Genomic DNA, 72,089 nt, shown 5'->3' on the forward strand with positions numbered 1-72,089 from the left:
CGCCCGACCCAGGGCTCGGACTCGGGCTAAGTCCCAGAAGACGACGAACTCCGCTTCGCCCGACCCCAGGGCTCGGACTCCGCCCTGGCCTCAGCCGACGACCTCCGCCTCGCCCGACCCAGGGGCTCGGACTCGGCCCCGGCCACGGAAGACAGACTCGACCTAGGCTTCGGAGGAGCCTCCTCATCGCCCAACCTAGGGCGCAGGCCAGCCACGTCAACAGGAGGCGCCATCATCACCCTACCCCGAGCTGACTCGGGCCACAGGGAACCAGACCGGCGTCCCATCTGGCTAGCTCCGCCAGATAGGCAATGATGGCGCCCCGCATGCTCTGTGACGACGGCGGCTCTCAGCCCCCTTACGGAAGCAAGAAGACGTCAGCAAGGACCCAACCGCTCCGACAGATGTCCCTTCGCCAGGCTCCATCGCTCCTCCGACGGCCACGACATCACACCAGCTGGGTGCCAAAATCTCTCCGGCTGCCACGACGGCATGTACTTAGGGCGCTAGCTCTCCCCCGCTAGACACGTAGCACTCTGCTACACCCCCCATTGTACACCTGGATCCTCTCCTTACGCCTATAAAAGGAAGGACCAGGGCCCTCTTAGAGAGGGTTGGCCGCGCGGGGACGAGGACGAGAACAGGCGCTCGCTTGGGGCCGCTCGCTCCCTCTCCCGTGGACGCTTGTAACCCCCTACTGCAAGCGCACCCGACCTGGGCGCGGGACGAACACGAAGGCCGCGAGATTCCCACCTCTCTCACACCGGTCTCCGGCCGCCTCGCTCTTCCCCCCTTCGCGCTCGCCCTCGCGCTCGACCCATCTGGGCTGGGGCACGCGGCGACATTCACTCGTCGGCCCAGGGACCCCCCGGTCTCGAAACGCCGACAAGTAGTTACTCCCTTGCTTATGTCACCCAGTATCTGATCAACGGGGTGATTCTGTTGGATCGTCGCTCGGACTTGAGTTGGAGGGGCTGGTTGTGATTCTTCCTCCATAACTTGTTCTTCTTGTGCTCCCCCTTGATCACATGCCTCTTCTTGATGAACCTGTTCATCTTCTTGAGTTGGGGGGTGCACCATTGTTGAGGAAGAAGGTTGATCTTGCTCTTGTTGTTCCTGTGGTCGCACATCTCCAATCGCCATGGTGCGTATTGCGGCCGTCGGAACATCATCTTCATCTATATCATCAAGATCAAGTTGCTCTCTTGGAGAGCCACTAGTCTCATCAAATACAACGTCGCTAGAGACTTCAACCAAACCCAATGATTTGTTGAAGACTCTATACGTCTTTGTATTTGAGTCATAACCTAGTAAAAACCCTTCTACAGCTTTGGGAGCAAATTTGGGAATTTCTACCTTTCTTCACTAGAATGTAACATTTGCTCCCAAATACACAAAAGTATGATACGTTGGGTTTGTTACCGGTAAGAAGTTCATACGAGGTCTTCTTGAGGAGGCGATGAAGGTAGAGCCGGTTTATGGCGTGGCAAGCTGTGTTCACAGCTTCCGACCAAAACCGCTCAGGCATCTTGAACTCTCCAAGCATTGTCCTTGCCATGTCGATAAGCATCCTGTTCTTCCTCTCTACCACACCATTTTGCTGTGGTGTGTAGGGAGCGGAGAACTCGTGCTTGATGCCTTCCTCCTCAAGGTACTCCTCCATCTGCAGATTCTTGAACTCAGACCCGTTGTCGCTTCTAATCTTTTTCACCTTGAGCTCAAATTCATTTTGAGCCCTCCTTAGAAAGCGCTTAAGGGTCCCTTGGGTTTCTGATTTATCCTGCAAAAAGAACACCCAAGTGAAGCGGGGAAAATCATCAACAATAACAAGACCATACTTCCCCCAATGCTAAGGTAAGCGACGGGTCCGAAGAGGTCCATATGGAGAAGCTCCAATGGTCTTGATGTAGTCATCACATTCTTGTTGTGATGAGCGCTTCCCACCTGTTTCCCTGCTTGACAAGCTGCACAAGGTCTATCGTTTTCGAAACATACATTGGTTAGTTCTAACACATGCTCTCCCTTTAGAAGTTTGTGGAGGTTCTTCATCCCAACATGTGCTAGACGGCGATGCCACAGACATCCCATACTAGTCTTAGCGATTAAGCATGCATCTAGATCGGCCTCCTCTTTCGAAAAATCAACTAAGTAGAGTTTGCCATCTAGTACACCCTTAAACACTAATGAACCATCACTCCTTCTAAAGACAGATACATCAACATTTGTAAACAAACAATTGTAGCCCATGTGGCAATTGACTAACAGACATAAGATTATAGCCTAACGACTCTACTAAAAATACATTAGAAATAGAGTGCTCATTTGTGATGGCTATCCTGCCCAAGCCTTTGGCCTTGCCTTGGTTACCATCTCCAAAGATAATTGTATCCTAGGAATCTTTGTTCTTGACGTAGGAGGTGAACATCTTCTTCTCCCTCGTCATGTGGTTTGTGCATCCGCTGTCGATAATCTAACTTGAGCCCCCGGATGCATAAACCTGCAAGGCAATTTACACTTGGGTTTTAGGTACCAACTCTTGTTGGATCCTACATGGTTAGTCACAATGGTCTTTGGAACCCAAATACAAGTCTTTCTCCCTTGCATTTGGATCCCAATTTTTTAGCAACTATTTTTTCATTTTTACATACAAGTGCAAATGAAGTGTTGCAAGCATGATAAATTATAGAAGGTTTATCACATACTCTCCTAGGCACATGATGCACAATATTACTTTTCCTAGACCTACCATGCACAAAAGTAGAGCTGGAAGCAAATATAGCATGTGAATCATTATAATCAACATAACTCCTATTATAATGCACATTTTTAGAACACTTTCTATCATAAATAAAAGCATGATTCCTTTGAATGCTATTAGCCATAGGGGCCTTCCCTTTCTCCTTGTTGGAAATGGGAGTCCTTTGGCTTGTTAAGTTCTTGGCTTCCTTTCGAAAGCCAAGTCCATCCTTAATTGAGGGGTGTCTACCAATAGTGTAGGCATTCCTAGCAAATTTTAGTTTATCAAAATCAATCTTGCAAGTCTTAAGTTGAGCATTAAGACTTGCCACCTCATCATTTAATTTAGCAATAGAAGCAAGATGTTCATCACATGCATTGATATCAAAGTCCTTGCATCTATTGCAAATAACAACATGTTCAACGCATGAACTTGATCTATTTGCTACTTCTAGCTTAGCACTTAAATCATCATTCAAAGTCTTTAAACTAGAGATAGATTCATTGCAAGTAGATAACTCAGTAGATAGTAATTCATTCCTCTTAATTTCTAAGGCAAGAGACTTTTGAACACTAACAAATTTGTCATGTTTCTCATACAAAATGTCTTCTTGCCTCTCTAGTAGTCTATCTTTTTCATTTAAGGCATCAATCAATTCATTAATCTTTTCTACTTTAGCTCTATCTAATCCTTTGAACAAGCTAGTATAATCTACTTCATCATCACTAGAATCCTCATCACTAGAAGTAGAGTACTTAGGGGTTTCTCGAACGCTTACCTTTTTCTCCTTTGCCATGAGGCAAGTGTGGCGTTCATTGGGGAAGAGAGAGGATTTGTTGAATGCCGAGGCTGCCAATCCTTCATCATCGGAGTTGGATGACGAGCAGTTCGAGTCCCATTCCTTGCCAAGATGCGCCTCGCCTTTAGCCTTCCTATAGCTTTTCTTCTTCTCCTTCACATGTCTTTCTTCTCCCTAGTCATTTTCATAATCGGGACATTGAGCAATAAAATGACCTGTATTACCACATTTGAAGCAGGAGCACTTTCCCTTTGCTTTACTCTTGTTGGGGTAGTCCTTGCGTCCTTTCAATGCAGCCTTGAAGCGCTTGATGATGAGATCCATCTCATCTTCATTTAGCCCGACCGCTTCTACTTGTGCCACCTTGCTTGGTAGCGCCTCCCTGCTACTTGTTGCTTTGAGAGCAACGGGTTGAGGCTCGTAGACGGGCATGGGGCCATTTAATGCATCATCAACATATCTTGCCTCCTTGACCATCATGCGCCCGCTCACAAATTTTCCAAGAATCTCTTCGGGCGTCATCTTGGTGTACCTAGGTTCTCACAAATTAGATTAACAAGATGGGGGTCAATTACCGTGAATGACCTTAGCATAAGTCGGACGACACCGTGGTCCGTCCATCTTGTGCTCCCATAACTCCTAATCTTGTTGACCAGGGTCTTGAGCCTATTGTATGTTTGTGTTGGCTCTTCTCCCCTGATCATTGCGAACCTTCCCAGCTTGCCTTCCACCAACTCCATCTTGGTGATCATGGTGGCATCATTACCCTCATGAGAGATCTTGAGGGTATCCCAAATTTGCTTGGCGTTGTCCAAGCCGCTCACCTTGTTGTATTCATCCCTGCACAACGAAGCTAGCAAAACAGTGGTAGCTTGTGCATTCTTATGAATTTGCTCGTTAATAAATACAGGGTTATCCGTACTATCAAATTGCATTCCATTTTCGACTATCTCCCAAATACTAGGATGGAGAGAGAATAAATGACTACGTATTTCGTGACTCCAAAAAGAGTAGTCATCTCCATCAAAGTGTGGAGGTTTACCAAGAGGAACTGAAAGCAAATGAGCATTTGAGTTAAAAGGAATACGAGAATAATCAAATGAATAATTTGAATTAACCGGTTTCTTTTTCTCGTCGTCGTCGTCTCTTGGTGAAGAAGAAGACTCGTCGCTGTCGTAGTAGACAATCTTCTTCATGCGCCTCTTCTTCTTCCCATCCTTCTTGTGACTCGAGCCAGACTCAGTGGGCTTGTCATCTCTAGGCTCGTCGAGGAAGGACTCCTTCTCCTTGTCGTTGACCACCATCCCCTTTCCCTTAGGATCCATCTCTTCAAGCGATTAGTCCCTTACGTGAAGAGAACGACTCTGATACCAATTGAGAGTACCTAGAGGGGGGGGTGAATAGGTGATCCTGTAGAATTCAACAACTAATAGCCACAAAACTTGGTTATAAAGATGTTAGTGCTCAAGAGAACCAAGTGACTATAGAGAGAGCTCTTGCGAATCACAAAGAAAGACAGCACAAGAGACACAATGATTTATCCCGTGGTTCGGCCAAGTATAACACTTGCCTACCTCCACGTTGTGGCGTCCCAATGGACGAGGGTTGCACTCAACCACTTTCAAGTGATCCAATGATCAACTTGAATACCACGACTTTTCTTTGCTTATATCTTTTCCCGTTTGCGAGGAATCTCCACAAGTTGGAGCCTCTCGCCCTTACAATAAAGATCACAATGTAAACACAGGAGTAAGGTTGGGAGCAACACACACAAATCCGCAGCACAACGCACGCACATAAGCCAAGACTTGAGCTCAAATGAAGCATAGAGAGTTCACAACTAGAACGAAGCTCAAATCACTAACACGATCAATCAAATGCGTGGAGACGGAGTGTGGAGACTTAGAATTGCTTAGTGAATGCTTGGGTGACTCCTCCATGCGCCTAGGGGTCCCTTTTATAGCCCCAAGGCAGCTAGGAGTCGTTGTAGACCAATAAGGGAGGCAATTCTTGCCTTCTGTCGGGTGGCACACCGGACAGTCCGGTGCACCACCAGACAGTCACTGTAGCATGTCCCGTGCGGATCTCCTTCCTAATTTGGCGCAGCCGACCATTGCAACTCCGGGCTGGTTGGCGCACCAGACACTGTTCGGTGCACACCGAACAGTCCGGTGCCCCCAGCCGACCGTTGTGCTGGCAGCCGTTGGCTCACCGGACAGTCCGGTGAATTATAGCCGTACGTCGCCGTCGAGTCCCGAGAGCGGCCGGTTCACCTTGGACTCGTTTGGCGCACCGGACACTGTCCGGTGCACCATCGGACAGTCCGGTGCACCCAGACCGAGCAGCAGTTGGCTGCACACATCCAACTCTTTCCCAAACTATTTTCTCATGTTTCTAGCACTTAGATACAATACATTAGTACCCAAATCAATGTACTAAGTCTAGAAACGTACCTTGTTACATGATTTGCACTTCTTCAATCTTTGACACAATTTAACACTTGGAGAATATGTGTTGGGCACTTAATCACCAAAACAATATAGAAATGGCCCAAGGGCACATTTCCCTTTCACCAGGGTCTTGAGCCTGTTGTAGGTTTGTGTTGGCTCTTCACCCCTGATCATGGCGAATCTCCCTAATTCGCCTTCCACCAACTCCATTTTGGTGATCATGGTGGTGTCGTTTCCCTCATGAGATATCTTGAGGGTGTCCCAGATCGGCTTTGCATTGTCCAAGCCGCTAACCTTGTTGTATTCATCCCTACACAGACATGCTAGCAAAACATTAGTGGCTTGGGCATTTTTATGAATTTGCTCATTAATAAACATGGCATTGTCAGTACTATCAAAGTGCATTCTGTTTTCAACAATCTCCCAGATACTAGGATGGAGAGAAAATAAATGACTACGCATTTTATGACTCCAGAAAGAATAGTCTTCTTCATCAAAGTGGGGAGGTTTTCCAAGAGGAATTGATATTAAATGAGCATTAGAATTGTACGAAATACGAGAATAATCAAATGAATAGTTTTGATTAACCGGTTTCTTCTTTGACGAGGAGTCGTCGTCGTCGTGTGGTGAAGAAGACGAGGCATCACTGTCGTAGTAGATGATCTTCTTGATGCGCTTCTTCTTCTTCCCGTCTCTTTTCTTGTGACTCGAGCCTGAGTCGGTTGTCTTGTCGTCTCTAGGCTCGTTGAGGAAGGACTCCTCTTCCTTGTCGTTGACCACCATCCCCTTTCCCTTAGGATCCATCTCTTCAGGCGGTAAGTCCCTTAGATGAAGAGTACGACTCTGATACCAATTGAGAGCACCTAGAGGGAGGGGGGGGGGGGGTAAATAGGTGATCCTGTACAAATCAAACACTAATAGCCACAACTTAGTTATGAGGGTTAGTACGGCTAAGTACCTTGAAGCGAGTTCTTATGAACACAAACAATCACAGAGAGATCAACACAAGAGACACACGATTTTATCCCGTGGTTCGGCCAAGTAACACTTGCCTACTTCCACGTTGTGGCGTCCCAATGGACGAGGGTTGCACTCAACCCCTTTCGAGTGATCCAATGATCAACTTGAATACTACGACTTTCTTCCTTATAGTCTTCTTCCCGTTTGCGAGGAATCTCCACAAGTTGGAGCCTCTCGCCCTTACATAATTGATCACAAAGACCGCACAAGAGTAAGGTTGGGAAGAGCAACACACACAAGACTCAAATACGCAGCACAACCACGCACACAAGTCATGACTTGAGCTCGAAACACAACACACGGAGTTCACAACTCAAATGGAGCTCAAATCACTATCACAAAGAATCGAATGCGTGAAGTTGGAGTCTTGGAGTCTTAGGATGCTTAGTGAATGCTTGGGTGACTCCTCCATGCGCCTAGGGGTCCCTTTTATAGCCCCAAGGAAGCTAGGAGCCGTTGAAGATCAACATGGAAGGCTATCCTTGCCTTCTGTCGAGTGGCGCACCGGACAGTCCGGTGCGCCACCGGACAGGTCCTGTAGACGGTCCGGTGCTTGATCTCCTTCCAAATTTGGCATATCTGACCGTTGCTCCTCTGGGCTGATTGGCGCACCAGCCGACCGTTGGAGCAGTCCACGTGTCGCGTGAAGATTGCGCGGCCGACCGTTGGCTCACCGGACAGTCCGGTGCACCACCAGACAGTTCGGTGAATTATAGCCACGTCGCCCCTTTGCTTTTCCCGAGGGCGACGAGTTCGCCGCGGATGACTCACCGGACAGTCCGGTGCACCACCGGACGGTCCGATGAATTATAGCCATACGCCGTCGTCGAGTCCCGATAGCGGCCTTTTCACGCGGACCAGCCTAGCGTACCGGACAGTCCGGTGTGCCAAGCCGAGCTGAGGATTGGCCGCATAGAGCCAAGCTTTTCCCTTTTCCTTTCTTCTTTAGTCACTGTTTCTAGCACTTGGATAACCATGTTAGTACACAAAACAATTCACCAAGTCTAGAAACATACCTTTTTCCTTGATTTGCACTTCTCACTTTATTTTGCACATTAGAACTCAATTAAATGTGTTGGACACTTAATCACCAAAACATTATAGAAATTGCCCAAGGGCACATTTCCCTTTCAGGTAGCATGGCTTGTGGGTAAAGATGTGCAACCTCTGTAGAGTGTAAAATTGGTATATCAGCCGTGCTCACGACCATGAGCGGCTCGGACACGCACATGATTAAGTTATGGAATTAAACTTAATTTGTCATATGCATCACATTGTGGTTTTATTATTAATTTTAATCTACTATTATTTTAGGGTATATACATACATTTAGTAACTGCTAATAAAATTTGACCAATTTATTAAAAGCAATGCTCAGCTTTAACAATTATTTGTTTATCAGCCTTACACTTCTTATGAGCTCTTGTGAGCTCACCCTTGCGATATATAACCCCAGGTGAAGAGCAGGTAGCCCAGGAGGAGGACTACTAAGAGGAGTACGATGAAGTTTAGGAGGCGTCTCCGAGTCAGCTTAATGACACCAAGGAATAATATTAGTTCGCTTATTTGTTATCATTTATTTTTGTAAGACACTTCCACAATGTAATAATATTTGTGACATTTATCTCTATACACTTGGTAATTATATATGTTCTTTTTCTTTAACACATATGAGACGTACCCGAGTTTACTCCTTAAATCCGAGTGTGACACTAGTTTGAAACGAGGAGCCAAACCTAGAGAGGTAAACCTTCCATAAATAACTAATTGTCTTATTCAAATAACACCTCCTAGATTGCCCGTTCTATAAATAAAAAATTATAAAGAAATTTAAGTTTTCAAACTAGCACTCAAAATATAAATAACAAAGTTACTAAAATTACAAATTTTATATATACTATGCCTGAAGTGGGTGTTTAGTTCCGCACCACTAAAATTTAAACCCATCACATCAAATATTTAATTAATAATTAAGGATACTAAATATAATCCAGTTATAAAACTAATTACACATAAAAACTAAAAGATAAAACATATTTATTAAATCTAACTAAATCTACATTTAATACTTATATTTAATATTTAAATATTTAATGCGACACCAAACACCCAAACGTAGAAAACACATGTAAAGTTCCCTCGTGGGCTTGGGCCTTTTCGTGCAGGCGCATTCCACCACTAGACGTGGCACTGTGGCAGAACGGGCGCATCCACCGATCCACGTAACCCTCCTCCACGCCACGGGTGGCGCCTCCGTTCCAACCCACAAACCGAGCGGCGGCCGCCGCCTCCCTTTTCGTCTCTGACTTTTTCTACAAGCTCATTCTTCCTCCCCCGATCTCGGGAGCAGCCGAAGCATGTCCTGGCGGTGGACTCTCGCGCGCCGCGTCGCCACGCTGGCCGCGATCGGTGGCGGCGGTGCCCAGGCGCAGAGGCTCCTGTCCACCTCGTCAGCCGGCGGTGGCACTGGCCTCCTGGGTCGGCACTACATACCCCTCGCCTCCCAGATTCGGAGCAAGGTCCACTGCCCCGTTCCCTTCCCGTACTTTACCCTCTGCCGCTGGTGCTTGCCTGCTTGCTGGCGGCCGAGCTGCCAGCCACCGCCCGCGTTGTGTTTGCGTTTATGCCGTGCTCCTGTAGACCGTTCGGAGTGGCGCTCCTAGTGATGGCATTCGCGCGAGTTTGCCCTCGTTAATACGCTGCCTAGTCCCGTAAACCATAAGGAATAGCAACAGGTCCTTCATATGCAAGGTTATTAAAACAATAAAGCGTTTAAATACTCATGGGTGAAATTTTGACTTTTAAATGTTTAAACAAACGTTTAAACAAAGTTTAAACGTAATTTTAAACAACATAGGAAAACTATAAATATATTATAATTTCAGACAATAACATGAAGTTAAATACCAAAACAAAGAGGTTAGTGGCTTACCAAAACTTCACTCAGGAGCCGGATTGGACCCAAAAGTAATTAACAGACTGGGTCCAAAAGTAGCTAATGGTTTAAAACGCTTGAAACACTGCGTTTTACAGTTTAGAATGCTAAAACACGGTTTCAACATCTTATTAGAGTTTTGACGTTTAAACGCAGTATGGGAAAAGTCTGGCTTTTCCGTTGTGCTGAACTGCTGATACAGGCTCTCTACGTTTTGTATCGTTTAGTAGGTAGTTGGTTGCAGAGGAGCTGCTCTTGTGAGCTCCAGATGGTTGCATGAGGCCCAATACCAGGTTCGCCAGGACGGGGCTTCCAGGGCTCAGGTAGTTGATGTCTCATCTCTGTTATCATTCGTTTTGTGCTGCTCATTCAGTGTGAAATGATCACTTCGCCCTTTTCTTTCAATAAAAGGGTTAGGGTAGGGCATAATTTAACACATGAAGTATGAAATGAAATGATAGTTGACATAAATGCACAAAGTAAATCATTGGGTGTCACATTATTCAGTTGACTGCATCTTGTTGCTATTACATCTCTTGTCTGTAGCACTGTGTGTACCCTTTTTCTAATGCACTGTCAATCGATGGCTTCTCATCTTAAGCCTATCTTGATGCTATCGCTGCACATTAGTTATCATATGAGCAAGCTTCTATAAAGGTTATAGACCCAATATGATTCCTTTTCATAGATATGCTGTTCCTCCATCTCCAGAAAAAAAGGGTAAAATGTCTTTCAGCTGTTAATTCATATAAAAACTTGTAATGCAGCCAGGTACTAGGATATTGTTCCTGGTTTGACTAAGCTAATATGGCAAAGAACACATTGTGCTTTATAGATCATTTGAAACTTGTACAGGACAATTTAATTTTCTTTTCATCATTTGATGTTCCCAAGGGCCACATCTCTTGCCTTTTCAAGTAGTTGGCAATTTACCATCATGTTGTATGGACTTGAAAGAAAGTTCCATTCATATTGCAACAATAAGGCTTTGATGTTGTTTTGACATGAATCAAAGGTTATCTTAGGGCCAGTTTGGCAGAGCTTAAAGAGCAACTTCTAGGCTGAATCCAGGAGCACGTCTGCCAAACAGTTTTTTAATGAGTGTACTGATTCTGTCAAGTGGTTCTATTTCTATGAAATGAACAATGAGGCTGGGGGCTAAAAAAAGTAGCTTCTCCTGATTCACTTCACACACAGAATCACTATATAGTTAGTTTTTATCCTAGAGAATCAATTTCAATAAATTTTTTTTCTCACAGAGAATCAACTTCCACTGAGAATCTAGAAGAGGAACTCTACCAAACTGGCTCTTAATCTGTTCTGAATTTATCCTCAGCCTTTTATTTTGTTGGAAATGTAGAGGCTTTTTTTGACTGTAATATAGTCTGAAGACTCTAATTTTCTCGTGTTCTCAGGAACAGCAAGATCCATTTGAATTAGTCGCCGATGAGCTATCACTTCTTGCAAATAGGTTACGATCCATGGTGGCTGCTGAGGTCAGTAAGCAGTTGATCCTGTTCACCAGAACTCATCTAGTCATCTGAGTAGTACTCCTGTGGACTACTGGTAGCAAATATGATTTGATGCATCATTGATCTAGTGATGGCCAAAATTTCATTCTTAGAGCCCTAAATTGCTTGAAAGTTGCATTTGCAGGTCCCCAAACTGGCATCAGCAGCTGAGTACTTTTTCAAGGTGGGAGCAGAGGGAAAAAGATTCCGACCTACGGTAACTCAATTTCTGGATTATTTTTTAAACAAATGACTACATTATCATTTTATTCTTGGTTGGTGCCTCCTCTCTTCTTGATCTTTCGTGTCTCTAATGCTCTAATTTGTATTGGCAGGTTTTGTTGCTCATGGCATCAGCTCTGAAATTTCCTTTGTCAGAGTCAACAGAAGGAAGAGTTCTCAGTATATTGGCAGATAAACTCCGCACAAGGCAACAGAACATTGCTGAGATAACTGAAATGATTCATGTTAGTATTGTGGCTATCCTTTAGACCACACATTGTTATTCTGTTTTTTCCCTCAATTTTTTTTATCTTCTGCAGGTCGCAAGCCTTCTGCATGATGATGTTCTTGATGATGCTGATACTAGGCGTGGTGTCAGTTCATTGAATCTCATCATGGGGAACAAGGTATTCACACATGAAGTATACTAGGGAGGTGTTTGATTTGAGGAATTACTATATCCAAAATGAGTTGGTGTATCATGGGTCCATTCCTCAAATTTGGTGGTGTGACCCTATTCCTCATATTAGTACTAACTAACTATGAGGAATGAGGTGGTGATGGATCAACTCAATACATTCCACAAACCAAAAAAAAAAACGAGGAGTGAGAAGATGATGGACCAACTCATTCCTTAAACCAAACACCCTATAACTGTATTGTTCCTATGCATTGAGACTAACTACTTAAATAATAAGTCCAAACTCTGGAAAGTTCTAGCATCCAATGTGTTATGAATAGCACTCATATTCAATATCAAGACACTAGGTCCGAGTATATACACCGATATAAGATAGAGATCGTGTACAACAAGAACTCTATATATGAGACCAAATACAACAAGGGCATATGCATATGTATCTAACACCCCTTCAAACTCAAGGTAGATCAAACACACTGAATTTTGGAGAGATAAAAATCTATGTTGGTGCCTATGTGAAGAAATCAGGCAACTGAAGCTCTGAAGGCTCAAGCGAAGACCAATTGCATCATCTGAAACCTGTGCACGCCACTGATTTCAAGTCAGGCGACCAGCTAGTCGACCGACAGGACCGACCAGGCGCCTAATCGCGATTAGGGCAACGATTAGGTCGACTAATCGGTTCTGGTCGGCCTCTGGTCGTCCCTAGTCGTCCTATGTATATTCCTAGGCATATAAGCCATATATATATGTATTTCTAGGCATATAAGCCATATAGAACTGAAATTAAATTGGAAGTTTGGAACTGAATTACTGAAATATAACAGTAGCAGGCTAGCAGCAATGCAGCATAAGTGAAACCAGTGAATGAGCTATATATAAGTGAAACCAGTGAATGCAGCATAAGTGAAACAATAGAGTACCTGCTAGTCTGCTACCTAGAGCAGATCAGCATCCAAGCAAAAAGCAGCAGCAGCATCCAAACAAATGGGTACTGCTGCGCAGAATGCAAAACTGCAGAGTGCAGACAAGGGGGAAGGAGGGGAGCAGGGATGACGAGCTCATCTTGTGCCTTGTAGATGAGCAGGGGGCAGGGACGACCTTCAAGGATGAGCTGCACGCCGGCGCTGGTGGACGGTGGAGAGCCCTGGAGGCTGGAGCAGCCGCCGCCGGCAGAGGACAGAAAGTTTAGGAGAGGGGCGCAGGCACAAGGGAGGCTTTAGGGTTTAGGGGCGCCAACAGATTTATGCGGCTACTGGGCCCAAAAAACGGTGAAGCCCAATAGCACATCTAGCCCGCCGTGCACTGGTCGACCAGAAATGGCTAATCGGACGACTAATCGGACGATTTGGACGCCTAATCGACGACTTGGACGACCAGAAAAACAAATCGCGTCGTCCCCCTAGTCGGCCACTTACCGGCGACCAGCCCGACTAATCGCGATTAATCGCGATTAGTCGGACGATTTGTAAACAGAGGTGCACGCATGTAAATGCATCAACACCAATATACTTAGTAAGTTCATGTTTGACCATATTACTAGCAATACTAATAGCACTTGTACTGTCAGTCAAATGAGGAGTCATCATAGAAACAGAAACACCAAAATCTGCAAGCGACCATCTTAACGAAGTCATCTCTGTTGTCACAAGAGCCATAGCATGCAACTTAGCCTCTGTACTTGAACGGAAAACTGCTACTTGCTTCTTAGTCTTTCAAGCAACGAGGGAACATCAAGAAAAACACAATATGCAGGAAGAGATCGACGACTAGAGGAATCACTATCCCAGTTAGCATCACATTAGACCTGGAGTTGTGAAGAACTTGTCCGCGGAAAGAATAGACAACACGAGATAGTCCCACAAAGATAATGTAAAACACGAAGCGGGTGATAGTGGAGCTAAGTGGGGGGGGGGGGGTGAACGTGAAACAAGCTGATTATAAACATACACAAAATAAGTAATATCCGGATGAGTGGCACCAAGATAAACAAGACTTCCGACCATGTGACGATAGTGGGTAGGATCATCAAGAGGCTCACTGTCGATGGCACCGAGATGAACATTGAGCTCCATGGGAGTCTCAGAGTGTGGTGGTTAGTAAGAGAAGCACGATGGCTCTGAATGTACTTTTTCTTGAGACATATAGAAGCCCTCACGTGTGGAGGAGACCTCAATCCCAAGAAAATAACAAAGAGAACCAATATCAGACATAAGAAACGTCTCACTTAGACGTGCTTTCACAAAATACAATATATTGAGGATCATCATTAGTGATAACCATATCATCAACATAAAGAAGAGTTCGCTCATGAGATGTTGTGCACAAAAAAGCATGATCATAGAAGAAAACCTACTGCTCATAAAAAAACTAGCAGTAGTGATCATAGAAGAAAAACACTTAAACCAAGCCCAAGGAGCCTGCTTTAGGCCATAAAGAGAGCGTTGAAGACGACAAACCATACCCTCAGGAATAGAATACCTAGGAGGTGGCTGCATATAGACCTCACTCAACTCACCATCAAGTAGGGCATTTTTGACATCAAGGCAAGAGATAGACCACTTATGAACAAAGGCCACAACAAAAAGAGTGCGAACTGACTATGGTCATATGAGATCAGGAGGAAACGTCCAATCATAATCACTACCATGCTTCTATTGAAAATGATGAGCTACAAGATGAGCTTTATAATGCACAAGAGAATCATCAGAATGGGTCTTGACCTTATATAAACCGATTTACAAGTAATAAGATGGATATGAGGATGGGAAACAAGGTCCCATGTGTTGGTACGCTCAAGCGCATTAATTTCCTCAACCATCACAATTTCCTCACCCATTCACAAAATATATAAAACATCAGTTTCAACGGTTCCACGCTTTCCATCGCGCTCTCACACATTTAAATGGTAAAAGCTAAACTTATGCATAAATAAGAATTTGAATTATGTTTATTGGCTCTAAACCCGCATTTACACCCACATAACCAGCAGAACACACATATCTTTGTGTTTTATACTCTATACTCAAGTATAAATAGAAACCATAGCAATGTACGTGCATTTTTCTCTATTATATTAAAGCACCATTTTTCATGATTCCACGATCGTCATGCTTCTCTCCCTCACATTTGAATAGTAAAAATGCTAAAATTATGCACAAATAGGAATTCGAACTATGGTTGTTGGCTCTAAACCTATATTCACAACCACATAGCCAATAGAACATATATGTATTTGTGTTTTGTACTCTATACTTAAGCATAAATGAAAAGCGTAACAGCGTACGTGCACATTGCTAGTTCACAATAATAAATCGGTTCAGAAAGAACAATACCACCAAAACCTTGCCAAGTAACTGGTCCAAAACCATACAAATCGATAGGTTGACGAGATCAATGACTTTGATGAAGTAGCGGCTCAGCCGCTCAGGTGAAGAGATACTAGGTGAGGATGGCCCAACAGGAGATGATTCAGTAGAAGATGATCCATCAGGAGAAGCTGCAACATCAGAAGGATTGAGCACATCAGAAGATGGTGGAGCATTTGAGAGATGATGTCGTGTGCAGACCTGTGTCCTAGTAGGCTTCACAGTGTGGTCTGGAATCACAACCGAATACTCCTAAGAAAACACAGAAGAAGGCACAATAGAAGGTGTCGGGCCAAAATTCAGCACACGAGCCATAGCAACATCAAATATGAACAAGAAATAAAGAAAGTGGGTCAACAAGAGATGTTGAGGTAAAGGATGAGGGTAAAAAGGATCGAGAAGCAGCAGCAAAACCTGGCAGAGTCGAAGACGAAGTCGCATGACTAGCAACACCTTGCGGTGAAGAGGCAGCATGGTGATGAAGGAGAAACAACATCACCTGAGTGACTGAATTGACATAACTCCCCCGAGAACCTCTAGTACTGGCACTACTAGCAGACTTTAAAGAACGGCGAGCCTGAGCCTTATGCTCCTTTTTGTAGAAAAAACCCCTACATGACCATCTTTGTCACAATAGTTGTCGTGAAGACCACCACTCTTGCCACGTGTTGGAGGGGGTGCTGACGAATGTAAAGGCAGTGGAGTAACAAGAGGTCGAGAGAACATAGAATGAGCAACCAACACATAATAAGATGGCGGTAAACTAACCACACGAAGACGAGCCTCCCCATTATGAACGTTCACAAGAGCATCCATCAGTGAAACAGGAGGATAGCGAGCGAGTAGCTGAGCATAAAGAGGCTTAATCCCATCACGAAGTCAAGTCAAGAAGTCATATGCCCGATGAAACTGAAGGTTAGTCGACTGACCAGGGCAAACTCGTAGGTGTCAGGGAACAACCAAGGTTATTAAAACGACGAAATACTGAAACACTCATGGGTGGAGTTTTGACTTTAAACAGAGTTTTGACTTTAAACTCATGGGTAGCGTTTAAATGCTAAAACTTTATATTTAAACGTTATAAAACAACGTTTTACGACGAATTGAAAAAACGTCCCAACGTTTCATTGCCCTAATAGCATTTTATCGTTTAAACGTCATTTTAGCGCCGTTTCAATAACCATGGGAACAATTACGGATCAAGAGCATCAAGCTGCCGCCAAATTGCAGACATCTATATGTGGAGCTCATCCATTGTGTAATTCCCTGACGTAACAGCTGATCGACGAATAGCGGTGAGATAAGTATAGTGGCTAGTACTCTCATAACGATCTTGAAGAGAAGTCCACATCTGATGAGACTGATCAAATGGAACAATCTCTACAACAAATTGATCCTCCACACTAGCAACAAGAACAGAACTGACACGAGCATCCTGATGCAACCACAACTTGTAAGCATTGAACTAAGACTCATATGATGCCATGAGATCATCAAAATCAGCGAGAAACTTTGCCTTGTCTTCATCAATTGCCTTTGGTATCTAAGAAGGCGAGCATGGAAGCTTGCTCGTGAGAAACTCCTAGAGGTGCATGCCACACGTGGTAGCATATGCGAGGAACCCAGACATGATAGATGGTCCCATGAAATAGCAGTGGACAACGAAGGACGAGAGCATCACCGTTGGAGGAAAATGGTGACATCTTAGACAAGCAGATGATGAACTTCTTTTGAAGACTTAACAATCACGGAATTGTGAATGTAACAAGTTCACAGACGGCGAAAGGGCCTCTAGCGTAATGGTTAAGGCTTCCGAGTAGCATTTCCAGGTCCTGGGTTCGATCCCCTTCGGGGGCGAATTTCTGACTTGGTTAAAAAATGCCGTCGTTGTGCTTCACCCGCTCTCGGGTTACGTCCTGTGCGCCACCCCGCGGCTGGGCCGTTCCAGGGTGGGCGATGATGACCCGCTAGTAGTGGGGGGCCAGGGTTCGGGGTTTTTCTCGGCGAGACCATGTTTCGGTCTCTTAATATAATACCAGCAGAGCGGTCTTTCCCTCCTCGACCAAGTTTTTTTAACAAGTTCACTGACGGAGGAGCGGCGCTGGAGATAGCACATGACACTTGACCAAGCAGAGGCAACCGGCATGGGCAACTAGAAGCGACATGTGCGAGCGGGAGGTGAGCAAACGAGCCAGCCGATAGGAGTGGGCGATGGTGGGTGATTGTAGCATGCGCCGGCAGGCGGGCACACCGGCGAGAGGCGGACATGAGCGAGCGCCGGTAGACAGGTCGCAGTCGACGAGCGAACTCCAACAGTCATGAAGATGGGGGTCGCCAGGCCAAAGGAGCTGACTGCAAATATGTGCAGAGCTGCAAGGCGACATGACAGAGCGCCACCAAACGATGTGAGGAATGGTTATGGAAAGAGAGTAATAATTCTAACCCTAATTTTTGGATCCGTATACCATGTTACGAATAGCATTTATATTCAATATGAGGGCACTAGGCCTGAATATATACATTGATACATGACAGAGACTGTAAAAAGCAAGGAAGGAGCTATATATGAGACCGAATACAACAAGGGCACATGCATAGACATTTAACACAGTGAACTGGTGTGCATTCATGCTCTAGCAGGTAAATAAAAACTTCATTGGGTTCCAGGTTAATATGAAGTTAGGATATTTGGAAAGCAAACTCTTTTTTATAAGGATTAAATTAGTTGGCACTCTCATCTTGAAGTTACAGAATAACAGGAGCACCATTTTTTTTGTTAAGGCAGCAGCGTTAAGATATGTTCTCAAAACTGCTTTCTTTGTGGTTCTCTTTCTAAACTGGAGAGCTTTCTACAGTTGAGATTGTCTGACAACAGTATTCATCGAATGTTCTGTCTCTAGCTTTCTGTGCTGGCTGGTGATTTCCTTCTGTCTAGAGCATGTGTGGCCCTTGCAGCACTTGGGAACACAGAGGTAAATCGACATGTCTTATTCATTTGTTTTTAGCAACTTCAATAATATGCAATATGTTTACTTTATTTGATCTTCTGAAGGGAAATTACAGTTGTTATATGCTATATCAGTTGCTTCTGTGGATGCCATTAGACTCATTTCATGGATCTCATTCATGCACTTGCTCTGGTCTTAAATTCCATTTCCTCGGTATTCAGTAGCATAACAAGCTTATCCTGTGCTGTAATTCTACATCTAGATCTATCCTTGTGGTTACCGTGCCCATGTGCTCTTTTCTTGCAAGCTGTCTATATCATCACCGACTGGTTTCTACCTTGTCTATACAGGTGGTTTCTCTAATGGCAACTGCTGTAGAACATCTAGTTACTGGTGAAACTATGCAGATCTCAACAAGCAGAGAGCAACGGCGAAGGTTTAATATGTTCTCTTTATCATGGTCTCAGTTGCTTAGTCAGATCTGAAATTTATACCAAGAGTTGCAGTGTGAAATTCTTGCACATTTTTTTACTTTTGTTTTACTCTTCTGTCCATTCATCCATGTATTTATTAGTAAATTCTGATATAGATTTCTTGCAAATGCAGCATGGAGTACTACCTGCAGAAGACATACTACAAAACGGCATCATTGATATCAAATAGTTGCAAGGCTGTTGCTATTCTTGCAGGGCACACAACTGAGGTCTCGGTGCTTGCATATGAATATGGTCGAAACCTGGTTTGTAAAACATCTTACATTTCCCGTTCCTTTTCTTGAATTCATTAACTTGCAAGCTATTTCTGTTAACTTGGTGACATCTTAGTTAATTTGGTGCATGCAGGGTCTAGCCTTCCAGTTAATTGATGATGTTCTTGATTTCACCGGCACCTCTGCATCCCTTGGGAAGGGTTCATTGTCTGATATTCGCCACGTGAGAATAATTACTTAAGTTTCTTCATTCTATTTACTTCGCAGTGGCTGAAAATGTAATCATGTCTATCATCTGAAATATACATTTATCTTTCTTTAAGTCAATAATGTCGTAATAGTGTTTGTAGACTTCATTAGGAACTTATGGGAGATCTATACATGTTTCTCTGCCTTGTGTTTAAAAAGGCTTCCTTGGTTAATATGCATATACTGCATTGTCTAGCACAAATTGTTTTACTGCTACATGTTTGTTGCCATCTTGGAGATGCCACTCTCGTGATAGCTTTCACCACAAACGATTTTTCGGTGATTGCATTTTTGTTGATGTGTTGACTTCACATATCAGTTAGAAAAGATTACCGTTGTCTAGATCAGTATAATATGCGGGAAACCCTAACCCTAACACATGGTTGGGTGTTGTATTAATAGACTGAGTTAGCTGGGACTGGCCCATTACACAGGGGTGAGCGAGTAATCACACTGGGTAAACCCCAAACCCTAAACGAGTAAACACCCCATGCGGTCTCAATTCTATCCTGTACATTTGTTGAGACTGGATTGAAAGTCTAAAAATACACTCCGGTAACCCCTTGATGAAGATGTCGGCGAACTATAGCGTGGTGGGTACGCTGAGAACCCGAACGTCACCGGCATCGACACGCTCGCGGACGAAGTGCAGGTCGATCTCCACGTACTTCATGTGTTGATGCTGCACGGGATTGGTGGAGAGGTAGACCGTGCTAACATTGTGACAGTAGACGAGGGTGGCGCACTGAAGGGGGTTGTGGAGCTCGTGGAGTAGCTGGCGCATCCAGGAGGCCTCCGTCACGCCATTGGCCACAACGCGATACTCGGCCTCTGCGCTTGAGCGGGAGACGACGGGATGTCGCTTGGCGGTCCAGGAGACGAGGTTGGTGCCCAGGAACACAACATAACTGGAAGTGGACCGGCGCGTGTTGGGACTCGGGCTAGCTAGCCCAGTCAACGTCGGTGTAGACCACGAGCTCCGACGTTGGGGATGGTTGGAGTAGGAGGCCGTAGTCGAGGGAGCCGCAGAGGTAGCTTAGGATCCGCTTGAGAGCGGTGAGATACCTAGGCGATGAAACTGGGTGGATACCTAGGCGAAGAAGTGTGTGAGGGTGGTGAACGTGTCAGACTTCAACCGAAGAGGAAAAGTCCAAAGAAAATGAGAAAAATCATCCAAAATCACCATATAGTATTTATAACCAGAGAGACTGTGTATAGGTGAGGTTTAGAGTTCACAATGAATCAGATCAAAAGCCTGCTCAGCCCTAGAAGTAGTAAATGGGAGGCGAGTATGTCGGCCTGTCTGACAAGCATGACAGAGACCCTCAAAATGTCCTCTACTACATGAAAGATCTAAACTACTAGTAAGCTTGGTCATGACGTCGGGTCCTGGATGATCGAGACGATGATGCCGAGTGGTGGAGGAGGCGGCGGAGACCAGGACGGGAGGTGGAGACGTGCCGACAGAGGAAGACCGGAGCGTGTAGAGTGCCAACTAATTTTATCTGAGGAGCCGCATGGGCGACCGGAGGATGGCCGAGGATGAGGCGCTAAGTGGTGGCCATTGATGGAATAAGTCATGTGGTCTTCGTGTGGAGGACATCTCTGTTTTGTGGTGAATAGGACAGTCTGCACATCTCTGATGTAGGACAACAGCAACAGTCTTTTGACTGCTGTAGGACAGCGGCAACAGCAGTGGACAACATCACCAGTCTTTTGACTGCACTTTAGCATCTAGAGGACAACATCTGTGTGCTGCAGTGTGTAGTGAGTGCAGCCCCTAGGGCTATAAATATGTGTCCCCAAACCCTTCGAAGGGTGTGACATTGTGTAGTGTTTGAGAAAATAAACAGAAAATCCCCCCAACTCATAGTGTTATCCTCTCGATGAGAGTAAGAGTCTCGTTGCTTACAATCAGTATCAGAGGGAGGTTATCTTGCAGCCTAAACATCTCTTGCTCATCTCCTTCCCACGCCTCTCCCTATACTCAGTCGAAAGCAAGAGCTCCAAATGTTCCTTCTCCTGCTCGGACGAGCAACCTTTCATCTGAGAGAGCCTCTTCCACACGCAACGACCCCTCACTAGCACACCAGGTCTCTACGCTCAATCACTTCGAGTGCGCGACGTCAGCAGGAGGTCGAGGTCGCCGTGGCACAAGAACGCGAGCGAGCAGCATCGACGGCTGCAGCGACAACGGCGAGGGCATCACGACTAGCGGCCGCGGAACTGGCAGCAGCGAGAGCGAAAGTAGAAGCAGCGGAGGCGATGGATGCTGCCCGTGCGGCGGCGGCAGAGCTCGAGGCTCTGCGCGGTAGTAGCGCCGACAACTCTGTTTCCGGCGACGACAACACCAACGATGAGCTCAGGCTGGCAAGGGAGGCAGCGCAAGAGCAGGCGACACAATGGGCAGTTACGCACCCCCATGGGGGCGCGCGCGACGGCAGCCTAGATAGGCGCAGACGTTGCCGACTGCGCTCCGGGTTAGAACACACGCGGCGACAGCCCAGATGGGCGCGAACGCGCCGACGGTGCTCCCGGTAGCGGCGGCCGGGTCGACGGAGATCGCGGCCTCTACATGCAGGGTGGCTCTCCCTCTCTGGATCTGTACCATGGTCACTGTGGGGTCCAGGCCGTTGTCAGGGACATCAGTCCTAGCTGTGGGTGGCCTATCCTACGTCGAGTGGGCCGCGGTGATGAGGGTACGGCTCCAGGTTCGCCACACGTGGGAAGCAGTTCGGTACGGTGACGTCGACTACTACGAGGATCGACGGGCGCTAGATGCCCTCATTGCTACAGCCTCGCCCGAGATGCAGTTTTCGCTTTCCTAGAAGCGGACTGCCAAGGAGGCCTCGTACGCCATCGCTGCGACCCGCATCGGTAGCGACCGTGCCCGCAAGACCACACTACAGACACTTCGCAAGGAGTGGGAGAACCTGGCCTTCAAGCCATGTGAGGATGTTGATGACTTTGCTCTTCGCCTCAACACTGTTGCAGAAGATGGTGCAGTTCGGCGACGACATCTATGATGAGGAGAGAGGCATTGAGAAGCTCTTCCGTTGCATCCCCGAGAAGTATAAGCAGATCGCTCGCTCAATCGAGTCTCCTAGACCTCTCCACGATGACGATCGAAGAAGCGATTGGTCGTCTCAAGGTCGTCGACGGCGACGAACCACATGCCCTCTCTGGGCCTATTACCATCGGCGGGAAGCTACATTTCACTCGGGAGTAGTGGGAGGACTGCCAGGGTGACAAGAAGGGGGAGTCCTCCTCGACACCGCGCCGCAAACGTGGCAAGGCGCGCGGAGGCGCCTAGGCCGGGGTGCGAGGACAAGCTGAGGGTGGTGCCCGCGGAGGCGCCCAAGGCGGCGCCGTCGGCAACAAGAAGCCGACACGAGATGACAGCTGTCACAACTGTGGCAAGCTTGGCCACTGGCTAGGGAATGTCGGCAGCCACGACGCGGCCAGGCCAACGCCGCACAGGCGGAGGTGGAGGAGGAAGCTTTGCTCTTAGCACACGCAAGCATCGAACTACCTCCAGCGGCACCGACCGCAGCGACACTCCACCTTGATGAGTTAAAAGCACATGATTTCCTCGGAGACGGCTCCAGCAACGACATGATTGAAGGATGGTGCCTCGACACCGGCGCCACTCATGACATGACCGGTTGACGAGAGTTCTTCACCGAGCTCGACTCTAGCGTCCGAGGCTCCGTCAAGTTTGGGGACGCCTCCGGCGTAGAGATAAAGGGCGTCGGCTCAGTCGTATTCACCGTTGCGTCTGGTGAGTACAGACTGCTCACCGGAGTCTACTACGTCCCTGCGTTGAGGAACTCTACCATCAGCTTGGGACAACTGGATGAGAACGGTTCGCGCGTGGAGGTCGAGCACGGAGTCATGAGGATCTGGGACCCTTCTCGTCGCCTTCTTGCCAAGGTACGTACGAGTCCAAATCGGCTTTACATCCTCAACGTGAAGGTGGCACAACCTTGCTGCCTTGCTGCTCGTCGGGACGACGGGGCATGGCAGTGGCACGAGCACTTCGGGCATCTTAACTTCGAGGCCCTGAAGCGGCTAAATGCCAAGGAAATGGTACGAGGCCTGCCGTGCCTTGACCATGTGGAGCAATTCGGCGATGTCTGCGTGTTGACAAAGCAGGAACGACTCCCCCTTTCCCCAGCAGTCGAGCTTCCGAGCCAAGGAGAGGCTCGAGCTCGTGTATGGGGACTTGTGTGGCTCGGTAACACCAGCTACACTAGGAGGACGACGCTACTTCTTGCTGCTCGTCGACGACCTCTCCCGCTACATGTGGGTGATGGTCCTTGGCAGCAAGGGAGAGGCTGCGAACGCCATCAAGCGTGTGCAGGTCGCTGCGGAGGCAGAGTGCGGCCGCAAGCTGCGCGTGCTGCGCACCGACAACGACGGTGAATTCATGGCACTCCGCGCCGTACAACCCGCAGCAGAACGACGTCGTCGAGCGGCGCAACCAGACGGTTGTGGGGATGGCTTGGGCTCTCCTCAAGCAGAGGGGAATGTCGGCTGTCTTCTGGGGAGAGGCGGTGGTGACAGCGGTCTGCATCCTCAACCGCTCGCCCACCAAGGCACTCAACGGGATAACACCATATGAGGCTTGGCATGGGCGCAAGCCGGCGGTCTCTCACCTACGGGTCTTCGGCTGCCTCGCGTTCACCAAGGAGCTTGGCCACATCGGCAAGCTCGACGACAGGAGCACCCCAGGGGTGTTCATTGGCTACGCGGAGGGCTCGAAGGCCTACCACATCCTTGACCCAGGAACACTGCGTGTGCGCATGACGCACGATGTAGTGTTCGACGAAGGGCGAGGATGGTCCTGGTACAAGGCGGTGGACGATGACACGACTCCGATGTACGACGACTTCATCGAGTACGTCCACTTTGAGGGAGCCGGGGGAGTAGGCAACTCTTCTTCGAGCAGGTCTACCCCAGCCCCCAAGTCTCCACCAACTCTAGCGCCACGCTCTCCAGCTCCGGCTACAACGAGCTTTTCCCCACCACACAATCCAGCCACGACTCCGGCTACATCAAGCTCTTTGTCACCACGTACTCCAGCACCGACGATACCCTCTCCGGGAACGTCATCTCCGACACCAGCCCATGTCGAGCACGACCCGGTGGAGCTCGTGACCCCGCTTTCCCACGACGAGGAGCGCGTCGACGCGTGCTACGACGGCGAGCCGTTACGACATTGTACGGTGGAGGGCCTTCTCATCGACCCGTCGGTGCTGGACCTGGCGTCTCGCATTCTGGCGGGAGAGTTGCATCTTGCATGCGATGATGGCGAGCCTCGGTCTTTCGCGGAGACCGAGAAACACGCTGCTTGGTGTGCCGCGATGCAGTCGGAGATCGACGCGGTTGAGACGAACCGCACCTGGGAGCTTGCTGATCTCCCTCGTGGTCATCGCGCGATCACCCTTAAGTGGGTGTTCAAACTGAAGAGGGATAAAGCCGGCGCCATCATCAAGCACAAGGCTCGCTTGGTGGCACACGGTTTCTTACAACAGGAGGGGATCACACTTCGCCAGACAGCCTACACCAAACACATTGTTGAGCTGGCCGGGCTCACCAATTGCAACCCAACACTCACTCCGATGGAGGAGAGGCTGAAGCTGAGTCGTGATAGCACGACAGAGGAGGTGGACGGCTGGACGCTACACAATATCGACGTCTTGTGGGGAGCCTTCGTTACCTTGTCCACACACGACCGGACTTGGCATACTTCGTTGGCTACGTTAGTCGGTTCCTGCAGCGACCGACGACGGAGCACGAGTAGGCTGTGAAGAGGATCGTCCGCTATGTTGCGGGGACTCTCGACCACAATCTCTACTACCCGAGATGCCCTGGGGAGGCACACCTTGTCGGGTACAACGACAACGACCACGCCGACGACATCGATACTAGCAAGAGCACAAGCGGGATCCTCTTCTTCCTCGACAAGTGCCCCATTAGCTGGCAATCGGTCAAACAACAGTTGGTGGCCATGTCCAGTTGTGAGGCCGAGTACATAGTGGCCTCCACCGCTTCAACTCAGGCACTCTGGCTTGCTCGCCTGCTCGGTGATGTACTCGGGAGATACGTTGGAGCGGTGGAACTTTGGGTGGACAACCAGTCCGCTCTGGCTTTGGCCAAGAACCCCGTGTTCCACGAACGGAGCAAGCAAATCCGGTTGAGGTACCACTTCATCCGTGACTGTTTGGCAGAAGGGGAGCACCATGGCGCGCTACATCAACACCAAGGATCAGCTTGCTGACCTGCTCACCAAGCCCCTTGGGAGGATCAAGTTCTTTAAGTTTTGTTCCAGGTCCGAGATGGCTCAACTTTCCCACAAGACGACACACAAGACTTAGGGAGAGAATGATGGAATAAGTCATGTGGTCTTCGTGTGGAGGACAACATCTGTGTTTTGTGGTGAATAGGATAGTCCGTACAACATCTCTGATGTAGGACAACAGCAACAGTCTTTTGACTGCTGTAGGACAACAGCAGCAGTCTTTTGACTGCACTTTAACATCTAGAGGACAACACCTATGTGCTGCAGTGTGTAGTGTAGTGTGTAGTGCAGCCCCTACCTATGTGCTGCAGTGTGTAGTGTAGTGTGTAGTGCAGCCCCTAGGACTATAAATGTGTCCCCAAACCCTTCTAAGGGTGTGACATTGTTAGTGTTTGAGAAAATAAATAGAAAATCGCCCCAACTCATAGTGTCATCCTCTCGATGAGAGTAAGAGTTCCGTTGCTTACAACCATTTGGGTGGTCAGCGCGACGCCCATGGCACGTTCTTGCTCCAGGGCGAGGGATGTGGCACGCTCACGCTCCTGCGAGGCGGCCACGACGGTCTGGATGGTGGTGATGGCAACGACCAACGTGGAGTCGGCGACTGGCGGGCGAGAGGTGGGGAAGTCGACAGGCGACTGACAGGAGCGCTGCGGCTATAGGGGTAGACGGGCTGGGGGAGAGCATCAGACTCTAGGTTGGCAGCGATGTTGCCCGTGTGTGTCGGATAGCCGGGGAGGCCAAGGCCACTGTAGCCGGGCGCGCCGTGGGTAGGCGGTGCTCGGGATGGAGGCGGGAAGGGAGGAGGCTGGCCGCGCGCGCTGGCGGCAGTGGTAGCCTCGACCGTGGCTACGTCGGGTGCGTGGGGGCTGGCCGCGACGGTGGTGTGGAGGAGGCCGGTTGTGCGCGCTCTGGCAGCGACAACAGCGGCGTCGAGCAGGGCGGCTGCGTCAGGCGCCATGGGGCTGTCCCCGATGGCGGCGAGGGCCTCGCCAGCGGCGGCGGCGGTGGCGGAGGTCAGGGAGTCCATTGGGAGGGGCAGCCGGCTGGGGAATTGCCCGACAGTGGGAGGGGAGGGAACTGCGGCCGGCTGGGGAGCTGCCGGCGACAACAGACAGGGAAGGGAGGCCGGCAGCGGGCAAGGGCAGGGACTGCCAGACGGTGGCTGTGAGGGAGGGAGGGAGAAGTTGGAATTGGAACCTAGTGTGGGAAACCCTAATTCTAACAAACACAGGGTTGAGTGTTGTATTAATAGACTGAGTTAGTTGGACCTGACCCATTACAAAGGGTGAGCGGGTAACTACACGGGGTAAGCACAAACACTAAACGGGTACTCTTAACATAATATAACGAGCTTTGTTGTCCATCTCTTTATGGTAACCCTACTGGAATTAAATGTGAGATATGGTTAGGCTAAAGCTTTTGTATCAACACAAAATTCACAGTTTCTGTGTGATGGCATATATCTATTATATCATGGCATTGACTATGCAGGGAATTATTACTGCCCCGATGCTATATGCGATGGAGGAATTCCCACAACTGCAAGAAGTTGTTGACCGGGGTTTTGATAATCCTGCAAATGTTGAAATTGTAAGTAGTTTTTTTTAAAAGATTGTGAGCAGGTTTCGTTTTTCATTCTTCATTTACCTATAGAACACAGACACATTATGCAAATGTTTCTAGTGAAGATTAGTGACTTACACGATGTAAAAGAATGTTTAGCAAAGAGGAAACTTTATTTATATGGTTTACTTATTATTAGGCATCCTAAAAAAGGTGTGGCGTCTGAGGAAGGAATAGTCGAGGCAAGCTTTTTGCAGATAGTGGCTGCGTCGAACCCAAGCACGCTAAGAAATTTTGATATATAGTGGTACAGGCTGCAAGCCTTTTTGGACTTGAATAGTTTAGTTGGATACTTGGATGTTGAGGAACCTCGTGGCAGTTGTTATCTCCAAATATTATTGGTTCTCATGGCCTGCTAATTGCATGCTGAGTATTTAATTGCTAGATATAGCTTCACGTCCTTGCACACTTGAAATTGCATGTTTTCAGCGTTAGAAAAAAGCAGGACGGGGCCATAAACTTATAGTTCGTTTGGTTTTCTCACTAATTTGTTTGTTTGATTTGTAGAATGGAATGAGTTGATCTATCATCATATCATTCTTCTTAGTTAGTTAGTATTAATATGATGAATGTGGTCATCCCACCAAATTTGATGAATAGATCTATGATATACCACCTCATTTTGGATGAAGCTCATTTTTAGATAAAGTGATTCCTCAAATCAAACTACTTTTTTCTTTAAATCGCAGGCCCTTGACTATCTCCAGAAGAGCCGTGGGATTGAAAAGACAAAAGAGCTTGCACGAGAACATGCTGATCGTGCAGTCAAGGCTATAGAATCTCTACCTGATAGCGACGACGAGGATGTTCTGACTTCAAGGCGTGCTCTTATTGATATCACAGAAAGAGTCATCACACGGACAAAATAGGAAGGTGTTCGGCGTCCATAAGGTGAATGGAGAGCTGAACCTCGCCTTTGGCCTAGTGTTTCACTTGGATTTTCTTTTTTGTATACTTCGGTTCATTGCATTCTTTTCGCAGCCAAAACCCCAAGTTTTGTGTATCATTGCTGAAATTTAGGATTAAGAAATGGCCCTGCATTTCTGGGAAGCTTCTAGAGGTTTTGGCTGCATGTGGCAACAAAATATATGTCACCGATTGCAATGGCACCAGATATCGTGTAGCCATATAAGTGTGGGAGCATTGTACCCAATATACACTCCCGTAAAGACTAAGATAGTACTACCATAAAATATCTGTTAACCGTTCCTCTTCAAATTTTGACTCTTCAAATTGATGGTTGTTTCTCGTGAACACGTGTAAACTTGGTTCCGTGTGCAAATTGAAACCAATGTATTCAATCTCCCATAAGGGCATGTATAGTAGAGACCAAAATGGTTCTCCAACCATAACATATAACTAAAAAACTATTATACAATGGAGTGTATAAATGTAGCTCACTAATAAATACTAATAAATACAGAAGTAAGACTTTGTTTGGTTTGAGGGACTAAATGTTAGTCCCTTTATTTTAGTTCTAGGCAAACAATGGGATTAAAACAGGGACTACACCGTTTTAGTCTCTAGTCTCTTAAGAGATGACTAAATGGGACTAAATCATATAAATTCCACTTTTGTCCCTCCTTTATTTTAGTTGCGCTAATGGCGTAAGAATGCTAAAGGATATTTTAGTCCTCTTATGGTTCATTTAATGCATTTTGAATACTTTTCGTCTCTAGAAGCAAACATGGCAGAGACTAAACTTTAGTCTACTAACTAAATTTTAGTCTCTGGACTAAAGTAACCAAACGGGCCCTAAATGCACTTGTATAGCATCGAATCGATAAAACAATTGATGAATTCGTACAAGTGAGGTGTCTGTTGCTACTTAAGTTACGAGCCAGAGACGTATCTTTATATAGAGACGACTCCACATTTTTTTTTTGCAAAAAACATCTTTAGACACCTTAAAAGCCTGTATATTAGGATGCCGTTTGGTTCATAAAATGTAACGTAAATGATAATGATTCACACCTGAATACCGGCGGTAACAAGTTTGAATAGGCCGGTATTTATTTCTAGTGTGGTATTTGATTATAGTTGGATTTAAATAAACATGATTTTACGTTATTGGTTATCCATTATGTGAACCAAACAGTCACATAAACGTCACTGTACATGGCCTATGCCATAACGATGGAGCGTTGCAAACTGAAATGTATTCAATAATGAATGGACGTTACAAAATGGCGCCGTTGATTGACCTGACGCATCATCATGATTCAAGGTCTAACGGGCCTGGCTCCAGAATCTCTCTTTGGCCCATGCAATCGCCTCATCCACCGCAGCAGCGCCGACGCTGTCGATGTCGTCGCCGTCGTCCATCAGCAGCGGCGCCCGCTCCCTCACCTCCATCACTACCTCCTCCAGTCGCCGCGGTGCCCTAGCCAGCGGGTTGGTGAAGAGCGACGACGACGTGGCTGACGGCGGCGAGTAGTAGTACCCGTAGTCAGCGCCTGAGTAGTCGGTGATGGTGGTCTCGGCGGCCGGTGACTGCGCCCCGCGTGCTGCCTGCCGGAAGCTGGTCGCATTGCTGCTGGTCTCCGGGTTCGACGTGAAGCAACAGAAGCTGCTGCCCCCTCGGTGGTTCCGGTGGTGTCGCGTTGCTGCCGACCCGTCGCCGCCGGCTCTGCTGTGGTTCGACCTGCTGCCGGCGGCCTTGGCGTCGTCGCCGTAGTAGTAGCGAGCTGCCGGGTACGGGGCCGTCGAGCACGTGGAGCTGCTCTGGTAGTACTCCCCTCTCGTCGACGTCGATGGCGGCGACGAGTCATATCGCCGCGAAGGGATCGTCACCGGCCTGCCATGTATACAGCGGCCGCAATCATCTTAATTAGCATTAATAAAGATGATCCCGATGCATGCTTTGTATTAGGCATTTTGTGAAGCATTTTTCATCGTCCAGCTTCTCCACTGGCACGACTGTCAATCAGTCATTCAATGAGCTCCTACCTGAGCCTAGATGTGAAGGAGGAGAGCGTGGCGTCTGCGCGGCTGCCGCCGCCGGCGGTGGCCACCGGCCGGCAGAAGCCGGCGGATGGGAACTCGTCGGAGCTGACCGCCGACGATGACTTGGACTTGGAACTCGACCTCGACCTCATGTGACGACGGGCGCCGAAGATGTCGTCGAAGAAGCCCTGCTCCGTGGGCACGGCCGCCGCGCGCCCGTTGGCGTAAGGCCGGCGACAGAAGGCCTCGGCACCGCCGTAGCTCGTGTACTGGTGGCCGTGGCCCGTCGGGGAGTGGTAGTCAACCGCCTCGCCGCCGAAGCTGCGGAGGAGCACCGTGCGAGGTGGCCCACCGTACACGTCCCGGAAGTCGTCGGGGGCTAGGTTCTGGTGGCCGGCGGCGTGCTGGTCCGACGACCGCTGCCTCGGCAGCACCGAGCCCATCGTGCACCTCCACGACTCGTCCATCCTTTCTCTCTGGCTTATCTGCGAGCTAGAGAGCTTTGTGCGTGCGAATGGAGGTGGTGATCTTTATGCAAAGGAGAGCGATGGAGCTAGCTATATATATAGGCCAAGCAGGAAATAGCTTGACGCTTTTTGTTTCGTCAGATGCATGTGTATATATACTAGTAGCTCGTTCTGCATGCATGAATGCATCTCTGTTTGTAGGTACAGAAACGGTACGAACATGTACTGTTAGCATCTTTTCAAACTGCACATGTTGACCCCCCAACTAATTTCCTGCTGTAGGGATTAAGCTGAATTGTTTTCTGAAACTGGTGCTTTGTTTTGCCTCCATCTGGTGAAAGTAGTTCTTCCCAACAGTAGTGTCTGTTATACCATACACGTACATACATAAACACATGGTTAAATGTAGCCAGTCAAACTTTGAAAGCATGCATGATGAAGTACTCAAATGGCCATAATCATGTGTAACAGCTTTGCTAATCCTGTACTGTAGTTACGCTGGTTCGTACACACATTTACGCAACTTTTGCCTACGGTTTATGATGTAGCACATACAGCCGTGCTATGCATAGCACACTAGCCAATCTCTCTATTGACAGGTTTTGTTTTATGTTGCTTAGCTGTTGATGTAGTCTGGGATATGATAATTAGATGAATAATGCTGTGTGCAACAGGTGAGTAGCCAATGGATTGATTGACATTACCTTTTGGAGGGGAGGAGGCATGTGATGTGGGATGATTGTGTTCTGCTACCCTCTTTGTAGACAGAGCATCATGGTGGCTGATACATGCCCTCATTCTTCCAAACTCCTCACTCTTCATTCTCATGCATGTTATTTTTTTTATAAATGCACTCCCTGTTCCACTTCACACTACTACTTTTTTGTGTGTGTTTTATTTATTTTGGTGCTCTTGCACTGTGTAGCACTCAACCATGTTATCACTACGTTTAGAATTTAGATGTGCTATCGAATAATTATCCATCTGAAAGCTGAACAGTCTAGGACCAATCCAGTGTCCATGGAAAAGGCTACTAGGTAGAGACAGATCAAAGTGGTTAATCACTCTAGCATCAGGCAAACCTTTTCCTTTTTGGACCAAATTAACACCAAGCATAGTGTGTCTGCCTCAGGTTTAAACAACACTAGCAACTTGAGGCACTACAACTCAGGAGCAGCTCACCATTAGGCTGCAAATCATGTGGAGTGTGCTTAAAGCTGTAAGCTTGGGGTACTAAAAGTGAGCTACAACTTGTGACTGCAGATGCCCCTATACATCGCGCATGTTTAAAAACTCCAGCAAAATCTTGGCCAGAATCACATGGATGTTTATTTAAGTTACTACCCTGCAATCCCAGATCCACATACAACTGTGCCTCCCTGTATTTGTATGATCTATGGAGATCATGCATGCTATATCTCCACGGATCCACAACAGCTCAGCATGCTCAAAACCATCTGCATCAGAAATACTAAGCAAATTAGACATGGATGTTTGTCAGCTTATTTCAGGCATAAAAAACTGAGATCCTTCCTTTGAAAAAAGGAACATATTTTACTTTTACTGCAGCCTGCTGGACTGGACCCCGCTGTGTTCTTCCTATGATCAGTCAGTCAGTCCCAAATTCAGAGCATGCAGATCAACTGATCAAGTATGTCTGTCCATTCATTGCCCATCATGAATCCCAGTCAAATGTCGAGCTTGACTCCACACGCATACATGCACTTTCCGGAGTTTTTTCATTCACAGACAAACATAAAAGACATTTCAGAGTGAAAAAAATGAGGCTCTAGATTTTATCAAGTGCGTTAGTAGTTTGTTTGGGTAATCGATTATTAGCCTTGGTGGCTATAAAGTATGAATACGTAGCCGCATCATCGGTTGTAATTAATGAAGCAAGAATAACTGGCCTTGAGATTCGTGTTCATGCTCTGTCAGAAGAGCTTTGCCATACCTGTAACTGTAAGGCTCTCAACATCTAACGATGAATAAAAAAAAACAGTTAAAAACGGCTTAAAATACTGATTTGGTAAAAAAATGTGGTGATCCTTTCAGATTCAGGTAGGTTGCAGCAAGAACAGTGGCGGCGTAGCTCGGCCGGTGCCAGCAGCCCAGCAGGCAGCTTCTTGCAGTTGCAGGGGCAGCAGACACAGACAGGATCAAGGACGGGAATGATTCGGTGTCCCACAAGGCGTGAGCAGGCCAGGCAACGATCGGAGCGAGGGGGCGGCGGTGATGCGCATGATTCGCCGGTGTCCCCCTCGCCGGCTGCAAAAGCTCGCGGCGCCAATATTTGTGCGAGCAAAGGTGGAGCAGCGCCGCAGCAGGCTGGGGCTTTTGTGCTCAAGCTGATTCCTGAAAAGAAGCGTAAAGAAGGCGAGCAGGAGAGCAATCTACGCAAAGCGCCATGATAACCACTGCAATTTGTGGGGACGTCATGGAGCTAACTAGTGTAGGTTCAACATAACTAAAAGACGAAATCTTTCGCCTGAAATTCATATGCGCACTCCTTGTGCATGTATTTATATGACTCGCCTCTACATATGTTTTTTTTTCATTTCCCTTTTTTGAAAGAAGAAAAAAGAAAAGGGCAAAAGGACGAACATTTTAGGTGTGCATCTTCAGGTGAGACACTGAATATGCCTGCAGAGGGGATTCAAATCTAGCTTTGTAGATTGTTAATGATCCATGGAGAACATGTCGAGCAAATCGGCATACTACCTGTTACGCAGCTTTGAGAGACAAGCTCATGATGATGCACCACAAACTAGCAACATGCATTAGTGGCAGAGGAATGGAACACCATGGACTTTTGAGCTTCTGATACCTCCTTCCATCGCAAGAGTGCATGTGGACCACCAGCTAGCAATGTTGGGAGCAGAGGGGAGACCAAACCGTGCCTGCAAATTGCTAAGCTTTCCAGGCTTTAAAAGAAGCAAGAGCTCAGCTTTACACACATGTATGTATGTACATGAGACCAAACTATAGCTTTCTCCTTTTTCACTTTTATATACTTATACACAATCATCGCAAAGGAATACTAATAGGCGGCTCTGGCAGCCCAAACGGCAGAGGCTCACCCTGCAGTTGGTGCTGGCAGTAACTGAAGAATTCATGCAAGACACTGCAAAACTATCTGCATTGCTCATGTTAACCTCACCTTTCGTCCAATCCTGTGCATGCTCGTGTGCTCTGGCGCAGTTTTGTGAGATTAGTTTAGTCAGTTTGGTTCCCAGATTGGCCCTAGAAACGAAGTTCACGAGGTTTTCTTTGCAAGGATGCCTTCGTGAGTATGTGCAAAGGTGAGGCAGACCTGTAAAGTTCATGCATCGGCTAGAGGAAATTTGCATGAAAATAAGACTATGGAATGGAAGCCTGGAATGTGGTGATCTCATGAAACGAGACTAAGTACTAGTTAAGACACATTTCGCAGATATTCTAAATCTCAAAGGAATTTTTCCTAGAGAAAATATTTTTTATTTCCTGATGAAACAAATTTTTTTAGGAGCTCAATAAAAGAGACTATTAGAGTGTTTGGTTTGAAAAATCATTCTATCTAAAATGAGGTGATGCTTCACGAGTTTATTTCTTAAATTTGGTATGATGATCTCATTTCTTCATATTATTACTAACTAACTAACTATAAGAAATGGGGTAGTGATAGATCAACCCATTCCATTCCATAAACCAAACAAAAAATGAGTAATGAAAAGATGATGGACTAGCTCAATGCTCAAACTAAACATCATATATATGCTATGGTACGCTATATAATATAACACATGGGGTCTTCTGTGACGATCATGTATTAACTTTATTAGAGTTATTTTAACCATAGTACATCTCTACTATATTAAAGCATCAGTTTCATCGGTCGTCTTGCATCATCTTTTTACAAAGAACTCCTTGTATTTTTTCAAAATCAACCCGTGGTACCAGATCATATCCCATCCCTATCCTATTTATTCGCACAACAACATTCTCACATCTGTCGCTCTAGCAACAAACCCCGTCCATTTCGCAACAACCTCCGACCGCTTCTTCCGCCGTTGCACCGCCACCAGCGAGGAGGATTAGGGCGCTTGTCTCTGGATAAGGATGCTCACTAGGTGATAAAAGTTGCATCGAGTCTACCCAACTCTAGACCTCGTCACCAAAAGGGACCGGGAGCCCGTCTGCAAGCTCACTCGTCTTTCGCTCCGACACGAGCTCCACTCCGCTCCTCCCATCCTATGGGCGACGTGGCATCAACTGTAGATCTACCTAGTGAAAGTCGCCTAGAGGGGGGTGAATAGGGAGAAACTGAAATTCTCAAAATAATCACAACTACAAGCCGGGTTAGTGTTATAAATATAATCGAGTCCGCGAGAGAGGGTGCAAAACAAATCGCAAGCGAATAAGGAGTGTGACACGTGGATTTGTTTTACCGAGGTTCGGTTCTCGCAAACCTACTCCCCGTTGAGGTGGTCACAAAGACCGGGTCTCTTTCAACCCTTTCCCTCTCTCAAACGGTCTCTCGGACCGAGTGAGCTTTCTCTTCTCAATCACTTGGAACACAAAGTTCCCACAAGGACCACCACAAGATTGGTGTCTCTTGCCTCAATTACAAGTGAGTTTGATCACAATGAAGAATCAAAGAAAGAAGAAAGCAATCCAAGCGCAAGAGCTCGAAAGAACACAAGCAAATCTCTCTCACTAATCACTAGGGCGTTGTGTGGAGTTTGGAGAGGATTTGATCACTTGGGTGTGTCTAGAATTGAATGCTAGAGCTCTTGTAAGTAGTTGAAGTGGGAAAACTTGGATGACTTGAATGTGGGGTGGTTGGGGGTATTTAGGGCCTGTTTGGTTTGTGGCTAAATGTGCCACATTTTGCCTAAGGTTAGTCGTTCGAATTGAATAACTAACCTTAGACAGAAAAGTTAGGCAAAGTGTGGCAACTGAGGTAGTGAACCAAACAGGCCCTTATAGCCCCAACCACCAAACTAGTCGTTTGGTGGAGGCTGACTGTCGTATGGTGCACCGGACAGTTCGGTGCACACCGGACATGTCCGGTGCGCCAGCCACGTCACCAGGCCGTTGGAGCTTCTGTCTTCTGGGCCCGCCTGGCTGTCCGGTGTACACCGGACAAGAACTGTAGATTGTCAGGTGCACCGCCTCGCGCGTGCCTGACTTCTGCGCGCTTCTGGCGCGCATTAAATGCACCTGCAGGTGACCGTTGGCGCGAAGTAGCCGTTGCTCCGCTGGCTCACTGGACAGTCCGGTGTACACCAGACAGTCCGATGAATTATAACGGAGCAATTTCTTGAGGCTGGCGAGTTCCAGAGCCGCTCTTCCTTGGGGCACCGGACACTGTTCGGTGTACACCGGACAGTCCGGTGAATTATAGCGGAGCGCCTCTGGATTTTCCCGAAGGTGAGGAGTTCAGCGTGAAGTCCCCTGGTGCACCGGACACTGTCCGGTGGCACACCAGACAATCCGGTGCGCCAGACCAGAGGTGCCTTCGGTTATCCCTTGCTCCTTTGTTGAACCCCAAAACTTGGTCCTTTTATTGGCTGAGTGTGAACCTTTGGCACCTGTATAGCTTATACACTAGAGCAAACTAGTTAGTCCAATTATTTGTGTTGGGCAATTCAACCACCAAAATCATTTAGGAAATAGGTGTAAGCCTAATTCCCTTTCAATCTCCCCCTTTTTGGTGATTGATGCCAACACAAACCAAAGCAAATATAGAAGTGCATAATTGAACTAGTTTGCATAATGTAAGTGCAAAGGTTGCTTGGAATTGAGCCAATATAAATACTTATAAGATATGCATGGATTGTTTCTTCATTTTTAACATTTTGGACCACGCTTGCACCACATGTTTTGTTTTTGCAAATCTTTTGTAAATCCTCTTCAAAGTTCTTTTGCAAATAGTCAAAGGTAAATGAATAAGATTTTTGCGAAGCATTTTCAAAATTTGAAATTTTCTCCCCCTGTTTCAAATGCTTTTTCTTTGACTAAACAAAACTCCCCCTCAATGAAATTCTCCTCTTAGTGTTCAAGAGGGTTTTGATATATTAATTTTGAAAAGCTACTTTCTCCCCCTTTTGAACACAATAAGATGCCAATTTGAAATTTATCAATTGAGAATACTACCAATTGAAAAACTCTTTTTAAAATTAGGTGGTGGTGCGGTCCTTTTGCTTTGGGCTAATACTTTCTCCCCCTTTGGCATGAATCGCCAAAAACGGAGTCATTAGAGCCCTTAGAATTACTCTCTCCCTCTTTGGTCATAAATAAATGAGTGAAGAATATACCAAAGTAGAAGAGTGATCTCTCCCCCAAAGATGGAGAGTTGCTCGGAGTGACGACGAAGGATGAGTTACGGAGTGGAAGCCTTTTTCTTCGCCGAAGACTCCAATTCCCTTTCAATACACCTATGACTTGGTTTGAAATAGACTTGAAAACACATTAGTCATAGCATATGAAGGAGACATGATCAAAGGTATATAAATGAGCTATGTGTGCAAATCAACAAAAGAAGTTCCTAGAATCAAGAATATTTAGCTCATGCCTAAGTTTGTTAAAGGTTTGTTCATCAAGAGGCTTGGTAAAGATATCGGCTAATTGATCTTTAGTATTAATGTATGAAATCTCGATATCTCCCTTTTGTTGGTGATCCCTTAAAAAGTGATACCGAATGGCTATGTGTTTAGTGCGGCTATGCTCAACGGGATTATCCGCCATGCGGATTGCACTCTCATTATCACATAGAAGAGGAACTTTGGTTAATTTGTAACTGTAGTCCCTAAGGGTTTGCCTCATCCAAAGTAGTTGCGCACAACAATGGCCTGCGGCAATGTACTCGGCTTCGGCGGTAGAAAGAGCTACGGAATTTTGCTTCTTTGAAGCCCAAGACACCAAGGATCTTCCCAAGAACTGACAAGTCACCGATGTGCTCTTTCTATTGATTTTACACCCTGCCTAATCGGCATCCGAATAACCAATTAAATCAAATGTGGATCCCCTAGGATACCAAAGCCCAAACTTAGGAGTATAAACAAAATATATCAAGATTCGTTTTACGGCCGTAAGGTGAGCTTCCTTAGGATCGGCTTGAAATCTTGCACACATGCATACGGAAAGCATAATGTCCGGTCGAGATGCACAAAGATAGAGTAAAGATCCTATTATCGACCGGTATACCTTTTGATCGACGGATTTACCTCCTTCGTCGAGGTCGAGATGCCCATTGGTTCCCATGGGTGTCTTGATGGGTTTGGCATCCTTCATTCCAAACTTGCTTAGAATATCTTGAGTATACTTCGTTTGGCTTAGAAAGGTGCCCTCTTGGAGTTGCTTTACTTGAAATCCTAAGAAATATTTCAACTCCCCCATCATAGACATCTCGAACTTTTGTGTCATGATCCTACTAAATTCTTCACATGTAGACTCGTTAGTAGACCCAAATATAATATCATCAACATAAATTTGGCATACAAACAAGTCATTTTCAAGTGTTTTGGTAAAGAGTGTAGGATCGGCCTTTCCGACTTTGAAGCCATTAGTGATAAGAAAATCTCTAAGGCATTCATACCATGCTCTTGGGGCTTGCTTGAGCCCATAAAGCGCCTTAGAGAGTTTATACACATGGTTAGGGTACTCACTATCTTCAAAGCCGGGAGGTTGCTCAACATAGACCTCTTCCTTGATTGGTCCATTGAGGAAGGCACTCTTCACGTCCATTTGGTAAAGCTTGAAGCCATGGTAAGTAGCATAGGCCAATAATATACGAATTGACTCAAGCCTAGCTACGGGTGCATAGGTTTCACCGAAATCCAAACCTTCGACTTGGGAGTATCCCTTGGCCACAAGTCGAGCTTTGTTCCTTGTCACCACACCATGCTCATCTTGCTTGTTGCGGAACACCCATTTGGTTCCTACAACATTTTGGTTAGGACGTGGAACTAAATGCCATACCTCATTCCTAGTGAAGTTGTTGAGCTCCTCTTGCATCGCCACCACCCAATCCGAATCTTGAAGTGCTTCCTCTATCCTGTGTGGCTCAATAGAGGAGACAAACGAGTAATGTTCACAAAAATGTGCAACACGAGATCTAGTGGTTACCCCCTTATGAATGTCGCCGAGGATGGTGTCGACGGGGTGATCTCATTGGATTGCTTGGTGGACTCTTGGGTGTGGCCGCCTTTGTTCTTCATCCTCCTTATCTTGATCATTTGCATCTCCCCCTTGATCATTGCCGTCATCTTGAGGTGGCTCATTTGCTTGATCTTCTCCTTCATCAACTTGAGCCTCATCCTCATTTTGAGTTGGTGGAGATGCTTGCGTGGAGGAGGATGGTTGATCTTGTGCATTTGGAGGCTCTTCGGATTCCTTAGGACACACATCCCCAATGGACATGTTCCTTAGCGCGATGCACGGAGCCTCTTCAATACCTATCTCATCAAGATCAACTTGCTCTACTTGAGAGCCGTTAGTCTCATCAAACACAACGTCACAAGAAACTTCAACTTGTCCAGAGGACTTGTTAAAGACTCTATATGCCCTTGTGTTTGAATCATATCCTAGTAAAAAGCCTTCTACAATCTTAGGAGCAAATTTAGATTTTCTACCTCTTTTAACAAGTATAAAGCATTTGCTACCAAAGACTCTAAAATATGAAATGTTGGGCTTTTTACCAGTTAGGAGTTCATAAGATGTCTTCTTGAGGATTCGGTGAAGATATAACCGGTTGATGGCGTAGCAGGCGGTGTTGACCGCCTCGGCCCAAAACCGATCCGAAGTCTTGTACTCATCAAGCATGGTTCTTGCCATGTCCAATAGAGTTCTATTCTTCCTCTCCACTACACCATTTTGTTGTGGGGTGTAGGGAGAAGAGAACTCATGCTTGATGCCCTCCTCCTCAAGGAAGCCTTCAATTTGTGAGTTCTTGAACTCCGTCCCGTTGTCGCTTCTAATTTTCTTGATCCTTAAGCCGAACTCATTTTGAGCCCGTCTCAAGAATCCCTTTAATGTTTCTTGGGTATGAGATTTTTCCTGCAAAAAGAACACTCAAGTGAAGCGAGAATAATCATCCACAATAACTAGACAGTACTTACTCCCGCCGATGCTTATGTAAGCGATCGGGCCGAATAGATCCATGTGTAGGAGCTCCAGTGGCCTGTCAGTAGTCATGATGTTCTTGTGTGGATGGTGAGCACCAACTTGCTTCCCTGCTTGGCATGCGCTACAAATCCTGTCTTTCTCAAAATGAACATTTGTTAATCCTAAAATGTGCTCTCCCTTTAGAAGTTTGTGAAGATTCTTCATCCCAACATGGGCTAGTCGGCGGTGCCATAGCCAACCCATGTTAGTCTTAGCAATTAAGCAAGTGTCGAGTTCAGCTCTATCAAAATTCACTAAGTATAGCTGACCCTCTAACACTCCCTTAAATGCTATTGAATCATCACTTCTTCTAAAGGCAGTGACACCTACATCAGTGAATAAACAGTTGTAGCCCATTTTGCATAATTGAGAGACGGAAAGCAAATTGTAATCTAATGAATCTACAAGAAAAACATTGGAAATAGAATGGTCAGGAGATATAGCAATTTTTCCCAAACCCTTGACCAAACCTTGGTTTCCATCCCCGAATGTGATAGCTCGTTGGGGATCATGGTTTTTCTCGTAGGAGGAGAACATTTTCTTCTCCCCTGTCATGTGGTTTGTGCACCCGCTATCGATGATCCAACTTGAGCCCCCGGATGCATAAACCTACAAAACAAGTTTAGTTCTTCACTTTAGGTACCCAAATGGTTTTGGGTCCTTTGGCATTAGAAACAAGAACTTTGGGTACCCAAACACAAGTCTTTGACCCCTTGTGCTTGCCCCCAACATACTTGGCAACTACCTTGCCGGATTTGTTAGTTAAAACATAAGATGCATCAAAGGTTTTAAATGAAAAACTATGTTCATTTGATGCACTAGGAGTTTTCTTCTTAGGCAACTTAGCACGGGTTGGTTGCCTAGAGCTAGATGTCTCACCCTTATACATGAAAGCATGGTTAGGGCCAGAGTGAGACTTCCTAGAGTGAATTCTCCTAATTTTGCTCTCAGGATAACCGGCAGGGTACAAAATGTAACCCTCGTTATCTTGAGGCATGGGAGCCTTGCCCTTAACAAAATTAGACAGTTTCTTAGGAGGGGCATTAAGTTTGACATTGCCTCCCTGTTGGAAGCCAATGCCATCCTTGATGCCAGGGCGTCTCCCACTATAGAGCATACTTCTAGCAAATTTGAATTTTTCATTTTCTAAGTTATGCTCGGCAATCTTAGCATCTAGTTTAGCTATATGATCATTTTGTTGTTTAATTAAAGTCATGTGATCATGTATAGCATTAATATCAACATCTCTACATCTAGTGCAAATGGTAGTGTGTTCAACGGTAGATGTAGAGGGTTTGCAAGATTTTAATTCTACAACCTTAGCATGTAATATATCATTTCTATTTTTAAGGTCGGAAATAGTAGTATTGCAAACATCAAAATCTTTAGCCTTAGCAAGCAATTTTTCATTTTCATCTCTAAGGCTAGCAAGAGAAATGTTCAATTCTTCAATCTTAGCAAGCAAATCATCAACCTTAGCTAACAAATTAGCATTTTCATTTCTAAGGTTGTCAATGGTCTCATGGCAAGTGCTTAGCTCACTAGATAATTTTTCACATTTCTCAACTTCTAGAGCATAAGCATTTTTAACTTTAACATGCTTCTTGTTTTCTTTAATAAGGAAATCCTCTTGGGTGTCCAAGAGATCATCCTTTTCATGAATGGCACTAATAAATTCATTAAGTTTCTCTTTTTGTTGCATGTTGAGGTTGGCAAAAAGAGTGCGCAAGTTATCTTCCTCATCACTAGCATTTTCATCACTAGAGGATTCATATCTAGTGGAGGATTTAGATTTAACCTTCTTCTTTTTGCCGTCCTTTGCCATGAGACACTTGTGGCCGACGTTGGGGAAGAGAAGTCCCTTGGTGACGGCGATGTTGGCGGCGTCCTCGTCGTCGGAGGAGTCGCTAGAGCTTTCGTCGGAGTCCCACTCCCGACAAACATGGGCATCGCCGCCCTTCTTCTTGTAGTACCTCTTCTTCTCCTTTCTTCTCCCCTTCTTGTCATCGCCCCTGTCACTGTCACTAGAAATAGGACATTTTGCAATAAAGTGACCGGGCTTACCACACTTGTAGCAAACCTTCTTGGAGCGGGGCTTGTAATCCTCCCCCCTCCTTTGCTTGAGGATTTGGCGAAAGCTTTTGATGACAAGCGCCATCTCCTCGTTGTCGAGCTTGGAGGCGTCGATTGGTTGTCTACTTGGTGTAGACTCCTCCTTCTTCTCCTCCGTCGCCTTAAATGCAACCGGTTGAGCTTCGGACGTGGAGGGACCATCAAGCTCGTTGATCTTCCGTGAGCCCTTGATCATAAATTCAAAGCTCACAAAATTCCCGATTACTTCCTCGGGAGTCATTAGTGTATATCTTGGATTACCACGAATTAATTGTACTTGAGTAGGGTTAAGGAATATAAGTGATCTTAAAATAACCTTAACCACCTCGTGGTCATCCCATTTCTTGCTCCCGAGGTTGCGCACTTGATTCACCAAGATTTTGAGCCGGTTGTACATATCTTGTGGCTCCTCCCCTTGGCGAAGACGGAAGCGACTGAGCTCCCCCTCGATCGTTTCCCGCTTGGTGATCTTGGTGAGTTCATCACCCTCGTGCGCCGTCTTGAGCACGTCCCAAACTTCCTTGGCGCTTTTTAGTCCTTGCACCTTGTTGTACTCCTCCCTACTTAGAGAGGCGAGGAGTATGGTTGTGGCTTGGGATTTGAAGTGCTCGATTTGGGCCACCTCGTCCTCATCATAATCCTCATCCCCTACGGATGGTATCTGTGCTCCAAACTCAACAACATTCCATATACTTTTGTGGAGTGAGGTTAGATGATATTTCATTAAATCACTCCACCTAGCATAATCTTCACTGTCAAAGGTTGGCGGTTTGCCTAATGGAACGGAAAGTAATGGAGTATGTCTAGAAGTACGAGGATAATGTAAGGGAATCTTACTAAACTTCTTGCGCTCATGGCGCTTAGAAGTTATGGAGGGCGCGTCGGAGCCGGAGGTAGATGGTGATGAAGTGTCGGTCTCGTAGTAGACCACCTTCCTCATCTTCTTGATTTTGTCGCCACTCTGATGCGACTTGTGGGAAGAAGTCTTCTTCTCCTTCTTCTTTTCCTTCCTCTTCTCCTTGTTGCGGGACTCTCCCGATAGGGCTTTCTCGTTGCTTGTAGTGGGCTTTTCGCCGGTCTCCATCTCCTTCTTGGCGTGATCTCCCGATATCACTTCGAGCGGTTAGGCTCTAATGAAGCATCGGGCTTTGATACCAATTGAAAGTCGCCTAGAGGGGGGGTGAATAGGGCGAAACTGAAATTCTCAAAATAATCACAACTACAAGCCGAGTTAGTGTTAGAAATATAATCGAGTCCGCGAGAGAGGGTGCAAAACAAATCACAAGCGAATAAGGAGTGTGACACGTGGATTTGTTTTACCGAGGTTCGGTTCTCGCAAACCTACTCCCCGTTGAGGTGGTCACAAAGACCGGGTCTCTTTCAACCCTTTCCCTCTCTCAAACGGTCCCTCGGACCGAGTGAGCTTTCTCTTCTCAATCACTTGGAACACAAAGTTCCCACAAGGACCACCACAAGATTGGTGTCTCTTGCCTCAATTACAAGTGAGTTTGATCGCAATGAAGAATCAAAGAAAGAAGAAAGCAATCCAAGCGCAAGAGCTCGAAAGAACACAAGCAAATCTCTCTCACTAATCACTAGGGCGTTGTGTGGAGTTTGGAGAGGATTTGATCACTTGGGTGTGTCTAGAATTGAATGCTAGAGCTCTTGTAAGTAGTTGAAGTGGGAAAACTTGGATGACTTGAATGTGGGGTGGTTGGGGGTATTTATAGCCCCAACCACCAAACTAGCCGTTTGGTGGAGGCTGACTGTCGTATGGTGCACCGGACAGTCCGGTGCACACCGGACATGTCCGGTGCGCCAGCCACGTCACCAGGCCGTTGGGATTAGACCGTTGGAGCTTCTGTCTTCTGGGCCCGCCTGGCTGTCCGGTGTACACCGGACAAGAACTGTAGATTGTCCGGTGCACCGCCTCGCGCGTGCCTGACTTCTACGCGCTTCTGGCGCGCATTAAATGCGCCTGCTGGTGACCATTGGCGCGAAGTAGCCGTTGCTCCGCTGGCTCACCGGACAGTCCGGTGAATTATAGCGGAGCAATTTCCCGAGGCTGGCGAGTTCCAGAGCCGCTCTTCCTTGGGGGCACCGGACACTGTCCGGTGTACACCGGACAGTCCGGTGAATTATAGCGGAGCGCCTCTGGATTTTTTCGAAGGTGAGGAGTTCAGCATGAAGTCCCCTGGTGCACCGGACACTGTCCGGTGGCACAACGGACAGTCCGGTGCGCCAGACCAGAGGTGCCTTCGGTTATCCCTTGCTCCTTTGTTGAACCCCAAAACTTGGTCCTTTTATTGGCTGAGTGTGAACCTTTGGCACCTGTATAGCTTATACACTAGAGCAAACTAGTTAGTCCAATTATTTGTGTTGGGCAATTCAACCACCAAAATCATTTAGGAAATAGGTGTAAGCCTAATTCCCTTTCACCTAGCGTGTGCTTTGTCTGGTCACAGTTGTTCTCGTCGGATCTATTATTGGTAGAGACCGCTCTAATTGTTGTGTTTTTCGCAGGGGACGTCCACTGACCAGGACACAAGCTTGTCAAATAAGCAAGCCAAGCTGCTCAAGACGCAGAAGTTCGCGTCCGAGCTTGACCATCTGGCCAGTTCATTCTTTCACTCATACCCTTTGTTTCTCAATTTGGTTGTAATGAGCGCACAATACTTTAGGGATATATAGTTATTGTCTACAAGAGCTTCCTCTGACTCAACAATTTTGTGCTTAGGTGGATACGTCAAAGGTAAAGTTGGACGTGATGAAGCCCTGGATTGCCAAGCGGGTCACTGAGCTATTTGGGTTTGACGTATGTTTTTGATCCATGCAGAGGTAGTTGCATTTTTATTGTTTGATATGATATTATAAAGATAAGAGCAAGTATATATTTCAGTAAGCATGTTAAGTATTAGAGGATAAACTTGTTGTATTTGGTATATCAAGAATGATCTTGTTGGCGTACTTGTGCTTTTCTATGTCTTGCTAAACTTGAAGAAAATTGTTAAGGCATCACCATAAATGAATTTGCATGTGTTACCTGTAGAATCTCAATGATGATTTTGGTTAGGGCATCAGATCTACACCATCATCTCGCTTCCAAGTCCTAAGCCAAAACATTGGCTATAATTTAATTCGAGCATAGGGGCTCATTTTCAACTTATTCTTTCGGTCTTTTGGCTAAGATCAAGTGTAATATTTGTTTTACCAGTTGAATATCTGGTATATGAACAAATATGTTCACTTTGACATTAAATTCATTTATTATGGTTGTTTTTATGTGGAGGGTCTATTAAGACTCTTAAGTGTCGCTTAGTTAACCAATTAATATCATCAAATATAGTTGGATATCGTCGCAACACACGGGTATTAGGCTAGTAATTTATAATATCTTAGTGATTAAACCCCCGTCGTCGCTAAGTTTTTTCGGTGACAAACAGCAGAAAGCGTTATTGATTTACTTATGACACTCATCCTATAAACGATTAGGAGATGCTCAAATCATCATAAGTTTTTAAACCAGGCCACATGAAGTGACATGGCTGCGCTGACAAGAAAAAAAGTTATACCAAATTGTATCATCAAAATTTTATTTAGAATTACTTCGTAGGCTATTTTACTTCGGTTTGGCCCAGCTAAATTTTAGTTTAGGCTAATTTATGTGTCAATCTCATTTCAGTACAACCTAATTGTTGAGCATCATATTTGGCATCTGGACGCGGCTGGACTGTCCGACCATGTGGTCCGGATGGTTCACACCCCCGAACAGTCCGCAATTAAATTAACTCAGGCGAGAGTCCTTATCCCACGTGTGCTTATCTGGCTAATCACGTAGGAATCGGTTGGGAAGCGCCTAGGAACGGCTCTAGACCTCGACCCATATATATGTATATATACACGGCTAACTATTTGCTTTCAGCATACTACTGAACATTACAGGAGCTTCGTCACTAGAAAAGCTTTGACATAACACAAGAGGAGCGAAGCAAGCTTCGTCCAACCGGCTTCATCACGGTGAAACGGATAGACAACATGAGGAGAAGGTATTGCTCAAGTTACTAAATACAAATAGCGATACTGCCCTTGTAACATTTTATAAACTCTCTGTGTAATTATTGAGGGCATAAATGTAATAGTGCACGAACCTTTACGGTTGCCTATAAATAGATGAACAGTACCCCGTACTGTTCACGCTGGATTGTAATCGCTCTCACGTCATCATCTTCACACAAGTCGAAGGTATCAATGTAATATAGATTCTGATAATATTTATACGTTTATCATGAAATAATGTGTGAATGGACAGTATATCTCATGTGTATAAACTCATATTTTTTATGAATGATGAAGACGTGTTCTTCATGACCTTCGTCTGAAGATCATTATATCCGAAATGAGATAATGCTTCGAAGGACGAAGGTTCCTAACGTTTAACATTTGTGTTGCATTGTTCTTGATTAACAACAATTAAAAACAAGTGACCAACATTGATGCCCACTGAAAGGGAATTAGGCTTACACCTATTTCCTAATTGATTTTGGTGGTTGAATTGCCCAACACAAATAATTGGACTAACTAGTTTGCTCTAGTCTATAAGTTATACAGGTGCCAAAGGTTCACACTAGGCCAATAAAAAGACCAAAGAAAAGGGTTCAACAAAGAGAGCAAGGGACAACCGAAGTGTGCCCTGATATGGCACACCGGACTGTCCGGTGCACCACCGGACAGTGTCCGGTGCACTAGGGAACTCCAAGATAAACTTCGCACCTTCAGGAATTCTCAGAGGCGCTTCGCTATAATTCACCGGACTGTCCGGTGTACCACCGGACAGTGTCCGGTGCCCCAGAGGAGAGCGACTCTGAACTCGCCAGCTTCGGGAATGCGCTCCGCTATAATTCACCGGACATGTCCGGTGCACACCAGACTGTCCGGTGAGCCAGCGGAGCAACGACTACTTCGCGCCAACGGTCGACTGCAACACATTAAATGCGCGCCAGCGCGCGCAGAGGAGCAGAGCACGCGCGGGTGGCGCACCGGACAGTCTACAGGACTTGTCCGATGCACCACCGGACAGCCAGGCGGGCCCACAAGACAGAGCTCCAACGGTCGGAACCCAACGGCCTGGTGACGTGGCTGGCGCACCAGACAGTGTCCGGTGGCGCACCGGACTGTCCAGTGCGCCATGCGACAGCAGCCTCCACCAAACAGCTAGTTTGGTGGTTGGGGTTATAAATACCCCCAACCACCCCACATTCAAGTCATCCAAGTTTCCCACCTTCCAACTACATTACAAGAGCTAGCATTCAATACAAGGCACACCAAAGAGATCAAATCCTCTCCCAACTCCACACAAAGCTTTAGTGATTAGAGAGAGTGATTTGTTGTGTTCATTTGAGCTCTTGCGCTTGGATTGCTTCTTCTTTCTCATTCTTTCTTGAGATCAAACTCACTTGTAAATTGAGGCAAGAGACACCAATCGTGTGGTGGTCCTTGCGGGAACTTCGTGTTCCAATTGATTGAGAAGAGAAGCTCACTCGGTCTAAGTGACCGTTTGAGAGAGGGAAAGGGTTGAAAGAGACCCGGTCTTTGTGACCACCTCAACGGGGAGTAGGTTTGCGAAAACCGAACCTCGGTAAAACAAATCCGCGTGTCACACTCTTTATTCGCTTGCGATTTGTTTTGCACCCTCTCTCTAGGACTTGATTATATTTCTAACGCTAACCCGGCTTGTAGTTGTGATTAATTTTGTAAATTTCAGTTTCGCCATATTCACCCCCCCTCTAGGCGACTTTCACCCACCTCCGGCGAACTCAAACGGCTACCTTCGACACCAAGAACTCGAACAACTACCTTCACCATGCCGCCAAAGAAGGCAATAGCACCAGGGGCTGCCCTTGCACCACTCAACTAAGAGGGGCTCCCTCTGAGGGAGGCCCGAAACCAGAAATAAAAGGAAGGCCATTAGCCCAACACCATAGGAAGAAGAGCAGGATCAAGAGATTAGAGATCTAGAGGCTATCCACCAACAAGTGGAGAGAAGAATGGAGAAAATGCTTCGTCTATGTGAACTCTAGAAGAAGATTGATGGAGCTGCCGAAGAGATGCGCCACATCACACAAGACAACGAGCAAGGACGAAGGCCACAACAGAGAGAGCTTCGCCAAGAAAGCCTAAGTTATGATGATGTATGGTATGACGATTTCAATCATGGTAACTTTGCTTTTGATGATGCTTCACTCCTAGCAGCAGAGTTGCAGGCTACCTCATGGCCACCTTCATACAAACCGCCACAACTTCCCATGTATGACGGACATTCTGACCCGATGCAGTTCCTCATGAGTTACGAAGCAACCATATCATCATATGGTGGCAACAGTGTTGTCATGGCGAAATCCTTCGTCATGGCAGTCAAGAGCGTGGCTCAAACAGGGTATTCTTCTCTTCGACCGGGAACAATCACATCATGGCAGAAGCTGAAGGATATGCTAGTCACCAGCTTCCAGGGCTTTCAGATGAAGCCAGTGACTGCTCAAGCTCTATTCCAGTGCACACAAGATCACGAAGAGTACCTGCAGGCGTATGTCCGAAGGTTTCTACGTCTCAGAGCTCAGGCACCAACGATGACGAATGAGATTGTTATTGAAGCAATGATCAAAGGACTTCGTCTAGGACCAATAGCGCAGTATTTCGTCAGAAAGCCCCCACAAATTCTGGAGAAGCTTATACAAAAGATGGACGAGTACATCAGAGCCGACAATGATTTCCGACAAAGAAGGGAAGAAGCCTACAAATATTCTGAGTTGACCAGGGGCTTCAGGGGAAGGCTCCATCCAAGGCATGTCAGGACCATCCACAATCCCAGCTCAAGTGAAGACAGGGGAAATTATACTCAAGGGCATCAACACAGCTCCCAATCATCACGGACATAACAAAGCTCCTTTAGGCCACCAGCCCCAAGAGGCCAAGGAGGACGAAGCTTCGGAGGAAGATTCAACTCGCAACCAACAAGGTTGTTTTGCTTGTTCTGTGGAGTAGATAAGGGGCATACAACTAGGGCATGCCAAGTCACGATACAGAAGCAAAAGGAAATAGCTGAGGTTGAAGCACGACAGAATCAGCCGAAGCAAGTCCTGCATACTGCTTTGTGCTATTCCTCGTACATTCTTGATTATGTGGCAATCAACAACCATTTTCACAACCCACAGTATTAGTAGCTTCGGCAAGGCTCTCCCCAGCTGCATGGGCCCTGTCACCACCACTAGTCATGGCCCCAACTTCGTCTCACAATCAACAGCCAGAAGGGCACCGCCAAATTCAGCAACAACGCGACACACGCGAAGAGTCCGAAGCTCGGACAGTCAACAACACTGCTGAAAAATTCTACTGAAGTCGAAGCTTCCTGCTCCCTGTGAGCTTGTTGCTCAAGCTTCGGACAATCATTCAATCGCTTAAGGTTCGTTTGTCAAGAACTGAAATGGCTAGAGTACGTTCCACTGCTAGGGTAACACGCGAAGGGGAAGGGGCTAGGACTTCTGAGACAGCCCCCATCTCAGAAATGATGAGGCGTTCCGGGTTGATTGTGCAAGAAGAAAAAGAAATTGTCCGAACAGAAGATGTTGTTGATGCCGAAGTTGAACCAACCACTGCCGAAGTTGATAGTGAAGACGAGGATGATGACAACATTTTAAGTCCGAGCAAACCCAGCCATATTGAGTTTAGGAAATCCACAGTTACGGCTGAAGATCTGGTTTTAATGAGAAAATTAGGATATTTTGGAGAGAATGATGACAAGCTAGTTCAGTTTGCTGGGGAAGAGGTGATTCCAGAGCCGAAAGATGAGGAAGTTGTAGTCTTTAGAAGCTTCTTCAGGGCCGCACTTCGGTTCCCCCTATACGAAATGATTGGTGAGGTTCTGAAGAAGTTCGAGATTTACCTTCATCAACTCACTCCCAATGCCATTGTTAGACTCAGCGTGTACATATGGGCTCTCCGAAGCAAAGGGAAGACTGTGAACGTCGAAGGGTTTTGTCGGGTGCACTAACTCCACTATCAGACAAAGGCTAGAGCTGATGGTCTACACAAGAACTACGGATGCAACAACTTCGCATACCGAAAGGATACTAAAGCTCCTGTGATTGGTTATCACACTAAATGGCCGACTGGCTGGACCAATGAGTGGTTTTATGTGAAAGCTGACGAGAAGAAAAGGGAGAAACTTATGAGTATGGTGATGAGTCCCTTAAAACTAAGCTTCGACATGACGCAACCCTTGTGTAACATGCAGCTTGGGTCCCCCTGCCAGTTGGCCAAGGTGGAATTCAGAGTTGTGGCAGAGCATATTAGCACTAGGGACTTAGTGCAAGAATACTTGGCAAACAAAACATTTCCAACTTCTGGTGGATGGGGGATGCCAAAGAAAAAGGAAGAAGGGGAAAAAATATGAACTTGTACAGCTCCCCTACTGCTTCAAATTCCAAAAGAGTTTTGGCAAGCCGTGCGTGAGTGGTTGGAATTGATAGAGAAGATGTGCAATGAAATCCTTGGAAATTATACAAAGAAGGAAGATCAATTAATGACAGCCACCTTCGGCACACGGGAGAAGCGGAGACCAAATCGGGTGATGGATGCCCTAGGCTTCGAGTACCCTGATTATGAAAGGCTTGACGACGAAGCCGGGGGATTGAAGAGAAAAAGGGTTGTGAGTGTGTTAACAAGGCAAGCACAAAGGTCAGTTGAAAAGGAAATTACTCCTGCTATAACTGACGAAGGTCCCCAACAAGGTGAGAACAGTGGCGGTCCCCTTGGTATAACTATGTCAGAAATCGATAGACTTATTGCAAACGTTGCACCTGGGAAAAATACTAAGGGGGCAGTTGCTGTAGAGACTTCAACGTCAAAGGTCTAGAGAATTGAGGAAGCCTCTTCGGAAGATAGAAGCTTCGATCTTTGGCACTTGGGCGGCCAACAACTTTCCGAAGAGGATATATTGGAACTGAAGGGGTTTGCTATATCTGGCGGCTATCAGCCCGGATCCGTGCTCTTTGGCGGCGTCGACAAAGAGATTTTAAGATGTATTCACAATCGCGCTGGGGCTAAAATTGTAAGCACATTATCAAAGAGCATCGGATTCCCAAAGCTAGAGAAAGACATTAGCTGCTACAGAAGACAACACATTATTGACAGCTTGTTCTACTCAAATTTTAAGGTAAAACTCCTCTACTATTTTTATTTCGTCATGCCAATTTAAGCATTGCAGTAATGGAGATCTAATTTAATTCGTATTTCAGAGCCTAATGCTAAGCAAGGCCCTGAAAATGCAGCAGGACAATGAAGACAGAAAGAATGAATTTGTTATCCATGGCTTTGAAAAAAGGATTGATGAACTTGAAACTTCATTGAAGGAAAAGGACAGTCTGCTCCATTTAGCCGAACGTTCTCTTATCGAAGTTCGATCTCAGAATGAAAAATTAATCAAAGAGCTGAAAGAATCACGGACACTTTTGGAAGAGAACTCAAATTGGTTCAGGCGTGAATCCGAAGCTTTAAACGCGACAATCAAGGCCAAAGCTGAAAAGAATCTTAAACTGAGCGAAACAGTCAAAACTCTTTTGAATAAATGCTTCAACTTTGCTACTCAATGCATCGCTTGGCTAAAGAGTATCTTCAATTCTATTGGAGCCGTGTCTAAAGAAGTTAATCTTTCTGCTGAAGATATCCCCGGAGCTCTTGGATGTATTGAGAAAGAGGTTGACATTCTCAACGAAGTTATAACTGGCCATGGTGATTTATGTGTGCTAGTGGCTTCTCGTGGCATGGCTGCTGCTTTTGTTAAGGGTGGGTGCAATCATATAAGAGCTGCTAATAGGCCCAACTTCAGCCTCTCACCATCTGACCTAGTTAATATTCTAGCCGAAGCTAGAAGCATAGGTAACAGATTCATTACTCAAATCCGGTCTAAGGGCAGCCGAGAGATTGCTGGAGACAAAGCTCGAGCTTTACTTAACAAAGTATGGCGAATTTCTTTACCTTCATGTTTTTATTTTAGATTTTTCCTTATTACATTCCTCAATACCTTTGCCTTGTTGTTTTTTAGGGCGATGTTGGCGAGACTGATTAGCCGAAGCTTACTCTGAAGATCTGAAGAAAGCTTCGAAAGTTTTTCTTTCTTGCGCTAATGACTGGAAAAAAACTTTTAAGGCTTCTTTGTACAAGAAAACATTGTATTCAGCGAAAAGTTGTGATTGAATGTAAAATTTTTGTAAATATCTATGAATACCTCGTACTGTTGCTTTACCTTTTATCTCACTGTTGTTTGCTTTGCTGTGGACGAAACCGATGCTCCCAACTTTTTGAGCCGAAGGCGAAAAACACCTTCCCTTCTTTTTGTTCACATCGAAGCACCTTTAGACCAAAATCAAAAGGTGGCCTCCTCGTACATAATGAAGCGTTCTCCCTTCTTTTCCTATTGAACATCTTCGTTTATAACGAAGCATCTTCGTTCACAATGAAACATTTTCACGTTGAAAGCAGAAACCTTCTCTCTTTTTTCTGCTAATGCTTTATGTGATATGTCATGATGCGATGAAGCTACAAATGTCTAATGTATGTTTGTATGAATGCATAAGATGATGTGATTAAGTATGCAAATGTATGTTGAAGATAAAAAACGCACAGAAATACACACCCAGACTCTACATCCCCTTAGGAATGACTTTGGAGTCTCTTCACTTTTTACTTATGTGGTATTTCAATTCTGCATCCTCTTAGGAACGACTTTGGAGCTAAGCTCTGCATCCCCTTGGGAACGACTTTGGAGGTTCTTCACCTTTGACTTAGGTGGTATTTCAACTATGCATCCCCTTAGGAACGACTTTGGAGCTTCTTCACCTTTGACTTAGGTGGCATTTTAGCTATGCATCCCCTTAGGGACGACTTCAAAGCTTCTTCATATTCTTTTACACTCGATGGTGTAATCTCAAATCTTTACATTTTACATGTGGGGGGAAGCTGGCCCTTGTATTGCACAGGGCTACACAAGAAAAAAAAAATGAAGAATTACAACCTATGGTCTCATTAAAAACCTTTCTCCCCTCTTGCAAGGAAAATGGTGCCATAGGGAAAAGAAAGAAGATTACATAGTTTATACATAATATCTCCAAAGTTCATCGGCATTCCAAGATCTTGGAACGTCATTCCCATCCATGTCCTTCAGCCTGTATGAACCGGGCCTTGACGAGGATATTACCAAGAAGGGACCTTCCCACTTAAGTTGTAGCTTCCCCATTATGTTTGGGTTGGCTACTCTTCGAACCACCAAATGTCCTGGATTGATATTTTTTAATCTCACTTTTTTGTCTCGCCACTTTATTCTTTCGGCTTGATATTTATTGATGTGGTCTATAGCCTGAAGTCTGACTCCCTCTATAGTGCCTTTTGTTATTTTGCAAGCATCTTCATCCTTCGCTGAAGCTAGAGTTCTTATTGATCCTATTCTTACTTCTTCTGGTGTTATTGCTTCATCCCCAAATAAAAGCTTAAACAGAGTAAACCATGTTGATCTTGAGACAACAGTGTTATGATTCCATATCACTTTTACCAATTCATCTGGCCACTTTCCTTTTGGCAGATTGAAGATTGACTTCATTATTCCTGTGATGATAATTCCGTTAGCTCGCTCAACCAATCCATTAGATTCTGGATGCCTCACAGATGCAAAATGTATCTTTGTACCAATTTGGTCACAAAAAGTTTTAAATGTTTCAGCATCAAATTGAGTTCCATTATCAACCGTGGTAGCCTTCGGCACACCAAACCGGCACACAATGTTTTGCCAGAAGAACTTCTGGACTGTGGCCGAAGTGAGCATAGCTAGGGGTTTAGCTTCGACCCACTTTGAAAAGTACTCCACTCCTACCACAACATATTTCAAGTTCCCTTGCGATGGTGGAAGCAGGCCTAGTAAGTCTAGACCCTACCTTTGCAGTGGCTAGGTGGACTGGATTAGCTGGGTTAGAGGTGAATGTTGCTTTTGATCTCTGGCGCACTTCTGGCAGTTTTCACATTTTTGAACTAGATCCATTGCGTCCGAAGCTGTCTTCGGCCAATAAAATCCTTGTCTGGATAACTTTCCAAGAAGAGGCCTGGTTCCGATATGAGCTCTGCATATCCCTGCGTGTATCTCTTTCATTAGTTCCTGACCTTCGGCTCTAGACAGACATTTTAACAATGGAGAACAAACTCCTTGTTTGAACAATTCCCCTTCTATGACCATATATGGTCTTGTCCTGGCTTGCATCCTTTTTATGTAAGCTTCGTCATCCGAAGGATAATTGCCTTAGAGAAAAGATACAATCTCGGTTCTCCAGTCCTTGCTGTGCATAGGTGAAATTGTAAGCACTGCTCGCTCCACGAGTTCGACTGAAGGTGCTTTGAGAGTTTCAAAGAACACTTCTGAGGGGAGCGGAAGCCCCTATGCCGCTAATTTAGCTAGTAAATCTGCCTGCTCATTTTCCCCTCTTGGAATGTTCTTTACTGAGAAACATTCGAAAGAGGCTTCCTCGGACTATATCAAGATACTTTTAAAGCTTCGGGTCTCTTGCTCTGCTGCTTTTATCAACATGCCCTGTGATGACTTGTGAGTCAGTTGAGAACTGCCCTCCTTATTCCCATTGCCTTAAGCTTTCGAAGCCCCAAAAGAAGAGCTTCGTACTCTACAATGTTATTTGTGCAATTGAACTCCAATGTGGCTGCATAGCAAGTTTTGATTTTAGATGGTGAGATCAGAATAGCAGTTGCACCTGCACCAAAGGTTCCCCATGATTCATCATAGAACACTGTCTAAGCTTTGGTGTCTGTTATGCTTCCTTCTTCCTGAGCCCCTGGCGTACAATCAGCAATGAAGTCTGCTAATGCTTGGGATTGGATGGAGGATCTATGGACAAAATCAATAGTGAATTCATTCAGTTCTACAACCCATTTTCTAACTCTTCCTATAGCTTCTATGTTTCTTATAATGTCCTTGAGAGGCTAAGATGAAGGTACTATAATGTGATAAGACTGAAAATAATGCCAAAGCTTTCTGGAGGCCATCAATACAACATATAGTACCTTCTCCATCTCTGTGTAATTCCTTTTTGATGGACTTAATACTTCGAAAACAAAGTATACTGTGACTTGCTTCTTTGCTTGATCATCTTGTCTCTCCTGCACCAGCACTGCACTGATTGCAGCGTGGGAAGCAGCCACATACAGTAACAACGGAGCTCCTGACGAAGGTGGAGTCAATGTTGTTAGCTATATCAGATATTGCTTCAGATCTTCAAAGGCCTTTTGCTGAACTAGTCCCCACTGGAATACTTTGGCCGATTTTAGCACTTTGAAGAATGGCAAATTCCTTTCTGCTGATCTTGAGATGAATCTATTCAAAGATGCCAGCCTTCCTGTTAGTCTCTGGGCACCTTTTCTTGTCCTTGGTGGTTCCATCTGATGTATAGCTTCTATTTTGCTTGGGTTTGCTTCAATCCCTTTTGTGGATAATAGGCACCCAAGAAATTTTTCCTTCTTCACTCCAAAAACATATTTTTCTTGATTTAGCTTGAGGCCAGCCTTTCTGAAGTTGGCAAATGTTTCTTGCAAGTCAGCAATGTGATTTTCTTGCTTCATGCTTTTTACTATGATATCATCGACATATGTCAGAACATTCCTACTGTTGGGGACTTGTTCTCAAATGCTAAGAGTTAAGAACAAGGCAACATGAAAAGTGTTAAATATTAAAGCCCTTCGTCCTTCGGGACATTATTATCCTTCGGATATAATGAATTCCGGACGGAAGTTGTGAAGGAAAAACCTTCGTAAGCACAATAAATGATGAGAAAGAATTCATATATGAAATATGAAAAATAATATAAACATTATCATTAACTTATTTTTATATGCATTACCATATTCACAATGACAAATTATAGATGTACCTTCGGTTTGACGAAAAGTAAGGGTACAGGCGTGATGCAAAAAGCGAATGCCAAGCCAGCGTGAACAGTACGGGAGTACTGTTCATCTATTTATAGGCAAGGGACGCAGCCCATGTAGAATTACATTCATGCCCTTTACATTTGCTAATAACTCTATAGTAATTCTTCGAGGTCTGATTTGCCTTTTCATCTTTAAGTCGGTTCCCCTTTTCTGCTGTTGTGCCGAAGCTTTCCTGCGCACAGCTTCGTGATCACCTTGTCCTTCGTCATAATCACCTTTCGTCTCGCTCAAGCTTCGTCCTGACCATGCTCTTGTATGCTCATGACCCGATTCCAAAGACACCTGTTTACATATTTCACTTGGAAAACATTGTCAAATCATGTTTTTGAGGACCTTCGGAAGCCGAAGGCCCCCAACAGTAGCCCCTCGCAATATTAATTTATTAGAATAATGAATTTATGTTGCGATATGGACGAAGGCCTTAAGCCGAAGGTCCGAAAAAACACCTTCCCTTTGCTAGAATAGCAACAGTCACTGACAAGCGGGACCCTCCAGCTCTCAGCACACGAGGCGTATAAATAAGAACTCACCACGGGTTCATTTGGCATGCTTTCTTGCCATCTGTTCTTGCTTACTCAATTTTTAGCTCTTGTGCACCAACATTTGGTTGGCTTTTAAAATTTTTAAGCTTCAGCTTTGAGAGCACCTTCTCAGCATTTTCGAAGATGTCTGAAGACAAGAAAGCTGCCGCTGCGTCGGGGCTGAGCCTTTCTGAAGAGAAGAATCTTGGTTTTCTTGAATTAATGGCAAAGGCAAATACAGAGAAGATTACCAGGGAGATTTTGGAAGGTTTGTCTGAAGATACTGGCGATAGCGACAGTTATGATGTGGAAAGTGGTGGAGAAGACTCCGAAGATCGACCCTGGCGACCAAGCCATTCAGTTTTTGGAAAATCAACTATTAAACAGAGTCATCTTGATAATATAAGGGGAAGATATTTTCGGGACATGTCTATTGTACGGGCTGATGACGGAGAGAGGACCGTGCCTACTCCCGAAGAGAATGAAGTTGTTATCTTCCGAAGCTTTTTCAAGGTTGGGCTCCGGCTTCCATTAAGCAAGTTTGCGGTTGAAGTTTTGAAGATTTATCAAATCTACCTACATCAAATTATGCCCGAAGCCATTATAAGAATGGGAATCTTTGTCTGGGCCGTGAAGAGCCAAGGTTTGGAGCCAAATGCAAAGAGTTTCTACAATATACATGAGCTATTGTATGAGACAAAACCCTGGGGTAAAGAGCAGTATCACAACAATTTTGGCTGCTACAGCTTCGGTGCCCGATCTGGGTCAAGCTGTCCTGTGCCAACCTTTCGAAAGAGATGGCCCGGCGACTGGATGACGGAATGGTTTTATGTGAAAAATGATTTGAAAACACGAGAGGATATTAAAGATATCATTATGCGCCCTATCTGGCAGCGCTTTGGCCTCCGGAGGCCGAAGGTGGAAATGGATGAAGCAGCCGAAGAATGCCAGAGAGCCTTCGGCGTGGTTTGTTCTTTTATTGGGACAAGGGATTTGATCCAAGAACATATTGCCTTCAGAGTATGGCCACTTGCAGAAAAATGGGAAATGCCGAAGGAAACTGTCAGGGAACCTGACGAAGGTGGACTAGTTAGGCTGAAAAGTATTGAGGCCATAAGTGATGAACTGCTTGGATTATACTCGAAGGCGGAAGACACTGCACTATCTGCGGCCTTCGGAGGCCAAAAGAAGAAAAGACTCAACCGAGTATTTGATGCAATTGGGTTTGTCTACCCCGACTACCGTTATCCAACACGGGGTCAAAAAAGAAAGAATACATCTTCTGCGAAGGAAGTAGCTTCAGCCGCTCCTAGTGAGCCGGCGCCGAAGAGGAAAAAGATGAAGGTTCTCACACACCCGCCATGCTATATTGAACCGGCCACAGTGCCTGAGTTTGTCGGTGAGACCTCTTCGGCCACCGAAGCCAAGGAGCCAACTCTCCTGCCGAATATTGAAGGGCCGGCCAAAGTGCCAGCGACGGAAAAAATAGAAGAACCGAGGGCTGAAGAAACAAAGACATCGGAAATTCTAAGTCCTTCAGCAAGAATTGAAGTGCCAATGCCAATGCCGATGACGACCCCCAAGAGGAAAAGAATGGTTAACATACTGGATGTATTGGAGACAATAAAGTCTTCAAGCACTACTCCGAAGAAAATTGCCGAAACTTCTGAAGTGCAAATCGAAGCCTTTGGTGCCGAAGCTTCAAAGCACCAAGCTGAAACTGAAGCTGGGCCTTCAGAGCCTGCCAAGGTGAAATCCTTGGAAGCCGAAGAAACAGAAACAACAGAACATATTTTGGCTGAAGAAACTGGCACTGCCGCCCCCGAAGCATTTTCCGAAGCTTTTGTTTATATTTTACGACATGCCTCGGGGAAAGAGTTGACTGCAAAAGAAAAGCAAGAGGCTCAGTTTTGTGCCCAAAAACTGAAATATCCAAAGGGGGCGTTAATATTCAACGGCAGCGGAGAAGAAGACTTCTTGTATTGTCTCCCTGACAGCAAGGAGATTTCTGTCTGTCGGAAGATGAGCAAGAGCTTCGGATTCCCAACATTAGAAGACGGGCTCTCGGTGTTGTCGAAAAACGAGCTGGCCGACAGCTTGGCGTACAATAGCTTAAAGGTGCAAAAATGAGGTCTTTGTATTATTTCTTGAAACGAAAATTTTCATTTGCTTAAACTTATTGACACACACATATTTTTTTTGCAGGGCCTTATACTTAGCAATGCCCTCAGGGCTCAAAAAGATGCCAAAGACGAAGGGTGTGTTATGGCCCTGAGCAACCTTCGTTCAGAAGTAATTGAACTAAGGAACGAAGGTCTTGAAAAAGATAAAATATTACATTCATTGATAAATAGAATAAAAGAAGACGAAGCTACTTTTAAAGCTCAAGCTGAGGCTCAGAAGCGTGAAATTGAAGATCTTCGAAAATAACTAGCCAGAGCTAAAGAGGAACACACACTTGAAGAAACAAAACGAGAAATCAGTGAACAATGGGCAAATCATTTGGAAAAAAAACGTTGAAGAGCTTCGTGCATCCAAGAAAAGATGCTATGAAAAATCTATAGAATGTGTTAAGAAAGTAAGAACCAGCTTCGCCAGCGTTGGCACATTCTCAAGTGAGGAGAACTTCATAAGGGGTGACCCCGAAGGCCCAATTGGATGGATCAGCCACGAAGCTGAAGCCTTTGAAGAAACTTTGAATAGTCGTGGATACATATGTGCCTTTTCGAGTGCCAGGGGGATTGCCACTATTTTGGAGAGGAAAGGCTGTGACCATGTGAAATTCTTGGCACAATCCGAAGCCGCCTTATCCTCTGAAGATATAAAAGACCCCTCGGCCGAAGCGAGCCTAGTCGGTGGAAAATTTTTCACCGACATCTGGGACAATGGTGGCCGGAAAATGGCCCAAGAAATTATACGAAAAAGCGAGAAAGGCATTCATGACGCTAGAAAAGTAGCAGAGGTCGCTGAGAAAAGTGCGGATGTCGAAGGGCAAATAGGTATTGACTAGTGGTTTTTGGCTCTTTGTTGTAACTTTTTTATTTCGAATTTGTTTACGTTTTGTAACATAGCCGTACTTTCTCCTCCCTCAGAGCCTGCCGAGCCGTCGGCGGACCCCCACGTGAAGGGGGACGACGAAATTAGAAAAATGGCCGAAGCCATCATGGATAAAGTTGTTGATCAGCTACTAAACGAAGCTGCAGAAGTAGTTCTATGGGAAGATTAGGTGTTATTGTAAAAACATTTAGAATGTAATGTTTGTTGAGGAACATGTGTAATATTTGTAATATTTTGTAACTTTGAATGTAATATATAAGCTATTTATGGTTCTATTCTTTACGATGCATGAAACTTCACATACATACCGTTTTTGAGCCTTCGGCGAAAAAACACCTTCCCTTCTTTTCATGCTTCGTAAATAATATTCGTGTTCTCATAAAATCAGTAACCAATCCTCGTAAAATCAATAACCAATAGATCTTTTCATTTCAGAGTTTGACGAAGGTATAGTTCTTCAATAACTATTTTTGTGCCCTGGCACTATTTCTTCGAAACAATCTTCGAATATCAATACTGAGACCCCCTTCTTGCGTCGTTGATGCCATATGATGTATGATGTTATGCTATGCAAATGATGTGATGATGTGATGTTATGCAAAATGATGTTTGCCGAAGATCAACGTTTTTTTTCACTGTAAGCCTCCCTTAGGAGCTTCTTCGCCTTTTACTTCAGCGGAATCAGCGTTTATTTTTCGCTGTAAGCCTCCCTTAGGAGCTTCTTCGCCTTTTATTTCAGCGGAATCAGCGTTTATTTTTCACTGTAAGCCTCCCTTAGGAGCTTCTTCGCCTTTTACTTTCAGCGGAATCAGCGTTTATTTTTCGCTGTAAGCTCTGCATTCCCTTCGGAACGACTTTTGAGCAGAAAACTTACATTGCGCTCCTTAGGAACGACTTTTGTTATTTCGAAGATTCACACCGTAATCATAAGTTTTTATGCTTCAGCAACTTTTTGGGCTCCGTTATTCTGTGGAGAAGATATACTTGTACTATAGCAAAGGCGAAGCTATTACAAGAAATTGAAAACGACAAAAAACACTTAGACTTTCAATAATTGTTCCTTATTAAAAAGAAAATGATACTGAATGTAAACACTGCTGTCGAGGTAGGATATTTGTCAATAAATGTGCTTCGATTCTGGCACAGTAGTATTGACTGTGCGAGCTTCGGACTCTTCTCTGTAGTCTCGTTGGTGTTGAGTATGCTGACTCCCTTCTGGCTGCTGGCCTCGTTGCATTGGTGGTGGAGGTGGAAGCTGTTGCCAAGATGCCTGAGATTGACTTGCCGAAGCAACAGAAGCTGCAGGGTGGCTACCCACATACTCTGGGATATAAGGCGAATGGTATGAAGCAGTATGCATGACTTGCTTCGGCTGGGTCTGTTGGGCTGCAGCTTCTGCTATTTCTTTTTGTTTCTGGATGGTGACATGGCACATCCTGGTTGTGTGGCCCTTGTCCTCACCACAGAATAAGCAATAAATTTTCCTTGGCTGATCCCCAAATCTTCCTTCGAAGCCCCTGGCACCTCTGCCCCTTGGAGCTGGAGGCCGGGGATAACTCTGCTGCTGCCCCGAAGCCTGGGAAGCCTAGAAGGAATATTGCGGCCTCTGCTGCTGGCTTCCTCTGTCATCATTCTGGGTGGAATGAATCGATCTAACATGTCTAGGATGAAACCTTCCTCCGAAGCCCCTGGCTATTTCAGAGAATCTGTAAGCTTCCTCCCTTCTCTGTCGAAAGTCATTGTCAGCGCGGATGTATTCATCCATCTTCTGAAGCAATTTCTCCAGAGTCTGAGGGGGTTTCCTGGCAAAGTATTGGGCTGAAGGTCCCGGCCGAAGCCCCTTAATCATGGCCTCAATGACAATTTCATTGGGCACTGTTGGCGCCTGTGCCCTCAGGCGTAAGAATCTTCGGACATAAGCCTGAAGATATTCTTCGTGATCTTGGGTGCACTGGAATAAAGCTTGAGCGGTGACTGGCTTCGTTTGAAACCCTTGGAAACTGGTGATCAGCATATCCTTCAGCTTCTGCCATGATGTGATTGTTCCTGGCCGAAGGGAGGAGTACCAGGTTTGTGCAACATTCTTGACAGCCATGATGAAAGACTTCACCATGACTGCAGTATTGCCACCATAGGAAGATATTGTTGCTTCGTAGCTCATCAGAAACTGCTTCAGATCTGAGTGGCCGTCGTACATGGGGAGTTGGGGTGGCTTGTAGGATGGGGGCCAAGGTGTAGCCTGCAGTTCTGCTGATAAAGGAGAAGCATCATCAAAAGCAAAATTTCCATGATGAAAATTCTCATACCAGTCATCTTCGTTGAAGAAGCCCTCCTGATGAAGCTCTCTGTGCTGAGGCCTTCGGTTCTGCTCATCTTGAGTAAGATGGCGAACTTCTTCAGAGGCTTCGTCTATCTGCCTTTGCAGATCAGCTAGCCTAGCCATCTTTTCCTTCTTCCTTTGCACCTGCTGATGAAGCATCTCCATATCTCTGATCTCTTGATCCAATTCATCCTCCTGAGGCGTTGGGCTGGTGGCCTTCCTCTTCTAGCTTCGGGCCTCCCGAAGAGAGAGGGTCTCCTGGTTGGGATCCAGCGGTTGCAGAGCTGCAGCCCCTGTTGCTGAAGCTTTCTTTGGCGGCATGACGAAGGTCTATGCTTGCCGAAGGTGTTCAAAACTCAGAAAATGGAAGTGAGTTCACCGGAGGTGGGCGCCAATGTTGAGGACTTGTTCTCAAATGCTAAGAGTTAAGAACAAGGCAACATGAAAAGTGTTAAATATTAAAGCCCTTCGTCCTTCGGGACATTATTATCCTTCGGATATAATGAATTCCGGACGAAAGTTGTGAAGGAAAAACCTTCGTAAGCACAATAAATGATGAGAAAGAATTCATATACGAAATATGAAAAATAATATAAACATTATCATTAACTTATTTTTATATGCATTACCATATTCACAATGACAAATTATAGATGTATCTTCGGTTTGACGAAAAGTAAGGGTACAGGCGTGATGCAAAAAGCGAATGCCAAGTCAGCGTGAACAGTACAGGAGTACTGTTTATCTATTTATAGGCAAGGGACGCAGCCCATGTAGAATTACATTCATGCCCTTTACATTTGCTAATAACTCTAGTAATTCTTCGAGGTCTGATTTGCCTTTTCATCTTTAAGTCGGTTCCCCTTTTCTGCTGTCGTTCCGAAGCTTTCCTGCGCACAGCTTCGTGATCACCTTGTCCTTCGTCATAATCACCTTTCGTCTCGCTCAAGCTTCGTCCTGACCATGTTCTTGTATGCTCATGACCCGATTCCGAAGACACCTGTTTACATATTTCACTTGGAAAACATTGTCAAATCATGTTTTTGAGGACCTTCGGAAGCCGAAGGCCCCCAACACCCACCAATTTGAGAGCTGAGGACTTTGGAAGGCATTCTACTGAAGCTTCCTCCAGCATTCTTAAGCCACTCGGTCATCCGAAGGTAGCAGTAAGTCCCACTATTTAAGGCCCAAAATCTGTATAAGAGAAAAATAATAGGATAAATTAATAAATATACTTATATGCTAGTGTTTTGGGGATTTCATGATTTCATTTATCTTTGTGCATATTCAATTAATAGAATTATGGTAGTCAAATAACAAATAAATAAATATAGAAATGTGCATTCCATGCTGGGTACTTGTATTTTTGCATTTGTATTCAAATTTGTGAGGCAAGGTTAAGTTTGAAAAATAGAACTTGAAAATAGAAAGAGAAATAAGAAAAGAGAATGAAATAGAAATGGAAAATAATATACATTACAAAGAAAAATATATATGAATACTTATAGTTCTTCATACTTGTACTTTATTTAGGCATTTAACATGTGTGTGAACTCACGAACAAGTTTGAATTCAAATAGTAGACTTTGAAATCTAGGGAAGAAAATGAAAACAGAAATAAATAAATAAGAAAAATAAAAGGAAGACTCCGTCTCGGTGCCTGGGCCGAATTACCGGTCCTCGGCCCAGATAGCCGCACCACTCCAGCCCACAAACAAACGCCCCAGCCAATGACCATCGTGGCCCACTCTTCGGTCTCCATCGCTGAGCGCGGGTACCTGCTTGGACCAATGACGAATGGGGTCGCCTTGTCATCATGTTCGCGAAGCAGATTAGCGCAACAGACACGCGCACGATTCTGGGAACCTGTAGGGATTCGTCGCGATGTGGTTGGGATACTAGATTCTAGCCTCGGGCCTTGTCCTTATTCCTAGCCTCGGGTACAAATATGTGGGCACCTGGCCCTCGTCCTAAGGAATCGAGCCACCATCGCCGCCGTGTGTGGGTCGCTGCCGCGTAGACCTTTCCGCCGAGATAGAGAGGGAGTTCAAGGCTACACCATTGACCCTGCCCCGATTAGTGGACAGAAAGCTTCACCGGTCTGCTCTGATGGTGGCCATGTCTCCGGTGCACTGAGATGATCACCGGAAGCCCTTCAATTTATCGCCGTCAATCATGTGCCGCCGTGGATCCGCCTTTGCTGTGGGCAAGGGCTCCTGCGCCCCCTAAGGGCTTGTTTGGTTCTACCCCAATCCATATGGATTGAAGTGGATTGAGAGGGTTTCAATCCCCAGTAAGTCATAATCCCCTCCAATCCGTATCAATCCCCTCCAATCCATATGGATTAAAAATAACCGAACAAAGCCTAATTGGTAAAGACACAGTCCCCTTCCTTCAACTTCATCCCCACATTACGCAACACTTGTTGGATGTGAATTGGGAGCACTTGTGGGCCACGTTGCGGCTCTCCGGCGGGGTCGCCGCCGTGCCTAGCACGGGCGCCGCCGCTGTGTCCATGGGAGGGAGGTAGATGTGTCTAGGGCCATTGATCTCAAAACGGGTGGAGGAGATTAGTTCTTGGTGTACCGATTCGTGGGGGCACTGTGCGCCGTCGGATCAGAAGTGTGCGCTTGCGATTACAACACGACCGACCCCCCCTTCATCCGTTCAACCACGGTCGCTGATCTGTGATCCAGCGGGCGGTATCGGTTGCGGTCCTTTGAAAATCCGAACCATCGGATTGTAATCTTGCGGTCAGGATTGCGTGCCGGTTCACATAAAAATAGATCTAATCGGTGCCATCAATATGAAATTCAACAGCTGGAATGCCCTCGTACCCCTTCGGCCTTAGCAATGTGCAAAAGAGCCCCTCGGCTTTCACAAAATCAACACGCAGTCCTCTCAGGTTCAAAAAACCTCGCAAACAAGTCCTAAAATTTGTAATCAGACCCCTGTACTTATAGAGAATCATACCTGCCGTCCACTAAGGATTATAATTTATATAAAATGAACCTGAAAATGATTTTAGATATAAGAATAATTCTAGAAACTTTGGGAATTCATGGTTCTTGCATTTTAACTCCGATTCGACCCATTCAAGTTGCGATAATTTTGTGATAAAATTGCCTACGCAGTAGTATCCTTAACTGTGTCGTATCACATACTTTTATAATTAGAATTTTGTTCATCCTAAGAGTAGTAGATTTATCTCACTGATCAAAGTTAATATGTCTATCATTATCTTAATCTAATAAAGTTATAACTTAGATTAAAGTTAAATTTGTGAGTTACTTAGACTACATTTACCCACATGGTTTATACCAGTCAAGATAACATAGTTTAATATTTAATCACATAAATATTTTGAACACTACAACTTTCCAACTGTAACTCCGATATTAGTGATCCTTGAACCTACGTCTTCGTAGTAGCGTGTAGAATATTCTTACACTGTTGGTTCTCATGTTTGGTGCACTGTTATTTTTAAGTACTTATCTATTTGTTTGTATTGCTACGACTAGAAGCGAGGTTACGAGTCATTTGAAGACCAAGTTGGTGTGGTACCTGGGGATCTCAAGTCTAAGGTAAGTTGTGCCCTTGATCACTTTTCTTTACCTAATAATGTTCCTATTAATCACTGTGACATGCTTAGGTAAATTTGATGGGACCTAATAGATTTCCCTAGTATTGTTTATCCCACACCTTGTTTACCACTGAACTTTTGGGTAGTTTTGCTACTGTTCTACCTGGTTTTGGGAATTAATATTACATTATGATCATGTTCCAGTTATACTTATGTTTCAATTATTATTCTTGACAAGATCATTGTGTTAATTGGAACATGTAGCTTAACTTGAGTAAACAGTGCTACCACAAGGGTGGAATTGGACGCCCTTAGCCAAGTAATTAGGAAAGCTAGGGAGAGATTACCTTACCCAGAAGGGCAAGCGGGGAGGCGTCGCTGCTAGAGTATAGGGAGGTCCTCGGGTCGAACTATCTGTAAAGCTTTTCGGACGAGGGATTCCTATGCTTCCTTCTTCCTGAATCCGTAGCGGGTTTTCTCGAACTAGTGGAACTTTGGAAAGGCCTCGTAGTGCTACCCTGCCTCGCTTCCTTGGTAGAGGTGTATGGGGTCCGATCAACCCCGTGGCAAATGGGTAAGACGATTTGTGGGTAAAGATGCGCAATCTCTGCAGAATGTAAAACTTGTATATCAGCCGTGCTCACGGTTAAGAGCGACTTAGGATAGCCTGAGTAGCAATCCAGTAGACTAGGGTTTTAGAGATCTTAGGGTGCTCCAGGGTCGGCAAGTGAGCGGAGCTTCTCCAGATGACGTAGAGTCACATACCACCTGTTTGGTTGGCTTCTCCCGGTAGCCCGGGTGCATGAGCCAAGCCGGCGGGAGTCTGGCTCCAGAGATGCGACCAATTTGCTCACGCCTGCAGAGCCTAGCCCAGGGTGCTTTAAGTATCGTGCGAGCCTGACTCCACATCTGCACGCAGGTAACCAAACACACACCTCGCACGCGTAGAGCCTGGTTGACAACAACCAAATACCAGCTCATTGCATCCCGCGATGCAAGCACTAGCAAATACAGGGAACCAAACACATGGATAGAGATTAAGAAATCAGGTTGTGCACATGCGACTATTGCATTGGCAATTGTTTAATCTCTAGCTGACTACTTGTCGTAATTGTTCGTCGCCGGTGTACGACGCATGGGCTCTGTTAATATATCTTTACTACAAAGTGAGAAAAACACCAAAATACAAAAATTACCGTCAGGTTTTTGTGTAGGGTGTTGGTAAATGATTGCTAAACGTAGGGAGAAAATGAGGTTAGATGAGAAATAGCTAAATTTACTAAGTTCATTTAGAGAGCCGCTGGAGAGGAGCTTTTAGTTTAGGTATCTAAATTATTGTTTTACAGGGTCTTTTGGAGAAGTATTGTAGTTGCTCTAAGAGAAAGATCTGAAGAATGGATAGGGTCTATGGTTTCACTGAACTATTGCCTAAGGGGGTGGCCTAGTCGATGGTTGTAATAATGGGCCGTAATCCATACGTACGAGGGATTGACATGATCCGGCTTGACTGGGCTGACCCCTCTACAAAATTCTTCCGGTCCAACTTGTTGAGAACTACGTTACCACGGATCACCAGATCCGCTTCCTTCCCTCCCGTCAGCAGTAGAGGCGCAAGAAGATGTAGAGAACCCGTCTCCCTTCCCATAAGCACGACAGAGGAAACACACGAGACACTGGATATAGGGTTGGGCCTCTGGCCTCTTTCTGATCTCTGTAATATGAAGGGGTGTACATGTTCCTTATATAGAGATGTGAGACTCCTCAGGGGCAAAGCAGGTATTTGCCCACATAACCCTAACTAGGGTTACTTAACACTCCCCCTTGGGCGAATACCGCGACCAACACATGCCTCGTTAAAACTCCAAAAAACCCAGTGGGAAAATATGGAGAAAGAGTGCATGGTGATACAAATTGCATTTGCACTTTGTTGCCTCGTTAAAAACCTCATGTGAGAAACTTCAAGAAAACTCACCAAGGGAAAAAGAGTACAACAACTGTCATCGGGACAGATTTCGATCCTTTGGGATCTAGATTCTATCGAATCTTCTACAAGGGCTAACTTTAGAAATGTGCTCCCCCCTGATCCTTGCAAAACTGTATCAATAAGGCAAAACATCTTCTTCTAGAAGTATATGCACATAAAGATTTAGCAAACAGATTGCATATCCTTGCAAGGACTATTTCAGGAACTTTACCTCAACTCACTTCTAGGATACACGAGGTAAGTGCACGTATCAACATAAATAAGCCACTTCGACTAGTGGTGTTCGATCGACTAGATCTACATATTTGATAGAAACTTCCATAAAGGTTCACATATTGATCATCAAGCTGACGCCTTCAGGGCATAGAATATGACATTTATTGTCTCACGATTGTGATCAATATAAGCATTCGCTCCCCCTGACGATGACATCTGTCAAAGTGGTTATCCCTCATAACTCAAGCATATTCTTCAAGATATATGTCTCATTGTTCATCTGGAATAACGAGAATGGATGAGGTCGGGGTGCTATCATTTTCTATCTTACACCATAATTTATACATAGTTGTGCAAAGCAAGTAACATGTCCTTCTATAGGACTTTAGGGGATAATATAGTTGCAATAGTACATATTCTAAATATGACACATCGCTCCAGGCGTTCATCCATTGCAACATCTATGATGGTGTAACAAAAGTCCATCAAAGATCGTAATCCATTAGTGATTTTCATCGATTAGATACATCGTTATAGTCTGTCATTCTGGCACAATGGGGATATTTTGCCAGTAACACCTAAACCTTATAGGTTTCTGCCATCGGGGCTTTAGAGGATACCGTAATTCCACATCAAGTGGAAAATACCATGAGTAAAACTCGTGGAATGCACATGTGCTTATTCGGTGAACTTCAAGTCCTTTGGTACCTCATCTTATTCCTTTTCGGGTCTGTATGGGTCTTTATCCCTTTATAGGGATTATCAAACTTTGGTGTTTAACACAGACTTTATGTCTTCTGGAAAGGTTCCATCTAGGAACTATAATCTCAAATAGGAGATATTCTCTCTACATAGGAGAGTGTTCATTCGTCGGGAATGTATTATTCGGTACTAGATTTATATGTTGCATATTTATAATTCAAAGATATGAGTCCTCCTAGGATCTCATGACGGATCTTCAGAATCCTATTAACTGCATATTTTAATTCATGCCATTTGCTAGATATAATACATAGCGGAACAGTGGTTATTCAACACATATGTGGGATGGGTCTCTCACAAGACCACTTGAACCATCGCATTCACCACACATTATTTCAATAGTGCCCATAAATGTCCGAACTTCAAGCTCGCGACTTTCATTTTGCGATTATTGGTTCAGCCTCGATTGCATTTATCAATGACCCGATAAGAGAGCTTAAAGCACTCATGCCTAGGACTTTGTTTTGGATCCATTTGCAATCTAGAGGGGCAAGATAGGTGTCGACATATTTGTCTCCCACATTTAATAATGATCTTTGTTATTTCCCAAAACGAAAGATTCTTTGTTCTATATTCCCAGCACAATGATATTGCGCGCATTGCTAGGAATTTTATCATCAAGATGAACCTCTTCGTGAGGCAAATCACCAGCAGGGCGAGTTCATCGGAGAAGAGTTATTACAAATCACGTGAATCTGCAATCAGAACATATGCTTTGACTAAGGTCGATGGATCATATTCGCAGGCGTCCCCGAGAATAGATCAAATGCCAATAAGTCAAATGTGGATACGATATTAATCCCGGGTATATCCACATCTACATCAGGTAGAAGCATTCAAACCAATATGGTTACTCCTCAACGATTTCTTGCAAACTCCATATACACAGGAGTACACACCGAACGACAGGTTCAGTTTGGCTTTTGTGCGTTTAATAGAATATTGAGGCATTACATTATATGGGCATTCCTCCCCCTAATGCCGAGATGTTCTAAAAGCATACACATAAAATCCCCAACCACAATCATCCAGTTGTGGCCAATGTATGCTATTGTGGTGATTTATTTGGGAAATCTTACACACATTACAGATAGTGGTTTTACGCAGTGAGCTTTGGACTTAGATTAATGTAGTGGCATGAATACTACATATTTGTCCTTCAACATGAAGGGTTAGTCTCAACATTCAGCGAGACACGCAACAACAAGTTGCTTCATGGTTACAATTCTGCAAACTTATTGTTATTATTACCAAATGCACAGTCAATCATTAAGATTTAGACTAACATGCACAACACTTATTTTATCCATAAGGCATCTTCAGGGGCTCATGAATATTATTCGTCGTTTTGAGCCATTAGTTGACTTCAGATCAACAAGTAAAATGACCATCAGGGTCTAACGCTCACAAAGACATTCACTGGTTGTATTGTGCTTTGAGGCACATAGGAAAAATGTGTGTGCTTATATTGGTAGTAAAGTGCACGGCATCAGGCCAATGCTGCCAAGCAAAGATTTTTATATGCAGAGATGTATAGTCCAACTCATTTTATTATTGCCCATGGTTTACCCAATTACTCATACCGTTCTGAAATTGGGTATCGATTTATGCAACATTTTTAGGTATTATAATTTTGAGAGAGAATTTATAACAATAGTTAATAAATTGTGATGCTGCCAACAGGGCAAACATTTCTTCTCATATTATATACCAATTTGTTCTATATAGCATTATTTCGATATCTTCATTGTTCAGCAAAAAGAGAAGCTTTGGAATAGAACAAACATGGCCAAGAATTCATTTTATCTGGGAAAATCACCATATAACTAGCTTTTCATAAAACAAATGATGATAACTGCTTGGCAAGAACAAAACAAGACTAGTATCCACCTAGGATCCGTCTTCAACAACAGATAGTACTACTCTCATACGAAGGAGTCATCAGGACTAGGGAGAATACAACAGGTCTCCATAAGATCTTTATATTTCTATCACAAACTATCATCACTAGTAGTCTAGTGGTCAAGACATATGGCTCTTCTGGCTCCGAGGACCAAGAATATGTTAATTTCTAATTTAGCTACAAGCTTTGTGGTGATGTGGGATTTCATAGTTATTTGTCTACTCTTCTCACTTCTGGTAGATCGGAGGTAGATAATGGTAAGCATGCCAAAGGGTGGAATTCAGTGTAGTTCGGCTACATAAACCCTAGGTATGTGTCCATTCAGGACCGACCTTAACCATTTAGTTTACAGTGTATACCAAACTTGTCAAAGGACTATCTCGAGTCAACTCAGTGACTATAAGTATTTACAATTCCGAGAGATGTATGCGACACAAGCATAGAGGTTCTAGATAGAACGAGTAAAGTGGTTCGACGGGAACACAATATGGTTTTCACACCATCATAGTGAAATTTTTCTCAGAATAACCTCTCGGTATACTCGCAACTTCGTGTTGCTGGCGATTACATGTCCTTTTATCTCATAGTTTGCTTCATGTCATTTAGCGACAAAGAGAGCAATGTGCTAACATCTGGTTGAGCAATGTATGACTGAGATTTTTAGTATTAAATTATTTGGTAAGGTCTTTTTGCTTACTAATATAATCCAAATTTATGATATCTTTTATGCCAAAAAGGCTTTCATGTATTATATTATATATCTTCGGGTTACTTCGGGTAAAACTTTATGCATGAGGAGAGAGCAGAGAATTAACTTATCTGTGTTTCATTATATTTCAATTTAATTTCCTAGATTTCCAAGCACTATAGAACTTGATATAGTTGTTATGGCCACTTGGCAATATAAATAAATATATGATGCCACACAACACAATCAAATAAAATATATAGCTAAACAAAATTATTTACGAAGATTGCGTTATGATGTGGCTTCAGGGGCTTGAACAACCCACCACAATCCACGCGAGTACAAGCTCTAGTGTATATGGCGTCAACGTGTGTGCGACCATCAGGGCTACGACAACACAACAAGCTTTCGTAATAAGCGCAACAGGCACAATTATGGCTCGGTAATAGGGGTACACGATAAGTCCACGCAACATGCACAACAGGCGCAATTGTGGCTCGATGATCACGGCTGACAGATAATGCCTACAGGGCATGCGAAAAATACGCGACTCAACGATGGCGGTCTGACTCAACAGGAGCGATCCGATTAATAGAGAGCGCGACATAGCAATCACATGACGCAGCCAAGTTCGTACGACACAAATACTGCGTCGTGTTGCTAGGGCGCAGCCAATGCTCAGCCGATTAATAACGTAGTCTGGTCGACGTGTCTGAGTACCCACTATATCATTTAATCGCTGGACATGAGTACAAAAGCTCAACGCAACATGAATATTTAGAGCGATTTGAGTATGTACAGACAGTACAATATTGCCTTCACATGCATTCTAATATTTCTGCTATATATTTACCACAAGAATAGAGCACAAAGATAATACTAGAATTAATACATGAGCATAAGTTTATCAGTTGCAAGAAGGCATTTTTCATATATGTAATCATGCAAATTTTTTTTACTAATTATTTACGACAAGAATTAATAATTAATATAGAGATTACTAAAGAACACACGTACATACTCCTGTCCAACGTGGGAGTCACTAAAAAT

General features: G+C 45.1%; 2 protein-coding genes and 1 pseudogene across 6 annotated transcripts; 2 read left to right on the top strand and 1 right to left on the bottom strand.

The window, feature by feature from the left end:
* Positions 1 to 9,174: 9,174 nt before the first annotated feature.
* On the top strand, positions 9,175 to 33,328 carry LOC100279314 (decaprenyl-diphosphate synthase subunit 1). Of its 5 annotated transcripts, none has more exons than XM_008645227.4 (13): positions 9,215 to 9,525; positions 10,172 to 10,264; positions 11,357 to 11,437; positions 11,598 to 11,669; positions 11,788 to 11,919; positions 11,995 to 12,081; positions 18,364 to 18,435; positions 18,762 to 18,847; positions 19,018 to 19,150; positions 19,254 to 19,343; positions 27,168 to 27,266; positions 27,989 to 28,190; positions 28,281 to 28,553. In XM_008645227.4, the coding sequence occupies exons 1-12, from the start codon at positions 9,364 to 9,366 to the stop codon at positions 28,166 to 28,168; spliced, it is 1,287 nt and encodes a 428-aa protein (XP_008643449.1). In that variant the 5' UTR covers positions 9,215 to 9,363; the 3' UTR covers positions 28,169 to 28,190; positions 28,281 to 28,553.
* Positions 29,360 to 30,779, bottom strand: LOC100276163 (uncharacterized). Its single transcript, NM_001150015.2, is given in 2 exon segments — positions 29,360 to 30,096; positions 30,249 to 30,779. Coding segments are annotated over 2 exon segments (1,032 nt in total). The 5' UTR covers positions 30,713 to 30,779; the 3' UTR covers positions 29,360 to 29,528.
* An 11,805-nt stretch (positions 33,329 to 45,133) lies between the features above and the next one.
* Positions 45,134 to 45,299, top strand: LOC111589496 (uncharacterized; annotated as a pseudogene).
* The last annotated feature ends 26,790 nt before the right edge of the window (positions 45,300 to 72,089 follow it).

The sequence above is a fragment of the Zea mays genome, chromosome 5 (genome assembly GCF_902167145.1).
Source record: "Zea mays cultivar B73 chromosome 5, Zm-B73-REFERENCE-NAM-5.0, whole genome shotgun sequence".
Lineage (NCBI taxonomy): Eukaryota > Viridiplantae > Streptophyta > Magnoliopsida > Poales > Poaceae > Zea > Zea mays.

Bases quoted from the DNA above. Each gene is read 5' to 3' on its own strand.
- LOC100279314 (XM_008645226.4), top strand. From the start codon at position 9,364: ATGTCCTGGCGGTGGACTCTCGCGCGCCGCGTCGCCACGCTGGCCGCG. The intron at 11,920-11,994 runs GTTAGTATTGTG...TATCTTCTGCAG, and splicing joins AGATAACTGAAATGATTCAT to GTCGCAAGCCTTCTGCATGA. The intron at 18,436-18,761 runs GTAAATCGACAT...TTGTCTATACAG, and splicing joins CAGCACTTGGGAACACAGAG to GTGGTTTCTCTAATGGCAAC.